At 36.9% G+C, this 66,059-nt stretch overlaps 1 protein-coding gene and 1 pseudogene across 1 annotated transcript; one reads left to right on the forward strand and one right to left on the reverse strand.

Annotated features, from left to right (window-relative positions):
• Positions 1-23,681: 23,681 nt before the first annotated feature.
• On the forward strand, positions 23,682-24,788 carry LOC120273257 (uncharacterized protein At2g29880-like). The gene is made up of 3 exons (XM_039279886.1): positions 23,682-24,027; positions 24,094-24,166; positions 24,241-24,788. The coding sequence occupies exons 1-3, from the start codon at positions 23,686-23,688 to the stop codon at positions 24,786-24,788; spliced, it is 963 nt and encodes a 320-aa protein (XP_039135820.1). The 5' UTR covers positions 23,682-23,685.
• Positions 24,789-28,146: 3,358 nt separating this feature from the next.
• On the reverse strand, positions 28,147-45,199 carry LOC120273818 (annotated as a pseudogene).
• Between the last annotated feature and the right edge of the window lie 20,860 nt (positions 45,200-66,059).

A 66,059-nucleotide genomic window follows, 5' to 3' on the forward strand; every position in this document is an offset into this window, starting at 1 on the left:
AAATAAAATAAGTGGAGTGCCACCCTTTAAGTTTGTAAAATTGCCAGCACCCCGTTAGTTTTGCGATCCCACCCTCTTTTTAAAGTCATGTTTTCGAACACAAACGCTGTAGGATGTGAGCAATTGAGTTTCAAATTTTTGGGCGAAAATGCCCTTGCATGAGGGAGTGGTAAGCTGCCTGACCATCTCGGCGATTTGAGAGGAAGTGGGGTTTTCAGTGAGGTAACCAAGAGGCCAATTTATTGGAGCCGTTTAATTGCTTTTCTCGACTCGCGTCTTTCGACTTTTCCATTTCGAGCTGTCTCGAAGTTGTCTCTACCGTGAGAAAGCCTACGTGTCCAGCATTTCCTCAGCTTTTCCCTTTCACGGTATCTCGGAAGGAGAAGTCCTCAGCATAACTAGTTGGCATTTTCATCGGGTTTGCAAATCTAGGTATTGAGTATGGTTTTATGTTAGCTGATACATTCTAAAAGATTTTTCGGTTTTTGTTTTGTGCTCTGTTTTTGTTGGAAGATATTGAAGTCTACTGCGAAGTTTCATTGAGGGTTTTGTTAGTCTGTGAGGAGATTTCTGTTTGGGTTTTTATTTTTGTTTTTACATTTTTCGTATGTATACACTATCGAAAATAGTTTTTTGATTGTTATGATTTAATGTAATATTTATAATGTACATTTCCGTTTTCGTTTGATATGGTTGCGATTTTTACAAATGAGGTTGGCGTTTAAGAAATGAGATATTCTGGTTTAACATTTGTTGTCTCGTTTAAGTATTCTAGATCTCTTTTAACAAAATGGGTCTACATTTAACATTTTATATCATCTGATTTTAATAAGCGAGAGTTTCTAGTTTAAAACCTTATATTTTCCGCTTAAACTTTTTGTCAATCTGCATGTGGAATGTGTTGTTATTGTCGCGAGGCTTGTGATTATGGCGGTCGACCTAGTTAATGGGCGTTGCTGTTGACCAGGTTGTGGGCCATGCATCGGGTGAAAGATAACATGACCCTCGACCTTTGGGAGATTATCGAAGGACGCAGTTTGCGGTCAGCTGAGTGGAAGCCATATACCAAGAGAGGGCCCTTCTTGATTCTCTTTTCGAAGTGCGATGGTCGCTATAATAAATTCGGGGATCGGAAAGCTGCGAGTTTTCGGACCTCAAGATGTGGCCCTCGTTCTTGAGTACTGACGTTACGATGACGAGCGATGGTCTTCAGAGAAAAGAAGAAAACGGTCGGTTCGAGAAGGGCGGTATCTATCAAAAGACCCTACGAGAGAGCAGAGACTCCATCAAAAGCACTACGTGCAGCTTGTTCGGCAGAGGAGAAGAAGATAATTTTTGTCAAACTCGATGGTGTACCTCGTGGGGACGAGTCCTCTTCCCAGATACATCATGCTCGGTTCGAGCTGGATGCGTTGATTACGTCGATGATCTACCACGCCGTGGAGGCGTCTGCGCGTAGGCGCGGGCGGCGCACAAGTGGCTTATGGAGGATATTCCTGGCGGACGCCCGGAGTGCAAGATAGATCTGTGGGAAGAAGACCAACCAGAGGGTACATTAAGGGTTGCTCGGTCGGCTTCAGCGATGCACGGTTTTCTGGTGGCCGGAGCGAGGGAAGAAAGTCCGTTTCGAGCCCGAGATCCCAGAGGATCGTTTGTGCTCACGGTGAAAGTACTACAGGAGCAATGCGACGGTAGAAAAGCAGACTTGTCGTCGCTCGATGGAAAAAGAGTGTAATAAAGTCATGGACAATGTTTAACATAAGTCTTTAATGTTTAAACTATTTTATTTAGCGTTTAACTTTAGTATTTACCGTTTAACTATTATTCAGTCTCGGTTTAAATATTTTGTTCTCCGTTTAATTATATTCTATAACGTTTAAATATATAAACACTCTGTTTAAATATAGTTTTTATAGTTTAAAATGAATGATCTCGTCTGAAATTGTTTGGTTTACATATGTTGGTTTCACAGAGCTGGTTCCGGTGAATCTTAAGGAAAGAAAATATTTGTTGGGGCGACCGGCGGATGGATGCCATTGCTCCGGAACCACTTGCTTTCAAGGCGAGGATGAGAAAGGCGACCTCATAAAATGCTTGTGACTGCCTTGTTCTCCTACTTCCCGCCCACCACGCGCACGCATTCCTCGAGCGTCGGGAGAGCCCTCCTACCCGGCGGATGCAGCAACACTACCACGACAACCCGGCACAGTCCCTCCGACCATGGCGAGCTCCAGCAGGTGACATTGGGCGAAGATGTCACCAAGTAACTCTTATCGCGGGCATGCAGAGATATTGATGACCGAGTTTCCTCGGCTTGTCGCTCGTGTGGAGCTGACGGAAGGACGTTCACAACAGTCATGCGCCATCCCTCGAAAGAGCCCGGAAACACCGGGGCCGAGCGAGGCGTCGGAATTTGACGACGACTCGATCATCGGAAAGGTCGTTTCCAAAAGGCGGCCACATTCGAAGAGACTTGCGAAAAGAGGAGAACAATCTCGCCTCTGTCTCCACCGCCCGGTGACGATGAAACAATAGCAACATACCATCGGTGATCTTGCATTCTGAGTGCGTCGCCGTTGATGAGCGATGGACATGACGGTGGAGGACGTCATTAGATGATGTAGCGTTGCTGCTGGTTGGGAAGGTCGATTGACTCTCTCTCGATGAAATCGAAATCGACCAGGTGGAACACGGGCTGCCGAGATAGCGGCATCAAAGATGGACACAATCACGAAGATCAAGAACAAGTTAAGGGTGTGTCCTCAATGATCTCGTTGTCATGGCCACGGTTGAGAAGATCGTCGAATCCGTTGCTGCAGTGGCCCGGTGAAACGATGTACTGCATGCACCAAGCCGGAACACAATCCCACAACAAGAACAACCATGTAAGGATGTGTGCTGCGAGCTTGATCTCTCGCCAGTCGTCCCAGCATCGAAGGAAGATCGTCGATGAAGACCCGACCGAGCAGCGAGAGAGATGATCGAGGCCCGATCAGAAATTGGACCGCAGACGGCTCGAAAGCTTTTATTCCGAAGAAGAAGAAATGGGTTGGCCTCGAGTCGTCTTAACAAAGTCTGAAAGCGAGGAGTTGATGAGGATCTTCCTCATCGCTCTATGGACTGAAGTCAAAGTGTAACGTTTTTATGTTATTGTTTTAAAGGGTTTCTTATAGTGTTTAACTATTTCCTAATAGTGTTTAATACCTTTATGTTATCATTTAAGTTTTCTACTTATCGTTTAATTATATATAATATCATGTGACAGTTGATAATATCATTTAAATATTTACAATATGGTGCTTATTATATACTGTTATCGTTTAACCTCAGCCATCTGTGTGGAAGAATGACACGGCAATCGACACTCAGCAGTGACAGTTATACCAGCTTGAGGGAAGGAGATGATCGCTTTGATGATGTGATGGAGCGCTTTTCGTGATCGTCGTACAAAGTCGTTGACAAAGCGAGCCATATCTCTGACAAGAGGGCGCCTCCATCACCGAGACCGCTTCTTGTTGTTTATGTCAAAGCGGACGCATTATGACACAATTATGGCTATGATCGGGTGATGTCTTGCCAGCACTCGCATGAAGTTCAAATTGTCAATCCTCCCGATAATCGCGAATGGCCCTACTTCCATGCGACAGTCACGGACAATGATAAACAAGAATACTGAGCGTTATTCTTCATGTCCGAGAGTGCGATAGGAGGCGCGTTGGACATGGTAAGTTCTTTAGTATGTCGATTAATATACGTTTGGTGATTTAAATCGGGTATTCTAATCTCGACTTGCATATCTCGGCGGTGAATCTATTTGACCTTTGTGTCGATATGGAGTTAGGCGGTCGGCGGACACAAAGTACCCGCTCGTGCACGACCACAGGAAACCCCCAGCAAAAACAAGGGAAGCGTCGATTGCGCCGTCGCATCATGCGGTTTATCGAGCAATCTTTAGCGGTGAGTGAAGATTACGGCTCACCGCATGACGAGCTCTGTACCTCGATTACTGGTATGTTACCCGCGATACTTAAGGAGGGAGGGCGGCACGTGCGTCCGTGACAAAGGGGTCATCTGGCAGGGGTTAAATTTTTGTTTTGAATAACATGTCTGTATATCGAGTGATCGATTTTGTTTTCAAATGTAAATGCAGACAAATTCAATTCATTGTTTTCGTGTTCGAAGAACATGACTTGTATATCTTAATGTAAATTTTTGTTTGTTTGTGAATTGTAAAAAGCGGTTAAATTCCATTCGGTTTTATTTCATTGTTTAATTTACGTTGTAATTGTGTGTACATTTTCACTTTCATTGTTTAAATATACTATATATCGTTTAAACATCGAGTTTTAAATATTTCAAAATACGGTGTACCGTTTAAAAATAACATGTCTCTGTTTAAATAAATGCACTCATTGTTTAAACATCAGTTGAAATATTTCAAATTACAGTGTATCCGTTTAAAATAACAATGTCTCTGTGTAAATACATTCAATTCGTTGTAAAGAGTAAGAGTTTAAATGTGGAAAGGTTCCCATCAATACACAATGTTTCCACAGTCAGTCGTCGGTTTATTATAATGCCTAGTCGGTGACGGTTTTCATTACAGATAAGAGTCGATTGTGACCGGATCCTTGGCGGTAGCTGCAATGTAACTCGCGGACATCAAAGCGCTTGCGACTCGATCCTCTTTACATCTAGGCCAGCCCAGACTGCCTTCTAGTCGCGGGCGATGTAAGCGAAAACTCCCGATTTCGATCACGAAGGCCTACATCGCTCGGTGTATGGGGAATATAGCTTCCTTGTGCGCTTCGGTTTCCTAATTATCGACGGTGAAGTACCCGCTAATAAATCGATGTACGTTGGTGTGCAGCTCTGCATTTAGCATGAAAGCATGTTTGCAAGGATGCCATAAACTTGCCACCCTTCACATGAACAAGTTCCCCGATGGCGAGATCCCGCAGGAGTTCATTTGCGTTGGTGGAATCACTTCGTAGCGATTATCGACACAACGACCAACCGCGAAGATTTTGTGTCTCCTCAGACAATGATCTCTAACGACGTATGTCCGGGCGTCAGTAGCTTCCCATTTTGATCGCTTGCTCGCGGTTTACTATAAATACGCATCGACTGAATCTGCGAAATAGGGTTAAATACGGTGATAGTTAAATAATTCGTCGACATGTTTAAACATTATTGTAATTATTTAAAGCGAAATGATTAATATTTAAAGTCGGACAAGTGTAATTAAACAAAGATTGAGAATGTTTAAAGGGTAATACTAAATGCTGATGTAAAAACCAACATTCGTAGACCTTACGGAGTCGACCATTTTCAGCGGCGTGAAATGAGCGAACTTCTTTGATCCAAGCATTGAACGACTCCGCTGACGCTCGAATACATCTCACCCCAACGATACCTCCGACGGATAATTCGGCCAATGTGCCATATCCGATTTATTAATCGACCAAAGGATGAGCTTCGGGGTGATACGCTGCCAGTTCGTTCACGGTATCATCGAAATCTTTAGCCGTGGATGCCTCACGCAATGCGAAGCATATAGACCAGACTCCTCCCTCAATGCCTTCCCAAGTCGAGCATTGGCTTTCATAAAATTGGCCTCCAAATGTCGAAGGCGATGACGCATGTGGCGGAGAGGAAAGACCATGCAATTGCGCTCTACAGAGGCCTCGACCTGTCCGACACGCAGATAATTATCTCATGATAATCTCCACTCGGACAAGGCATCGCCTAACTTAGATATGAACCAAGTCCAATTGGCATCGGTCTGTTGTCGACTATACCGACGGCGACGTGGAAAAACCATTGTTACCATCTTTCCTCGTGCACCCATGAGTGTACGCCGATATTTTCCAAGGAGGTGGGTACCATCGAAATGACTAGCACCGCAAAGCCCTCTTGAATCCCACAATACACGCGTTGAAAGAAAAGAATGCACGCTTTAAAGCGATCACCGTCTCTCTCCACGATCGCTTAAGCTGCCAGGGATTGTCTCAGCCACCTTTATCCACATACCAAAAGCAAACAGTCATAGTACGGAGATGTCACTCGCAAATCGAGCACCACCGGGCGTGCTCTTTTCCCAACCAAAGCTCGCTTGTATGGTATGTGGACACCATGTTCCCGTACATGTCCTCTACGAATGTCGATGTACAAGGGCGGTCCTTGAGCTTACGAATCACTCGATGCGCTAACCCATTTTTGGGCGCTTTCGGATGTGACCTTGAACCTATGCCACCACCGCAAGTGTGTGATCGGGTTGATTGTCTTGATTCGAAAGTATTTTTGTTATACTCTTTTGATGCGATGAAGCGCCTAACGACAACCATCGTCGATAGCATTCCACGACTCACCCGATGTTTTTCGCTCTTTATGAATTTGAAGTCAAAATTCCTTTTGATTGCATGATTTTGAAGTACATCCCGAAAATGTTCGACACACGTCAAAAACATTGTCCAATATCCAACGACAACACTTCGAGAATGATCCGGCGAGGAAGGAAGACATCCCACACCGCCGTGGTCACCATGGGGATGAATGGGAGCACTCTGCAGAATCAATTCACGCTCAACACTCGACCAAATGAAAAGATCAATATGTTAGCTGGAGAGTATAATGTTTAGCTGATAATGACAATAGTTAAACGTTAAATTAAATACTTAAGCAATTAACTAATAACGTAAAGGACTAGTATAATATGTTAACCAGTGACGGACATATTTAAATAATAATGACCCCGACATAACCGGAATAATTAAAAGAAAAGGAACTTTACAACGAGTAAAACCTCGCTTTTTCATTAGGATTTGGCAATGGCACATTTTTCCGTCTCGACGACAAGATCAACTACAAAGACATTTGAAGATGGAATGGACGTGACACATCCAGCTGAAGTCAACATCGTTTTCGATTGGGCAAACCGCTTTTATATCCATCGGTGTGATGAACTTAACCCTCGATAAGAGAAACTTGAGACCCCATCGCTCCACATATCTCAGCTAACACCAACTCCCAAGAAGTCTCGAGTCGTGAACATTAGCACTCTTCCTCCCTGTTGAATCTAGCAATACCACAAAAACTCTCCATAATATATCGGGTCGAAAACCAAATCGTACAAACCAAATGAAATGAAGAACAAAAAGAAGACGAAGAAGAAGAAGTAGAAGATGTAAAGAACAAACAGCGATCGGAAGGCAAACAAAAAGTGCACGTTGTTTGCATAGAGGTTAGACTAGACGTGATGTGATTGGGCGTATTTTTCCTCTCCATGCGCAAGGGCAAAAGGGAAATATATGTCACCGTCAGCGAGGAAGACATATTGTCATCGTTCGAATGAAAGTTCTCAACTCAACATGAGTCTCTGTTTAAACGTCAAGCTTTTTATGTTTAAACAGATACATATAGTGTTTAAAAAACGGTTAATTGTTTAACTAAAGTCTATATCATTTAAATAATATGTTATTGTTTAAATTGAATACTTTCACTGACATCGCGTTGAAGATGGGTACCTCCCTGGTCACTGCTTTAAAACATCTTTACGTATTTTCTTAAACACCGTTGTCATTGTTTAAAGAGTAACTTGAGTAGTGTTTAACTTTTTCTATTGTTTACACCGTTGTCATTGTTTAAAGAGTAACTTTTTCTTAAACACCGTTGTCATTTGTTTAAACATATTTACGTATTTTCTATTGTTTACAAATGACGCTTTCTTTTTGTTTCCCACATTGTTTGTTTTTACTAGGTCTATGTTTAAATTTCAGAAGTTCACAATCAAATAAGCTTGTTTCGTTTTATTTATAAAAGATTTACAACATTTACAACGTCCGCTTCGGACTTTGGACACTCACGACTGACCCGTGATAACTGAAACAAGTGTCCAGACATTCGAATGCTCACAGTGTCGATAACATGCGCATCATCTGAACCCGCGCACAACGCATCAACATTAAAAAGGTTAAACAACACACATTCATGAAAAAGCGACTATTAATCAATGTGTCATGGTCGGACTTAAACGAAGATCCTGATAGTTAAACACAGAACGTAATAGTTGTACAATCGACGTAATGTTCTTAAATGGTAACGTAAAGTCTCAGTGATAAATATCAACCCCGTCTTAAAGGATGTTTCCCCGATCTCCCTCCTCTAGAGAATCCTCCGCAATCACGAAAATACGTGAAAAAATTTCTTTTCACCCAAGTCGAAATGCTCAGCTTAATTGCTTGCCCGCCATCCACATCGTCAAGAATCCTCCGCATTCGAGCAATTATGAGAGCATTTCGACTCAAGTGAAAAAGATAGTTTAACTTGTTCCGTGATTGCGCTAAATGATTCTCAAGATAAGGAAGAAGGTTCACGAAAACATCCTTTTCGATGATAGAGTGGTTGTCCATGGGAAGAGGAGGAGGAGGAGAGGAGGAGGAGGATGATGAGGACGACGAGGAGTGGTTGTCCATGGGGAGGGTTCTTTCTCGTTAGTTTATGGTGTGAATTCCACAAGCGGTCGACTCTTCATATCCGAGAAAAAGTTAAACGACAAAGGTTGGCGACATCGATCGATGAGAACGAACGGGTGTTCGAAAATTATGTTACTGCATAAATTTTAATACCGCTCATTAATTCTTATGCACGGGATACCATAACCTTGCCACACCGCCACGCCACACCGCCAGCAATTCAGATCAACGAAAAGATCACCGCTTTTGCAGAGACTTTGAGAATACATGTTAATATGAATAGTTATACATGTAAAAGACAACGTTAAACGGAGATGGGGAAGTATTACACGGATATGATAATTATTAAACATATTAGTAAAATATTTAAACATTAAACCAAGCAGAAAGCCTTCAAAAGGTTGAACATGATGTGATTTGGCGCTTTCCTTTCCCACCATTTTCAGGGACAAAAATGGGATTTCACAACATGGACCCATTTGAAGTGAACGGTAGGGGGTAAAAGGGAAGTTAAACACTAACGGAAGGGTCAGTCTGGTGTGCAAAAGTAGGAGGGGTTTTTGGGAAGTTTTGAAAATTACGACGGGGTGAATGAATTTTCCCATAAAATATTGAGTTAAGCCCACCTTGGTGTTGCCCTCTAAGTTCATCCGTATGGTGAAACACGGTGTTTCGTAACCAAATGGATTTTTCACCCACTCCCAACTCAAATTCTCTCCGCACCTCCTGAGTCGGTATTACCAATCAGACAATCAACCACGCCACCTCTCGCTATGTTGGACCGTGGAGACCACTATTATTGAGCGATCGAGTCATAGACTCACGATCACCAATATTTCAAAATCAACATTTCAATTTACACCATAAAACATATGATACAACATCATAATTTGTCCACAACACCACAAAGAAAAAAAACTCAATTTATAAGCAAAAAATCATTGTGAACAGACGATAAAAACATTAAAAAAATATATCTTTATGAAAACATCCACTCATAGTGCTTAGACTAGTAGGTCTAAGAGCTCAGGTGTAATCACTCCTCCACAAGCTCTTTGCCCTTGGCCAAACTTTCACCGCCTATAAGGTTTTAAATGAAAACAATAAAAATTTAACTGTAATAGTATCTTATTCTTAGGACCACGTCTCTTAGCACACAAAATTAAGTAAACATTATTAACATAATCATGAGTAGATTATAATGGCGCATCCTAGAAGTACAATAAAAAAAAACACAAAAAATAAATGTTTACAACCCAAGCATATATAAATATATATACATATGTTTAGATATAACCATAGAATGTAAATTAACCAACAATATGATATACATATGTTTAGATATCACCCAACCATGGCTTTAAGAGGGACACATGGAATACTGGGTAGATCTTAGTACCTTCTAACAGGTGCAACTTATACGCCACATCACCAATTCACTGTAATACTTGGAAGGGGTCAAAATACTTCATGTTTTGTTTTTGGTTCTTGCGAAGCAACATTGAAGTTTGACGATACAGCTGAAGTTTAACAAAGACCCAAGCACCTTCTTAAAACGTAACCACAGTGCGTTTGGCATCTACATAACGTTTCATGGCACTTGAGCCGGCAAGAGATTACCTTTTAATTGAGACAAAATTTTATCTAGATTGAGAAACCATGGGAGGATCATCCATATTCTAATGATACGGTAGTAATGCCATAGTAATGACGGAATTTGCTGGCCATTGAGAGATGTCATAGTACTTGTTGGTCAGTTCGGATGACAAACTGATGACCCAACAAGTAACGACAGAATTTGCTAACTGACTCCGTGACTACAAATAATTCTCTGATATAGACTGATTGTCTTTGCATTCTAAGAGACATTTTTTTGGAAAAAAATATGCAATAGGGGTGGTTGCTTTTGACTCAAAGACAACCCCAATTGCAATCCGAAGCATTAGTCTAACGAACAAATGGCAGTAAAAAATTTGGTAAGGCTAACACTTGGGTCGTAGTCATGGCTTGTTTTAATGTATCAAAGGCACAGTTAAAGCGACTTCCACCCATTTGAAAGGATCCTTCTTCAATAGATTTATTAATGGTCCCGTTATTGTAGCATAATTTTTGATAAATTTCCGATAGTAGCCAGTTAATTCTAGGAAACCCCGAACATGCTTCACAAATTGCGAGATGACCATTCTAGGATTGCTCGATACTTTTAGAAGGGTCCATTTCAACACCTTTAGTGGATACAATGTGGCAAAAATAATCAATCTATCGTGTCCAAAAACTGCGCTTGGACCATTTTTGCATATAATTGATTTGTTTCCAAGGTGGAAGAACAATCTCCAAATGTTTTAAGTAAAGAAGCCGGATATGTTGTAAATAAGTATGTCGTCGAAAAAGACCAAAAACAATTTTTCCAGAGGGAAAAAATTGAAAACCTTGTGCATCAGGGGTTGGAATGTTGCCAGTGCATTTGAGAGGCCAAATAGCATAACCAACTATTGGTAGTGTCCTTGATGTGTGTGAAATGCCGTTTTGAATTTATCATCCGGATGTAAAAAGGATATGGTGATAACCGAACCCAAATCAATTTGGAAAAAAATAATTAGCTCCATAAAGCTCATCCAAAAGTTCATCCTCCGTAGGAATAGGATAGGCATCTTTTATTGTAATGGCATTGAGTGCTCGATAGTCGGTGCAAAAATCGCCGAGTTACATATACCACAAATAATTGGAGATGAGAATGGGCTTGTACAATGATCAATGAGGCCTTCACCTAACATGTCTTCCACCATTTGTTCAATTTCAGCCTTTTGGCTGTGTGGATACAGATATGGTCTTACTCTCACTGGTACAGAATCTGGAATGAGTGGAATTTTATGGTTGTAGGATCTAGATGGAGGTAATCCCATAGGTTCGGAGAAAATTTTCTGATATTTGAGTAGCACTGCAGATAATTCTGGTGGAGTAGATGCAGCTAGTGCTTTTGTAATTTCTGTAAAGGAAACACTCACTTGTTGTACCACTAGGTTGGATTGAGATTCATCATGAAGCACTTGAAGTGAATAACACTCCCTCCCCCACAGCTTGAGTAGAATACAGTTAAGCAAGCTGTTGCACAATAGTATACACAGGATTTTTCCAATTGATCGCCTTTCAGCGCCATAAACTAATTATTTTGATTGAATTTGATTATTTTTTCCTCATAATCAGTGACATGGGGGCCTAGTTTGGCTAACCAAGAAGCTCCTAAAATGAGATCAACTCCCGCAATGTCGACCACAAAAGCATGCACCAAGAGTGTGTAATCATGTACCTGCATAGATAAATCAGGGAATCTTTGCCCTCTACTTGCAATGTCGGCAATTTCCCACCAAAACTCGCAAGGATGTAGCAGGGAAGGATATCTAGTTGCAAGAATTTCACTATCTTTTGGTTGGATGAAAGTATCATCGCTGCCTCCATCAAAGGGGAATTTTTAATTTCTTGTCCACCTGAGATATCTCGTGAACATCAAAAGACAGTTTAATATTAGTCTCCTAACTCCCCACATGTGCTTCATCAGGTAGATGTGGATCAATGAAAAATTCACTGTCATATGTTTTGGTATCATTATCTTCCCATTGTAAGAGTAGAAGTCTTTTGTTAGGGCATTTGTGTCTGGGTGAATATTTTTTCTCCCAATTGAAACACGAACCCTTAGCCTTTCAAATTTGCATCTCTTAGATACTCATTCTTCTGAATGTTGTGGGTGGGGTATTAGAGGGACCCCCTTGTGGGTTACTAGCAGACAACAATCCTTGTCCCATAGCAACAAATGCAATACCTGGAAAGGCCTTTATCTTAGTATCAAGAATGTAAATATTCTTTGAATGGAAAGTCCTCTTCCCCAATTGCAGCTTTTCCTCAAATAATTTGGCCAATGTGACAGCCTTATCAAGATCATTAGGGTACCATGGAATTAGCTCGACCTGTATATCTTTTTTTTAACCACTGATAAGATAGTCCAAGAGAACATCCTCAGGTATTTCCTGGACCCTATTGCCAGTGCAGTAAAATGAGCATAAAACTCAGCAAATGTGTTCTCCTAAGTTAAATGAAAGAGAGAAAACCATGGGCAATCAAAAATGGATGGGCCATAAGTATATTCCAAAAATTTTGTTAGTTGCTACCATGACGTAAGTCTGCCTAATTTCTATATTCTTTAAAACTAAGGTACAACCTCCCCATCAAAATGCACTGAAGCAATTTGTAATCGATGGTTATTTGGCACACCATAATACTCAAAAATTGCTCCGATCGAAAGATCCATTGCAATGCCTCCTTGTTGGCAAAAGCTGGGAAATCAATCTTAATGTTTTTGATAGAATAGTTGTCCATGAGATTATGAACAATAGCTTGGGGACGAGTTGTCGATCAATAAAGGTGATGTGGAAGATTATCCCGCTCGTTTAATACATTGATTGGACTCAAGGAATTGTGAAATCCCGACTAAGGATTGTTGAATTAATGGCAGACTGGTAAAAGATTGCTCAATAGTTTTGAATCTATGTTCATTATTGTCCATCAAGTTAAAAGAATCTCCACTTTAGCCTACAGTTCCTTCATGCGAGTATTATCAGCCATAGAGGAAGTACAACGAAAGCACCAAATGTTATGTATCAACAGCTCAAGATTACAATGTCAACAAAAAATTCAAAAGACGGGACACTACTTCACTATTTGGATCAAAGAAATTGCTTCCTGTTCATTAACACCCAGTGAAATTGAACTTGGTATTCAATTAAACAATCTCTAGAAGACAGACTTTCCTTACGAGGTCATTCAATTCACAAGTACCTTAGACCCATAGATCTAGATAACACTCATTCATAGGGAAGGAAAACAAAAAGCACAAAAAACATAAGAATAGTCGAGTTTTTGAGATTAAAAACACTCTCACTAGAGTAACCCTCGAGTTACAAAAATTAAGAGAACTATAATGCTAGAAAACCAGATGAACAGAAAGATATAACAATCCCTGCTCTCAATTCCTTTGAAAGAAACCAGGGCCTTTGATAAGTGCTTGTGTATAAGTAGTCGCAGTATTCTTTTCTTACATTGAGCATCACTTTTATCGATTTTTATCGCTTATTCATGTGCATTTGTGTTCTTTTTGTGCATGTAGGGTTGTGGAGACAAAGTTAGATAAAAAGAAAGCAAAAAGAAAATCATGGACGTGATTGTGATGAAGTTCTTGAATCGAACAAAGGTGATGACACAAGTTGTGCTCAAAGACATATGGGTGTGTGCCAACCTCCATTGCGCTTAAGAGAATACACAAAGTGAAGGGGCACAAAGGCAGTCACACTCATTTGTTTCGACTCATGCAACATTAGCAAGAGCTCCGTCAATGTGGTTTCATTAAAGACACGACGCGATCTACCGCATGGATGTGTGCCCATTCATGTGGCATCAATGAAAAGAGTGGATTCGGGAGCATTTTGGCGAAGTATTGTAGCAGTACTGTAACAAATCATTGTAGTAGTTACTATTCATAGCTCGCAGAAAACTGATTCCTGGAAATCCACATGGCGGTGTGGATGCTCGATTCCAGCCACTATAAATACCGCATTTTGAGGAGTCTTGGAGGATATTTTTCCCATCTTTTGCCCATCTTTGGAGGCGCTGCATGACTAAGGTTTGGGGAGGCTTTACCTAAGTTTTTGGAGCGGTTCTACGGCCTTCAACATCGCATTCCTTTGAAAGAAAGCTAGTGGGGGAGCTTTCGTCGGCATCAATTCGGCGAGGTGTGCCCTAGGCTTGATAAGGGAACCTTTGGAGAAGACGAGGCGGCTCCACACTGACCATCGTCATACGGACTACAAGGGGTTTTATCTATGGATAGCATACTTTTTGCTTTCGATTATATTGTTGATTATGTATTGCTCCATGGAGAGCTAAACCCCTAGTGGGTGCTTTGACTTGTAAACCTTAGGATGATTTTGTTTCATTGACTCTTAGTTTGCCTCTTAATTGATGTTTTAATTGAGAATCAACCTTGAATGCTTTTTGTATTGATTTTCCCTTAGAGTGACACTAAGGTTGAGAATCTATCTTGGTAATCCTTTGGATGAGTGGCACACCATTAGGATTATACAAAGGTTGGAGAGGGTCGAGAGGATAAGTCGAGAGGTAACGGAATGTCCCATTTTTCTTCCGATGTGATTTATCCTACCTCCACATTCTAAGAGTTCTTTGCGGTCATGATAGAGTGAAGTGCTAGGAGACAAACTCTACTAGGGCTTAGTTGTGCAAGCAATAAAGTGAAGTGTTGAAGTAATCTTTAGTTCTGGGGCTTAATTGTGATTAGAGGTCTTTCGCCTAGACCAAAGGGTTAGATCTATCTTAGGGAATAGGGTTTATCACTTAGAGTCCCTAAAGCTTCATGCAATCCCGCATAGTGTGAGGCGTCGAGAGCATGCCTTTCCGCTGGGGCATAGTATAAGGGTTAGTCACGGTTGACCTTAGATTTGGGAACGTGTGTCTTTAGATTTCCACGACTCATTAAACTTTAATTAGGAAGCATAATTAGTAGCCTTGCACTTGAAACAATGGTCCTAGGGTGAGCAATGTCCAGGTACCCCATTTTCTTATCGATTGCCTCTCCTGATCCCTATTGCGCTTTCCTTTCTCTTCTTTACTTTTATTTGCATTGATATTGTTCACTCACTCACAAATTGATTCACTCTTTAGCTAAATAGCATCACTATTTGCTTCATAACAACTATTCCCTGTGGATAAGACTACCCACTCACCTGGATACTTTATTACTTCGACAACCCGTGCACTTGCGCGGTACACACACGCAAGGGGGTGTCAACCTTCTAATTCCCAGTATCAAGCTGCCCTCTCTTTCCCTATTTCTTCCTTTTTAGGGATCTTGTCTGTTGGTATGATGAACCCTCGAAGCCTGGATCTTATCATCCTCTCCCTACTGCTTCGCCAACACATGTCGCTAACTTTTCCCTCTCCTCTCAGAATCATGTGCTCTTTCTCCTTGTTGACCATATTGACTAGTAATGTAACAAGCACACTTCTCACTTGCCTGTGTAACTCATTGTGCCTTTGGAGTCTTGATTTTCAGCATTATTGGTTGTTAGAAAAAAAAATTCACAAAACTATGATCATTGTGTGCACCATAATATAAGCGATGAACATGCAACAGATTTTCCTAAGTCTATATCAATTTGGGCATGGTATTCCATTTTAACAAGTAACGCACATACAAAAGAACGACCGGACGAGGTAGAAATTGCACAACTTCCAAATTAGGATTATAATTAAAACAATAATCTTCCATTAGTTATCAAGTTTAGAAAACTGGCCTGGAGTATCAAGCTAGGAAAAGGACAAGATCAGAGATTAATGCACATTAGAAGCAAAGTATAATTATTACCTAATTAATTTTTAAAAAAAAAAAACCAAAAGACCAGAATATTTCCAACAAATAGAGCATACATTTGACTTCTTTAAAGCATTGCAACACCTAAGAACAAATTGTCCTACAACTAAAACCCAAAACTCAATCTCAACTAACACTATCTAAAATCAAAGCATATGGTACCAAAGAAGTTAATAAAAAAAAAAATGAAATTGAGCAACATTGAGAGTTTCTAGCGCCATATCAAAGTCAATATCATATCAAAATCACAATAAGAATTAAGATCAAAACCAAAAACAATTAGCATGCATACCTTGTGTGCTTCTACGGGGATATAGCTTATCCATAAAGGAACAACTAAAATTAGGGTTTTGAAGATGCTTCATAAGAGTTTATGAGACTAATACATAAATTCAAGGAAGAATAGAGAGACCAATGACAAGAACTGGGATCCGCCGACCAACGATCGCAATAGTGATAGAGGGAATCTTTTGGCTATTATAATTAAACCTATATTTCATGATTCTACAATGTTTTTGAATTACAAGGAAGTTACTCAAATAAAAAAATTTAAATAAAATACTAATTTAATTTAAAAATAGTTAATGCGCGTATATGAACCAAATCATGGCTATAAGTTGGTGGCGAATTTTGAAAAAAAAATCACATGCGATTGCTCTACTTTGAAATAATGCTTCCCATTTAAAATTATTTTAATTTAAAAATAATAATTTTATAGCCAATAAAATGCTTCCCATTTTACAATTTTTTAAATACATGCAAGTTACTCAAATATAAAAATTATAAATAAAATAAAAATTATTGAAAAATAATAATAAACTAATTTATTTTATAATTTATAAATAATAATATTTAATTTAATGAAAAAATAATTTATGTGCACATGAACCAAATCATAGTTATAAGTTGGTACCAAATTTTGATTAAGCACATGTGATAGCTCTCGTTTTGAAATAATGCTTCCCATTTTAATAATATTAATTATATATTTTTAAAAATAAATGGTTTTTAAAAGTTAATAAATTTTAGAAATTCAATAGTTATTATAAAAAAACCACAAATAAATCAATTTAATTTAATAACCATAAAAAGATAAAGGGGTCAAAAATGCAAGACCTTTTTATTTTAAAAATGTCTAATTAGTCACACAATCATCACATATCTTTAGATTAGGCTATAATCTGACTGAATTTAAAAATCATCAGACTAATAAAAAAACAAAATTTGAGGTTAGCTAGAAAAATAGTCTTATTATATATATATACCCTCGATGGTATAACCCAGCAATATTTTAGCTCAAATCATGGAAGAAAGGTTTAAAAATAGGCTTTTTTTTTTTAATAATACGTTTTTTTTATTTAATTATGAAAATATGTATATTTTAAATTATTTAAGAATATAGATAAAATGGTAAGATTAGTATCGGTGATAATATTGGGGATAGAAAAACAGTATGAAACATACCGTTTTTAGTGTATGGGTGTAGAAAACAGTATGGTCCGTTTTCACTGTTTTTTTTAAAAAAAAATAAATAGAAAACGGGATGATTCATCCCGTTTTCATGCTAATACACGGAAAAACGGATGGTTGATCCCGTTTTCAGTGCTTTTCACTGAAAAGCACTGAAAAACGGGATCAAGCATCCATTTTTCACTGTTTTTTATATATAAAATTCATCAATTTTAACTCTATTTGTTTGTAAATACATTTTTGTTTTAAATTTCTTAATTTTTTGAACTTTAACCCCACATTTCTTTTATAATTAATCCAATAATTTATAAAAATAGTCAGAAAAATTATTTAAAATTATTTTTATTAATATTTTGATTATTATTAGAGTGATAATCATTGAATTAGGAATTATTGAAAATTATTTTTTTATTATTATTTTATTATTGTTGTTATTATTACTATTATAATTTGGGAGAATTATTTTCAAGTACTTTTGTTGAAGAAGGAATTAGTTTTCAAATTATTTTGTTGATGATTTAATTATTATTGTTAGTGTGGAATTATTGAGGGGTAGGAATTATTTAAAATTATTATTAAAGTGGTAATTATTTTAAATTATTTTATTAATATTTTGATTATTATTAGAGTGACAATTATTGAAGTAGGAATTATTGAGAATTATTTTTATTATTATTAGAAAATTATTTTTTTTATTGTTGTTGTTGTTATTATTATTATTATTACTATTATTATTCGGAGAATTATTCTCAATTATTTTGTTGAAGAAGGAATTATTTCAAATTATTTTATTAATAATTTGATTATTATTGTTAGTGTGGGAATTATTTAGGTAGGAATTATTTAAAACTATTATTAAAGTCGTAATTATTTTAAATTATTTTATTAATATTTTGATTATTATTAGAGTGATAATTATTGAAGTAGGAATTATTGATAATTATTTTTATTATTAGTTGTAAATTATTTACTATTATAGGAGAATTATTTTGCAATTATTTTTTGTTGATGATTTCATTATAATTAAGGAAAAATTATTTCAAATTATTTTTGTTAATATTTTAATATTATTTAGGGAATTATTATAGTAGGAACTATTTTTAAATAATTGTTAGAGTAGAAATTATTTAAATTATTTTTATTATTATTATTATTATTATTTCTCCAACTATAAATATGACTCCTAATCCAATACCCTCATCAAGCCATTTTTCTTTTCATTGTCACCAAATCTCTCTCTCTATTTTTCTCTTTTTCTTCTTCGATTTGAGTTTATTTTTCTAAATGGCATTATTACGAAATCAAAAATGAACATATATCATCAATTTTATTGGAGAAAAGTAAGTTTAATGCTTAGATTTTTATGTGGTACGTATTTTTGTTGTTGTTTATTATTTATTATTTATTTTAAATTAATTATTTAAAAAGTTTTTGACAGTTTCGATCGAGTTCTAAGGTGTAGGCATATTTCTATGCTTTGAACCAATACTCCAAATCATGGATATTTTAAGAGAAGCCGGGTTTTTCACATGCTGTACTCAAGTTCAACATTTTCAAATTGATTACGGTCTTACTCGACTGCATTAGTGGAGAGATCTTTGGCGCAGAAACACACACATTCCACTTGACTTGTGGTGAAGCAACAATTACATTAGAGGATGTGGCATTGTTACTTGGGTTACCCTATTAATGGCAATGAAGTTATTGGACCAACATCCCAAGCATTGGGATTGATCTATGTGAGGAGTTGCTCGGTGTTATCCCGCCTCCTGAACAAAGAAAAGGCCAAACAATAACCCTAACTTGGCTTGAAGAAACATTTGGTATGTTATCAGCGTGATGCAAGTGCATGATTGAGTATTGTGCGACGCATGATATACTAAGGCTCATTGGATGTGTCTTGATGCCAGATATGTCCCAAAATAGGGTTCATTTGAAGTGGTTACCACTTTTACGGGATTTCACTGAAGTTGGAAGATATAGTTGGGGATCAGCATGCCTAGCTACCTTATATAGGTCCTTGTGCCGTGCATGTAACAAAGACATGAAGAACATTAGTGGATCAATGATATTACTCCCAATCACGCATGGTATAGAATTTCAAACATATCTCCACAAACTCAATCGAATGTGTTATTTCCCCTCATCCATGAGTAAGAATGATTTTTAATAATTATTCAATTTCAATGAACTACCTAGACTATCATCTAACTCATTATTCTTTTCAGGTGGACGAGCATTCAAGTGGATGATGACAGACGGAGTAACCACCATAATGTTAAGGTGTATAGACAGTTACTCGATCGAATGGAACCACAACAGGTAAATTACACACACACAGATATAAAGTTACAAATAATCATATATCACCAGATATTTACATTGAGAATAATTGCTTACTGTTTGAATATTCTTTTTCCTTTAAACAGTTCATATGGAGGCCATATGATATGGACGATATAATTGGAAAAGTTCCATTTGAAATTTATGTAGACAGGTTATTATGGACTGTATATACATCATTGATATGTTTTGAAGTTGTTGAGTGGCACCAAACCGATCAAGTAACAAGACAATTTGGATATGCTCAAGGCATTCCACAAGCACCAGTAGACATTAGACTGACTCATGAATATGATCTCCGTGGTAGGGTAGACACAGATTGGGAAATAACACGCATGCTAGGTGGATTGGATCTCGGAGGGATAGAGCATCACATTGTCTTCACATCTTAATGTTCCGGCCGGAGAGCATGATGTCAAGACCATATTATGATTGGTATATGGCCAATACTATTATCTTTTTATCATCAGATCAAGATCTTTTAGACCCTTGTAGACCATATTATGCTAGGATCATTATATTTTGTAACATGCCAAATCTGCTTCTTCTTGTTAAATGATACACGAACCCTCCAATGACATCCGTCACCATATAGGTTGCATCTTCCTACATAACGAGTTGGATTAGACTCAATCACAATGTAATCCACTGACTTCTGCAAGCAGTAATTCTTAATCGCAATGACATCATCATCTTTGGTGTTGAATTGCATGCCTACATACAATTCTCCGTCTGTTACTGCCCCTCCACATCTGTGGGTGTTAAAGAAAGGATGGCCTGGGAATTCTGGGGCTGACATTGCTTCCAAATCTAATGCCCTCATATGAGCTGGAGGCTCAAATGGTGGCATCGTAAAATTTATGCTTTGTCTGGGGATATCTTCCAAATTGCAATCTTCTAAATGAAGATTTTCAGGACTTGCCTCGCTATTCTCTGTGTAGTTGTCACTATCAAACGCATCCCCACTAGAGCTCCCATAGTCACCAACTTCATTTTCATGGGTATCATGAAAAGAAGTAGTTCCAATATCTTGATGTATGCCAATTGATTCCATTTGTGGTTGCATTGCTGATGGGGGGTATGTTGGTGCATTCGATGGTTGTAAGGAAGTGAACCCAACATTGCATGTTGGATCATCCCATGCCATCTAATCTGTGGATGTCCTTTCAACAATATTGATGTGCTGTTCAGAAGAACCACCAGTGAAAGTAGCAGCGCCAAGCTCTACATACAACTCAAGAACTTGAATTTCGGTGAATCTTTGGTGACAATCGAACATCATTTGAACATCACGATCGTTGCGCAATTTAAATGATCGATAGCAAATCTTCCCATTGCCACAAGAAATAGGGAACCTGTATTTGATATGCGTAATCATTTCACTGTTCGAGGCTTTTATGTTTTCTTGAATGATTCTATTTAAAAATCCTAAAGAGATATCATTTTCAACGTAAAAACAAGATTGATTGTCAGACAAATATATGACACTATCTTCAATTGTTGTAATGGAACCATTGTAGTAGACAAGAATGAGTGATCTTTCTGCCATTTTTGAATAAGAATAATATAATATAGATTGAAGAAAATGAGTTGGATAGACTCTCAAGTTGATGTGGGTATTGGATTAGATGAACATATCTATAGTTGGAGAAATAATAATAATAATTTAAATAATAAATAAAAATAATTTCAATAATTTCCACTTTAACAATTATTTTGAATAATTCATGCCTTAGGGCTCTGTTTGGATAGGCCAAAAATCCTACATAATCCGTACATTATGGCGAGGATATTTTCATGGATTTATGGCATAATAGTCGTTGGGTGCTTAATTTTACACCCCAAAAATATGGCATAATGTGGGATTACGCGAGAAAAATATTCAGGTGAACCGGAATATTTTTCTTATGAAAAGTCGTGACCCTCTCATCCGCCCTCTCTCCTTCGCTTTGAGCTCCTTTCTTCTCAAAAAGCGAAGATCAAAAGCCTCAATTTGCTGCGTTGCCGACTGCCACGCCAGAAGATTGAAGCCGTTCCCGGAGTAGAACACCTAAAGCACCATCCCACCTCCGGCCAGGCGTGTCACTGGTCGATGAGCGGCAACGCGCCTGAGCCTGAGCAAGGTTTGATCTAGGGCACCGACTCCGGCGACGTCCCTCTCCTCCATCCTCATCCCAAACCCTAACCCTCCATCAAAGATCTCATCATCAAACACCCAGATCTGGTCTCCATAACCACCACCCTCCGCCTCCAAACCACCAGTAACCACATCCACATCCTCTCCATCCTCCTCCGACGAAACCAGCGCAGGCGGCAACCCTAACTCATCATCCGGCGCCCCAAGAAGAAACCCAAGATCAGTGCGCTTCCTCCAGCTGCGGGCGCTAGCGCCGCAACCCGATTCCTCCTCTAAACTCTTCATCACAGAGGCCAAATCCATGCACCCTCGGATCCCTATCGCGGTGTCGACATCATCATCAAGCATATCAAGAAAGAGGTCATCACACGTACGTTTCACTTCAGGGCGACTCCTCGGAGTCCTCGCGCTGCCTCTTGGAACTTGGTATGTCCTCCATCTATCTCAAACGTTGAAGAGTGATAAGAGTTTGGGTAGATTGGGAACGAGTAATATATATAGTTTTAAAGGTCGGTTAAGTACTTTATCTTCAGAACCATACATTCAGAAATAGGCAGATTGTTCATATTTCATACTTCCTGTACAGTTTTTCCCTGCTTTATTCCTTATAGTATGTTTGTGGATCTTTTTCAAGAGTCAATTACCTAGTCAGTCTCAAACACATTTAATTAGTTCAACAGAACATTGAATTAAAAGTGGGAAGCTAGACCACTGTGTGGTTTGTAGGATAGTTTTAACTAGTCATTGGGTTCATTTAAAATCAAAACAAAAATTTCTATGATTTTTTTTGTTGCAATGAAGCTATGAATATAAGAGATGATTAGTTAGGATAATCAGGGTAGTCTCTGGACATGATTCTTAGTTATTTATTTTTGTGAAGGAGAACTTGCTTTCTACTTTTAAATTTAGAAAAATCTTATGGCTGTGAAGTTGGTAGTAATGTGGACCAGGGATTTAATTGTGTAAATGCATTTTGTTATTTTTGTATGGCCTAAATATTTTGCTTACATCTAGAACTTCTCAAATCATTTGTGTGTCAGGGCAATTTTACTCTATGCACGACTACCTAGTCTTCACATTTTTGTATTCTACTTTTGCTATCTCTTCACCTTCCATTTTTTTAAAAATCATTTATTGTGTAAAAATGAGAGTATGATCAATGCTACTAAGATGATAATAAACTTGAGGATTTTGCTTTCCATAACATTCATTATGTATTAGTGTGAGTGTGATCAATGTTATTAAGGTTAAAAACTTTAGAATAATACAGATTGTGAGAGATATACTTAAAGCTATACATAAGAGTGATGATCTCAGCAGTGAGGGATGAGGTAGAGGATTTGTAGAAATTTAAAGCTGATAGAAGTTATGATACAATCGTATCATTGGTGTACTAACGCTTTCTCTGCTTGCTTTGGTTCTTGAGCTTACCTTCATTAGAACTATTTTAATTAAGTTGCATGTGTGATATCTGATGATATATTGCCTTCATTAGAATGATTCAAAGTTATCGATGATATATTGCCTATCTAGTCGGATAATATGTGTGATATCCGGTAGTTAAAAGCCAATATACACACACACATATATATCCTTACATATATATGTTGCTTCCCTTAAATTTTTTTCTTTTTTTCTTTTTCGTTTTTAAATAGCGAGTTTTGTAATTTTTCAAAAATATATTTCATTTTACGCTAACTATACATGGACCACCCAAATTCTTCCCAAAAATGTAATACAAATTCAATTATATGTGTGACGGTTTCTACCAAAAAAATCGAGTATGAACCATTATATTTTTACGATTGCTTATGGCAAGTGAAGGTATGGCAAGTGAAGGTGTGGCAAGTGAAGGAAGACATGAAGCTAGGGCAAAGTGGAATGAAATGCACAAGGCTTACCTAGTAAAGTTATTGGGTGAGTATAATACTCCTGCGTACCGTTCACAAAATGGATGGACAAAAGAGGCATGGAACAAGATGGTACGTGACATGATAACCAAGTTTTCCAATCCAAGCATCACCACAAGCCAAGTCAAAGCATTAGAGCAAGACTTGAAAAAAACATACAAGCTTCTAAAAGGGTTTTCTGAATTAAGTGGGTTCGGATGGGATTATGAAAGACATATTGTGTCCGCTCCTGATGATGTCTGGGCACCACTACTAGAGGTATGTACATACATAATGACTTGTTTCATTAATTACAACCATCTGATTTGAAAAAAAATCAAACAGAGGAATAGAGATGCAAGGAAGTGGCATACTAGACCGTTTCCATATTTTATGGCATTGCAGGAGGTTTATGAGGGTAAGCATATATTTTTTAATATTTTACATTTATAAACTTGTACTTCACTAACAACTTATATGTGTAAAATGTAGGGAGGTATGCTGAAGGCAAACGATCTCGTGGTATAGAAGATTATGAAGATATCTCCCAATCACCAGTGCACACCCCAACTCCAAGTGTCTTTACTCCAAACGATTCAAGGCAACAATCACCTACACACGAGACTGAGGATGATGATATCATGCAAGTGGAACCGCCTAGTTCTCAACCACGGAATCCTCACACTCAAAGTTCAAGCAATGAAATTCTACGGGGACTAAGAGATCAAGATGGACACAGAAGAAAAAGGGAACGAAAAGGGAAAAAGCCGCAAGAAACATCATTCAATATGGATAAATACATTGCATTTCGAGAGCGCGAGAGCAAAGAATATCTTGAAGTTCTCAAGGGCACTCAAGTAGTGGAAAAACACACAATAGAAGATTGCATGAAGGTGTTTAATGAAATGAGTGGCATTTTCACTGAAGAAGAAATGTTCAAAGCTACCCAAATTTTCATTAAAGATAAGAGTTATCGTGAACTCTTCTTATGTCTTCAAGAAGATCATAAAGTGCCATGGCTCAAAAATGATGTTCTCTAAAAATTGAGTAGAAGATGATTATGAACTTGTTATCCTAGAACTTGAATGTTTTCATAAGCACAATCCCATGAACTTGTTTTGATTATGAACTTGTAATCTTGAACTTGTGAAAGTTGTTATGGAGATCTTTTCATTATGTGTAATATTGATTGTAGGTTTTGTTTGGGCGTGAATTTGTTAATAAGTATCCTTTTGTCTTGTAATATACTCTATAATGCTATTTCATTATAGGCAATGGTTTCGAACAAGACACAAGATTCATTCATCTAAAAGTGCTTTGCGATACAATAGATAATAAACAATTTTATGAAAACCACACCTATGATCAAGCTCGGCGGTAGCTACAATAATCATTCCACATTTGCATTGCTATTTCATCTCTTTTACGAGCACCTGCAGTTCGCTCAAAGTTCATGGTTTCAACATCCTCTCCGTATGACTCATCTCCATTAGGAACAATTGTTTCTTCGGCTTCATTATCGAAATCCTCAACAACATCTGTACCATTATGTATACGGATGAAGTTATGCAACATACAAGCAGCAACCACTATATCAGTTTGAGAGTCTATTGGGTGGAAAGTTGCTACTTTAAGGATTGGGAACCTCATCTTCAAAATGCCGATAATGCGTTCAACATGATTCCGTAATGACGCATGTCGCAAATTAAATAGTTCTTTATAATTGCTCGGTCTAGTTTGCGCTCGACCTTGCTCCTGCAAATGGTAACGGACACCTCTATATGGAGCAATAAAATTCGGGGTATTAGCATATCCTGCGTCTACTAGATAATATTTACCCCGTGGGACTTCAAAACCTTGTTCAATCGAGCGTTGGAGAATCCTAGCGTCGGAAGCAGAACCTTCCCAACCAGCTCGTACATATACAAAAGCGAAGATCAAAAATCACATGCAACCATAACATTCTCGTGATAACGTTTTGCTTCTGTTTCGTAAGGATCTTGCTTATCCAAAAGAAATCGTGATTGGAATATGTGTTCCATCAATAGCACCAACACAATCCTAAAAAATAAACAAACATATAAACATTTATAAAGACGGAAAAAAGTTCACAATAAACTTCATAATATATAGATTTGCCTACCTTGAAATATGGGAAAAATTTTTGGGTATTCTGAATAACCGGTGATGTCAGTGTTGATGGAGGTTCTATATATTCACGAGCAAGTCGAGTAACAGCTTTAAGTACTTTACTAAAATATCGACTAACCGTTTCTGCAGAATGTTGAAATCGCTCTTGCACATCACGGTTACTAGCATTATGAGCTAGAGTGTACATGAACATTGCTAGTTGCTCCTCGACTGTTGTCCGTTTTGAGTTGCAGAGGAGGGATTTTTCTCTTAGACGATCAACCAGTGCTTGAAATATATAAGGCTCCATACGAAATTCTCTTTTGCAACGTTCCTCATGACCTTGAAGAATTTCTTGTACATATGCATCACCTGTAAGAATGGATGTGTGATGTTCTACATTTCTGGAAGGTGCTGGACATTCTCTTGACCAATTGTTGAGCATGAGTAGATCATCTTCTTCATTTCTTTTCCTCCAAAGATGTAAGGAATCCATGGTGAAAACAATGGTTACAACAACGATCAGTTATGTGCATAATGCAAAGGAATCATGTTGTGTATAAATAGGGAAAAATGATAACGGCTATAATTATAACTGGCTATAATTATAACGACTATATTTTAACAATCGGCTATTTTTCAAAAGTTTAATTACCAACGGTTTATAATCCAATGGTTATATTTATTATGTAATAATTATTTATTATGCAAAACAAACACTCATTATATAAGATATGTAATAATTTTTGTAATATTTGTTTATTTTGTTACCCAAACACCCATTCTGTAGGAATAAAATATGTCATAATTTCTGTAATAATCACTTGCACTTCCTGCATAATAAAATTATGCCATATATATTTTGCATCCAGAATGTCTTTAATAATTCCCAAATAATAATCAAATTTTTAATAAAATAATTATGAATAATTCTCCCTATAATAATAATAATAATTTATCAATAATAATAAAAATAATTTCAATCAATTCAAATTATTAATAAAATAATTAAGAATAATTCCTTCTTTAATAATAATGAAATCATCAACAAAAATAATTTGAAAAGTAATTCCTTCTTATCAAAAATAATTGAAAATAATTCTCCCAATTATAATAGTAATAATAACAACAATAATAAAAAATAATAATAAAAATAATTTTCTAATAATAATAAAAATAATTCTCAATAATTCCTACTTCAATAATTGTCACTCTAATAATAATCAAAAATATTAATAAAATAATTTTAAATAATTCCTACCTCAATAATTCCCACACTAACAATAATAATGAAATTATCAACAAAATAATTTGAAATAATTCCTTCTTCAACAAAATGCTTGAAAATAATTCTCCAATTATAATAGTAATAATAACAACAATAATAAAAAATAATAATAATAATATTTTTAATAATTCCTACTTCAATGATTATCACTCCTAATAATAATCGAAATATTAATAAAATAATTTTAAATAATTTTTCTGATTGGTTTAAAAACATTTTATAAATTATTGAATTAATTATAGAAGAAATGTGGGGTTAAAAGTGCAAAAATTAAGAAATTTAAAACAAAAAATGTACTGTTACAAACAAATAGAGTTAAAATTAATAAATTTAAAAACAGTGAAAAACGGGATGCTTGATCCCGTTTTTCAGTGCTTTCAGTGCTAATGCGACTGAAAAACGGGATGAATCATCCCGTTTTTTTATTTATTTTTTTTTAAAAAAACAGTGAAAACGGTAAGATTCATACCATTTTCTACACCCATACATTAAAAACGGTATGTTTCATACCATTTTCTACCCCCAATATTAACACCGGTACCAATCTTACTGTTTTACCTATATTACAGTAATTAAATAGCGCATTATTTTTACCCATCTTACTTATGTTTTTAAAAATAGTAGTATACACCTGCAAAAACCCCTATATTATATTATGTATTTTTTTTAATATTAAAGCACACTTGTTTATTTTGTAAAATAAATATTTTGGAAAACACAAACAGTTATTTAGACACTGATGCAAAGATGAGATATGGGAAACAGGTATTGCTATCTTTTCTCTTCTCTTTGGTTTGTAAAAATTTAGATGTCTTCATTAATTTCTATTTGAATTCACAAAAATGATGTGCAATGTAGCCTCATCACATCCAAACTTATATCCTGTGAATAAAAACTGGACATTAAAAAATTGGCTTGCAAAAATTTTACTTAAAAACTCATAAGAATTTTATGGAATTTAATATAAATTCCTTACATAGTACATCCAAGGAGATGATATATAATGTAGCAATCATCCACCTCAGACATGCAAATAAAAGCCAGAAAATACATGTCTAAGATCCGAACTCAACAAGAGACTCATCGAATGCGAACTCGAAGCTGTCAATGAGAACAAGAACATCCACGCTCCACCGATGCTAGCTTGAAGCTCTGTTCCCACTGATCGGTAGGCTCTGGCGGCGCCATGTGGTGTATGACGAGGATGTTTCTCTCTCTTGTCGCCTTTACCTGCTCGAAGTGCATGTTTAAGTCGCGGAATCAAAGCTTCCATGCACTCTGCAACAGCATTCGGATTACCCGGCATATTGATGATCTGCGTACACAAGATCAAATTTTTCAATAGAGGTTAAACAATGTAAAATTTAAGACTTACAAAATCATTACCAAAGTTGATCCTCTGATCCCCGCTGCAGCTCGAGAAAGCATTGCAAATGGGGTAACCTGGTTTCTCAAAAATAATCAGCGACATTCATCATTACATGAGATTACATCAACTCAAAGAATCGCTACACAGTTTAGTTCGTGAAGGTTATAAAATGTGCAACCAAATTACCAGAGACAACATACCTTGAGACTCTCCTGAAGCATAACGTAAACAAGGCCAGGTGTTTCTTTCTCTAATATAGCTTTTGTAGCTTCAGGTGTAACATCCCTTGGTGTAAATCCAGTACCACCTTTGAATTTATAAAACCAATGGGTCATGATTACATTTTTAAGATAGTTCTCCGGAGGAATACAATTCGAAAAACAAAAAGAAGCATTTGCTTTTTCTATATCGAAAAACACTAGTTTTACCTAAAAGTTAGTACTAGGTCAATTTTATCATGATCACACCATGTTTGAAGGACCTCCTTGATCATATTTATGTCATCAGGGACTACCCTTGTTGCAACAATGCATGCTCCTCCCATCTTATCCGAAAAAGAATTCACGACAGACACTGCTCTAGGACCACTGTGTGCATATAGAAGAGTAAGGCTGGGTGAAGTTTGCTAACATGAACAAAACAGAATCAATCAGCAGTCTATCCACATTAAAGCAAAATGAGAATAAGGATTCAAACTATGTCCATCGCATCTTAAAAAATATTGAAGAACAAGACTGTTTGGGTTAAAACTTGTTTAATCCACACTGAAACAAAAAACTAGTTGGAGACTCACATCCAGATGGTAGTGTCTTTAAGAATATAGTGATCGAAAAATTCAATCATATAAATGTGCAGAGTTACAGGTAGCTCTATTGCCGCTTTTGCAAAGAGCAACAGCAACTCAACAATATTCAATTTAGCATCGGTTATGTGACCCCTAAGGAAAAACAATCCAAAGAGGTGTATCAGGATGCAGTTTTTTGTATTTCTTGTTCTTTACTTTTCAGTGGAATGTATCAATGCATATTTGAGACACAGAAACTTTTTTCCCATTGTACATGGATGCAACGAAGTGATGCACTGAAAGGACATTTTTCTATACGGGCCCAACAGGTAAGTGTATGTGGGTTAAGATGATAACGCACAATTGCTTCCTCTTTAGGAAATTGACTACCTACAATAATTCTTGGTCCAAAAAATTTGAAAACAAAAAGTAGTGATCTGAGAATGTAAAATCTACGTTATGAAAAAGGAGGGAAAAAGTATTCCAAAATGATGATGAGAAGACTTAAAAAATAAAAGCATAAAAATACATGATGCATTCCATCTCACAGATATTTTTCAGTGAATGCAGATGACAGACACAGCTACATAAACACTATAATAATTTAAAAAAAAAAAAGTGAGATCATCAATAAATAGAAGCAAGCTTCATGCCATGGCAACAATTGATTGTAGGAAAGTTTTACCATGCTGTGCATGGTGCATATGCTATACTTCTAATATATTTCTTGGTAAGGAAATTACATCTCAGAGATATTGAAGTGGTGCTTCTAACCTTTCATTCTTGCTAAATTTTCTAACATAAGTAATGGCTGTGTATCTCAATAAACATCTCAAGGCTTTTGAAAACCACAAGAGAAGTGCAGCAAAACAACATTGAATAACACGCACATGGTTGGCAACAACTTTTGGCATGATGCGATAGCATTGCACTATATATGGACACTTGCATATCTTTCCTGCCGAATCAAATTGTCAAGGGCAATGAAATTCATGATGTCCCTCAGGTTGATCAACATATCAGCATACGATAATCATAAATGAAGATATTGCAAAGAGGAAATAGTTATAATTGAGTATAATGCAAGTAAAACAGCACAAAATTACCTCCTATCAGGACCTGCTCCTGATGACACAGTATCACTCACTGTAAGGATTGCCACTTTAACCTTTGTTTCTGGTGATGCACTGCTTGTTTGCTTGGATTCAGCATTGCTTTGGATACAAAGATCAGTGAACCCTTTACTAAGATGAAAGTTGCTTATATCAGAAATAAGTATGGCCTGCAAAGAAGTTCCAGCAGGAAGTATCTCCCCGGTTGCGGGAACCTCTAACAAAGCATTTGCAGACTTGATACTTAAGAGACGACTGCTCATTTGCACCCCAGTGCTCTCAGCAATGAATCTAAAAGAAAAGTTGATTTATGTACAATTATGGGAAAGGAAAGTATAGCATTGATTTTTAATGAACATAACAGAAACAATCTGTATTGCTTACCCCTGGCGTACTCAGAACTATTATCCAACTCCCACCTTATTATGGCACGATGATATTCTGGACGAATAGAATCAGCACTAATAGGCTGGGCAATGCGAGTGTGTACTCTACAGAAATATGATGTTTTTGTTAACAGCAAGAGGGCATTTCCTCACAATATTTGAACAACATGAAACTACAAAATAATTCAGTTACTAATTCTATGTTCACCTTTATTAACAAAAAAATCCACTAGAAGATAAATGCAGGTATGAAAAACATGAGTTCTATATGTCTTTTATGTTCACCTGGTTTATGATGGAATTAAAGCTGAAGGCTTTAACATTAACCATAAACCAATAACAGAAAATAGATAATTAGGGGCTTTTGGATGATGTGAAATCATCAAACCCAAAAGTTTAATTAACAATAAAAAAATTCAAAGAGAATTTTCACAATATTGCCCTAATGTTACACAAATATGTTATTATAAACAAAGAAATATCCATTACTCTAAGTAAACTTTACCATCAAATGCATAGTGAAGAAGAAAAAAGAAAAGAGGATAAACGTAGTGACATCTCAACTGTTAAGCTCTGAGAGGTCAGAATTCATTTTTCAACTAAGCGCATTAGATCCAGAACTAACTCAAGGTCAGAGTTCATTTTTCACCGATAAGCAAAGGAAAAATGAAATGAAAAACTCCTTTTAGAATTTCTGATTAGCACGTAATGAGGCTTGTTAATGACTTAGTTGGGTGTCGGCCTGTGTCTAATTTTTAACTATCCAGAAACCTATGAAAGCATTTTTGTACTAGGCCACCATTTTATACAAGTAAATAGTCCAAAAATAAGATTAATGTTTAAAAATATGCTGAAAGCCGATATTCTAAGTATTGCATACATAAAAAAATGTATCAAAACTTCCAACACACAAACATTGGGAGCAACCTTTTGCAGATGAGGATTTGACCAACCAGCAAGTTGACGGATTGCAGGCAGGACAAAAAGCTGAAAAGCAAAACCAAACAACTCACAGGGTTTCCAGGCAAACCAAATGCAATAACTGTTTTGTCACATTTTTTTCCCCGCTTGATTTTCTGGTAATCTCTGCGAGAGTCAATGGCTTTCCAGGTCGCATAAGGACCTAATACAAAACATACACTTATAAGGCGAATACCACAATTGAGTAATAAAATAGAAGTGCGCCAAACATGAATCAGTAACTTTTAGGAAGGACATATATGTCACTGAGGAGTTACAAAAGAAAATACACAGAGACCAGCTAATCTGCAAAGGGCATATCAGCTCATCTGAAAGGAAATTATGGAAACATCTGAAAGCATATATTTTATTTCTGGTTTAAGGAATCTAACATGAAAGTATAACATCTTAAATTATGGTATACTCATCTATTGAAATACCGTCCTGGAAAATTATGATTAATTGCATGGCATGAAAGTAAATTCAAGTTGGCACCTCAAATTTTGAGAAACTAGTTTCAGTTAAAAAGTAACCAAAAAGTAGACAAACAATTTACTTCAAGAAGAGGCATAGACAGCTTTTACAGCTGTGAAGTTATTCTGGTGAAATATAAGAATGCATGCAAGATTTGCCTAAATAAAGCAGTCTAACTTCAGCACATTCTTGCAAATACAACTTTCCTAACTATCAATGACCAACATACTAATGGATACCAGTAGTTTGATTTGTGCAGAACCAAAAGACATTGGATGACAATAAAATAAGCAAATTTCTTTGTGAATCTAGTGTAAGTGTAGTCGCATTAAATGCACCTTTTCAAAGAGGATGGTCCCTCGTTTCTCTAGACTAGGCTTAACCAGATCACGGTCACCCATAGAGACACCACCAGAAATTAGTAGAATATCAATACTAGAATTGAGAGCTCTGTCCATGTGCTGTCGCCAAGGCTTCGCTCATCATCACGAGCAATACCAAGATCGACCAGTTTGCATTGCTGCTGCATTACAGCTGCTAACAACATAGAACGATTTGAATCTCTGATCTACAAAAGAAAATATAACTATTATACATATCAGTGGACGCTTCAATTCAATACTACTATTTTTTATTTCAATAATAAAGTAACATATCACAGCCTGCTGGGCTAAAAATGTTACACCTAAAAACCGATATTAACTTGTCCGTGGTTTAGGGCGTTGAGTAGATGGCTCTACTAATTCATCTCCAGTAGAAAGCACAGCTAGAGTTGGTCTAGGGTAAACCTGCAGAAAAAGCTAATTCTGGTTAGTCCGCTTTTCTTATGGAAATTGAATTCCTAAAAAGAAATGATTACCTTCACAGTCATGAATCCCATAGTAGCAAGCAGACCAATCTCAGGACTTCCAATTTGCTCACCTGACTTCAATACTAAGGCATCTTTTTCAATGTCACAACCCTGCCAAAAATAGTAGAAGGCTGGTTTAAAAACAGGTCCTTCCATCAACTGCAGTGCAATAACTATTTATGAACTACTTAAGTAGGAAAAACTTTGAATGCAACAAAAAGGGTAACATATTTAGGGGGAAAAAGGAAAAAGTACAGATATTGCTTTAGGTTAATCAAGATGATTTTAGGATATTGGTACTGATGGAGAATGGAACAGGAGGTCTCACCGGAGGGATTAGACAAAAGGAACAAGAGAGAAATAGAGGCAAAGTTTCACAGGAAAGAGAGAATAACAAGGTGGTGCTTGGACAAACCTTCTACTTGGTCCAGGACCATAGTTGCCTTGAACCCTTCACTGAAGAGATATTATATATAAGCATCTTCTTAACTTGGAAAACCCCTCTACACCCTCTACCACTACAGTAAAAACAAACACTCGTCCCTTGTTGCAAACAATGCTAAAGGGTAGGTTATCACAAGTAATCCACATCTAGAGATTGAGAGATGGTAAGTATAGATACTCGACGTTAGTAAATTAAAGTTATTAAACCATTACTGTCTACCCAAAAATATCATATTCTAGGCAAGATTAAGGAATAAAACATGTAGATGACAACATATGCAAGTTTTAAGCAAAGCCAATAACTTCAAATTAAAATAATATATAAAAAAACACTTAATATTAAGATTTAAAGGGCTGCATAAATATTAAAACAAGAAAATAATCACTTTCCTATGACTTTCTTGTCATATGAGAAATTCCAACATGTGCTTCACGTAACTCTTACATTACTACTAGGTTTTATCACAAGTCCTCTTGTAAATTGTTCATCTGTGTCCACGTGGATAAACACCTAAATTTACACATGATTCCATTATAATTTACATGAAAAAGATACACTACCCTAACATTCTCTCGTCACGAGATGTAGATAAACAAAGTAGAAAGCTTTCATTCCAAGTACCTAAATAATGACAAGACAAGTTTCAACATCATACCACTGGGCGGATGTCACATCCCTTAGATACTCCAATCAATATCCGTACCCACTTTTAATCCATCACTAGAACTCGTCACTTGTTCAGTATCCTCTATTTGCACAACAGCATCAGCACCATCAGGTACAGGTCCTGAAACATAATAGCATAGTAAGAACTCATGCAAGTTCAAATGGGAAATGTAGATGAGCTTCATATATCGCGTGACGTTATTTTTCAACAAATTGAACAACCATCAATACAGCATATCAAGGCATTATTTGCATCATTGATTTCTCTAACCTTAAAAGCAGATCCAAATGCAATTGTAGAAGGAGCAACCCACTATGGACACTAGTCAAATAAAGCTAGGATTTGTAGCACCTAATGTATAGAACATTAATTGGGGGGCTGTAGCCCTTTTTTAGTAGCATGGACCAAACAAAAAGAAGTAAATAGCCCCCTCTGGGAACAAGATCTCACATGGTACGGCTTAAGATTACTACTAACTTTGGGAATAAAACAACACAATACACAAATACTAAGGCTCATCAATAAGACCTCACATAGGGTGGATTACCCCTTGAATTCCTTTTAAAGAACTTTTGCCACTGACAATAAAATTAATAGACAATTAAAGATTCATGTGCAAACCAACCCTTCAAAATTGAAATAGCCATAGCCAAGTCCCACTTCTACCAAAGACAATAACAATATATTTAAGGTATGAAAGAAGCAATTCTCCAAGTCAAGCACTTGCAAAGATCTTTGTTTGTCTAACCAATAAAAAATGGGATAAATAGAGATCTTCTCCTTGAAGTGATATATATGGCTTATAAATATCGAAGCCTTAAAAGCATTGTCAACGCAAAATTTACACAATCCATTACCTATAACCCATACAAGAAATCAAATACTCTTTACACACAAAATCAAACATAAGTAGATATTCCCCGCCGTGGCCGTCTGTAGGATAATGTTAATATGCACATGACAGTACCTCCAATAATTATATGAAGCAAATGAAATAAAGCAAAGAAAGTATGTAAAAAGAAACGTATAATTTATCACCCTTACATTTCTGATTTCCAAAATGATGTAGGTGCAAACAAAGCGGCACTCAAGTATCAAATCTCAAACTATAAGTGATTGAGAAGTATCCAGTATAATACAATCCTAACCCATTAAAACTATGGTGGGGCTTAAAACAAAACTTCACAAACTATAAGTGAGGTAAGTGGAATCGAATCCATTTAAACTAAATTTATGGTAATAGTTTCATGTTTGCTTTAATTGAATTTATCTGACAGAATTTTTACTTGTCTGAAGCATGCTTTTTAGATATTCATTTATTCATTCAAATTGGTTAGACCAAAGACGACTGCAAAATCTTTATTGAACTATGGTCTAGATTAATATAATGGCAATCAATTTTTTTTGCAAGTACAACTGTAGGATGCAGAAAAGGGCAGTGACAGAAACTCAAATTCTAACTTAAAATTTTGATGGGCACCTGTAAGGCAGTTGCCAATGAGGTTTAATAAGATGAGAAAAAGAACGTAAAAAACAAGATAGCATCTTAACCTATAAATTCTATGGTCCAATAGATCATCATTTTGCACAACTTTTCAAAAAACTGAGCCATAAAAAGGCCTATGGATGTGAAACATTGGGAAAAAACTATGACTTATTGTTAGATGCAAGTCAAACCAAGCAAATCAAAGAAACTAAGGATCATAAATTAATTGATATATCCCCAAACTTAAAAGCAATCTTCTTCATTACAAATACAGGCCTCCATGCTCTTATAAAGAGTACAGAAGGCGTAAGGTTATTAGCACAGCTCCAAAGGACATTATTAACCTTTTCACTAAACTAAAATAAACACTTAATAATTGGTAAAACACAAAAAAATAAACATGAATATTAAATAATACTACATTAACAGCCATGACATGGCATGCATCGTAAAGAAGACAAAACAAGGGCGTACCTTATTGGACCCAATAAAATTGCAATTAGTTGATTTTTGGTAATTTTCAAAAAAACAGACCTAAAATAAGCTTTGAATAAATTCATTGGACCAAAAAGATTTTGGCCCATGACATCAACTTTTACACAATATACAAGCATTACCTTAGATATCATATCAGCTTCCTCACAGTGCTGACCTTGTGGAAAGGCCCATATTTGATTCAACCAAAGGCATCAATAACAAATTCCAATTTCAGAGACAATAGTTGCTCCAACACTAGCTTTATTTTTATCCACAAGTTTGTGATTTTTCACAACAACAAACTAGACTATTTTGGTTTTGTGGATGTAATTTTAGCCGGCATTAAGTTATCAATAAATTGATAGCCTTTTCTTGTCATTGTTTAGTCTTTTCATTTTTAGGGAGCTTGAAAATAACAATGTTCATGATGAATGGTTTGAACAATTATTATTGTTGCAACAAGAATTTGACAACTGATAACTACCTTAACTACATTAATAAATTGGCAATAATCAATCCACAATACCTAGCTCCTTACAAGCTACCCTGACAACTTTTGACAAATTAATGGAGTTGATAACTTTTTCCTGGTATCATTCAATTAACAAAATCTCCATTGACAAGGCTAACATGAAAATGCAAAATGATTTGCAATTCCTATTTATGGCTATTCAATGGCCCACTTTCTGACTGATGGAATAGGAGGAATTAATGCCTAGCTCCTTACAAGCTACCCTGACAACTTTTGACAAATTAATGGAGTTGATAACTTTTTCCTGGTATCATTCAATTAACAAAATCTCCATTGACAAGGCTAACATGAAAATGCAAAATGATTTGCAATTCCTATTTATGGCTATTCAATGGCCCACTTTCTGACTGATGGAATAGGAGGAATTAATGCAAAGAGCTTAACACAATTTTAAAGGCTCATGTACTTTAAATTATCATAGGAAACAAACACATAAATATCATCTAAATTTTTGAATTGGCAATAATTAAAAGCTAGGCATGCATAAAAACAAGAATCACCTCCAGTTGTCATATAAGCAACAGTCCCAGGAGTAACTGAAACACCAATTCCGTCACTACCAGCTCTTGATTCAGCAATCACCGGATACTCACCAGGCCCGTCTGAGGCCACCACTGCATAGCCATCCTGCAGTCAAGATCAGCTTATAAGTTGATATATACTCAATAAAGTTGAGGGCATTAGGTGTGATTCTCAAAAGAAAAGAAAAAAGTGCAAGAAGATTTGTAAAATCTATCAGTTTCATTAAGCTAAGGACAATAGAGATAGCAATTTTTTAACTACAACAACAATCAACATCATCTACATCCCTTCTTCAGATTTATTAACATTTAATGTTTAGATTAATTAGCATGTATTTGTAGAGCATATTTACCATAAAGGCCCAAACATGCACAAAAAAGAGTCTCTCTCAATATGGAGGAAAGGAAAATATAAACAGCCTCTGTGGATATCAGGGAAAACTAAAAATAATATTTGACCTTCCTTAAACCTTGAGTTGGTAGGAACTGTCTTAGTGTGCAATTTAGACAAGATTTTGCATGGTATTATATAAATAGCATAAAAAGAAAGAAGAAAAAGATTAACAAAATGATGGAAGAAAGGGCATATGATTGCCAACTCATCCTTTTTCATCTTTTTCAGTTTTTCTTGTTGCTTTAAATCTCCTAAAACAAGTATCTCTATCAGATCACAAACAAAACAGCATCACACATATCAGTGTTAGCCTTAAATCATCCTTTATCCAATAGACAATGTTCATCTTATAAACTCTTTTCAATACAGTTTTGAACCTTTATCTTCATGGCTCTCTTTTCATTTTATGTTCTCATGTCCCTCGTGTAGACACGAGGACAAAGGAAAGGAAATCCTAATACATTCTGACCTAGGATAAATAAGTCAATAAGCTTTATGACTCAGATTTAGCTAGTAGGTTTCATATAAATGTCATCACTCTTATTTCATGGAAAACAAATGATATTGTGTTGTATGTCACATTTTTCAACTGAAGTGGGATATAGTACTATACCCCAACAACATGTGAGTTATAGTGGTAAAAAACATACAGTGGTTTGGGGTTCAACCCTTCAATACTTATAATAGAACTGCTCTTCATATTATTGCAAAACCATATGCTCCATGAACACCAAATCCCACACACACACATTGAATAGGATTGCCATCTTATTCATGAGAAACTCAACCAGGCACATGAAATTTGTTCCAATTCTCACCAGAAACCTGCTATCTTTACTAAAGCTTTCCTGACAATCATCATTTCCAAATTTTCAAAATACAAGAAAAAAAAATGAACAAATAAATCCATGAAGATTTGGATTCATGCAACAATATCAATAAAAAAAAACAGAGATTAAAGAAAGAAACAGAAGACAGGTGGAGACCTTAATAGAAGAACGATAAGGAGGAAAAGGATCAGGGGCACGGATGTCCTCCGCCAAGATGAGCCCGAGGGCGCCATGAATCGGGACGGTGACCAGTGACAAAGGCCGAGCAACGCCCAGAACTCTATGGAGAGCTTCCTTAGCGGAGATCATAGTCATAGTGGCAGTAGACGTAGGCAAGCTCATCAGACCAAAGCTCTCAATTTTCTAGAAGAGATTGAACAGGATAATATTATGCAATCTTCTCAAATCAAATAATTAATTGAATCATACATGCTTGACTGAAATTCCAACAAGTAGAGTATAAATGTGGCATCTTTAATGCATTGCGATACCTAAAAGCAGATTGTTTGATAACTCAAACCTAAAACTTAGGGCTTGTTTGGATTAGCTTTTGGAAAACCTAGAAGTGCTTTTTTTATAAATGACAAAACAATATGCAAGTCTCTACTCTAGATCCCTTTCTTCTTGGCGCGCACGCCAAGCTTGCTCTCATGGCAAGGAGAAAGGGCCATAAATCGGTGCTCCATGTTGATTTCGTCGTCTCCGATGGTGGGAAACAAGGTTTTGTTGGAGGGATGCATGCTGATTCTGTAGATGATGAACGATTGGATGCAGAGGTTGTGAATTCTGGTGAGTTTTCATCGCATTTGGAGGAGGGTTTGAATCTTCATCCTTCTAGTGATTTGTGTCCTCCGAAAGTAATTGAGGAGAGTTTTGAGATTCTGCAATCCCCTCTCAATGTTGGTAAGACTTCTGTGAATGAGAAACCATGGATTTCTCTGTTTGCGGATAATCGACATAAGGGCTTGGGGAGTGAACTACGTTTTGTTCCTCCTGCCGTGTCTAATGGTCATAGAATTGTTCAATTTCATTCTAATGATGTCAAGCAGGAGGAATCGAAGTGGAAGAATGCTTTGGTAGGATGTGTTTATGGGATTCAACCAAGGCTCGAAAGATTGTCTGCATTTGCAATGAATAGGTGGAAGAAATATGGGTTTCTATCTGTTTCTAAGGTGAATTCTGATCTGTTTCTTTTCCAATTTAGTGACGAACTAGGATGTGATCAGTTGTTGAAGGATGGGCCGTTTACCTTTGATAATCGACCTTTTCTTTTGAAGAAATGGCAGCCTAGAATGAGCTTGGATAGTTCTTCGGTTTCTTCTTTACCAGTCTGGATTCAGCTCCCTGGACTGCCGTGGGAGTTTTGGTCTCCTGTGATGCTTAGCAAGATAGGAAGTGTTTGTGGGTTCCCTCTTCATTGTGATAAGTGCACTCTGTCTAAGATGAAGTTGGGTTTTGCTCGTATTCTAGTTGAGATGGATGCCTCTGGGGAGTTCCCTGACACCATTGAACTTCAAGATGAAAATGGTGTTGGTTTTCTTCAAAAGGTTGTGTATGAGTGGCGGCCTGTTGTTTGCTCTATTTGTAAGAAGTTCGGACACTTGAAGCAGGATTGTAGTCTAAGGAAAACTGAGAAGTCTATTTGGAAAGTAAAAGATAAGCAGTTGCAAAATATTGAGGGCCCTTTGAAGGTTGGTTCGTCTTTTGTAACTACTACTCATGTTGATGGGTTGATGTTTCCGATAGAAGTTGATAATTCTTTAACCACTCATAGTAAAGATGTTGTTGCCATTCCTGGGGTCCCTGTTTGTAGTAGGGCCATTGAATCTCTTGTTGATAAGGCTTGTAAAAGATTTAATTCATATGAGGAGCTAAGTGATCAAAGGAAGGAGTTGTCTGTTAATAATGTGGTAGGTGACTCTAATGATGATTATGGGAATGATGGGGGAGTGTTCTCTGGTAATTCAGATGATGCCAAGAAGGTAAAGGACAAGAAACTTATTTCCTTGCAACATGGGTTATCTGTTACTGACCCTAGTTGTAGTAACCGATATGCACTTTTAGATAATGGTAAGCAAGGTTGCACTTCTGAGCATGTTTTGGTGAATGGCAAACGAGGCAGGAAGTCTTCTTTGCCAAAGCTATTAAAGGATGATTATGTCTTGGAATATTAGGGGGTTAAATAACCCTCTTAAGCAAGCTGAAGTCAAATCAATGATATTGAAGCACAAGATTTGTATTATGGGTGTCTTGGAGACTAGAGTAAGTGAGGAGAATGCTAAGAATGTATGGTTAAAGTTGAAGGTCCCAAATTGGGAGTTTGTGCATAATTACTCCTATAGTGATTTGGGAAGGATTTGGGTTTTATTTGATTCTAATGAAGTAAGTTTGTGTGTTGTGAAGGCTGGTATGCAGTTTATCCATTGTAGGATTGTTTGGTGCAATAAGGTTTTGTTTTGGACATGTGTGTATGGATCCTATGATCTGTTTTCTCGGAAGCTCTTATGGCAAGATCTTGAAAGGCTTAGTGGGACTATTGATGCTCCATGGCTCATACAAGGGGACTTTAATGCTGTGCTGAGTAATGGTGACAGAATCGGTGGAATTCCTGTTAATATTGATGCTGCAAATGATTTTCAAGATTGTCTCTTAACTTTAGATTTGCAAGAGATGCGTACAGTTGGTCCAAGGTATACATGGACAAATTTCCAAGAGGGTGATAGGAGGATCTTCAGGAAGATTGATTGGTGCTTTGTTAATCATCTTTGGCTTAATAGGTGGGGTGACTCCTATTGCTCTGTACAGAATTTTGGCATATCTGATCACTGCAGTTTGCTAATCAAACTTGTTGAAGAATGGAGGAAGGTTAAGGCTCCTTTTAGATTTTTTAACATGTGGAGTGACCATCCGAATTTTCTTAAGATTGTTCAAGAGGCTTGGAGTACTCCAATTGGAGGAGGGAGTATGTTTCGGATTTATCAGAAATTAAAACTTCTAAGAGCTGCCTTGAGGAAGCTTAATAGAAATGCTTTTGGCATGATTTCAGATAAAGTTCTTCATTGTAGATGTTCCCTTGATAGTCTTCAAAGCCAATTGGTGAATGATCCTTTTAATTTGGATTTGCAAAGGAAAGAGAGGTCTCAGCTTCTTCAATTACAACAGTTACTAGCTTGGGAGGAGATTTTTTTAAAACAAAAGGCTAGATGCCAATGGATTAGGGAAGGGGATCAAAATTCTAAATTTTTTTCCCGTTTGGTGCAACAAAGGAAATCTAGAAACTTTATTTCTCAGTTAACCTTAGCAAATGGTGATGTTTGTTCTGATCAATTTTCTATATCTGAGGCAATTTTAAAGTATTATAAAGAGTTTCTTGGCACTGCTCACCCAAGGAAAGGTGTATTTGATGCTTCTGTTTTTCTTGAAAAGGTTGTTCCTTTTAATGAGTGGGAGAAGTTGGAGAAAGGGGTGTCTGCTCAGGAAGTGCAAGAGGCTCTGTGGAGTATCAAAAATGATAAGAGCCCTGGACCTGATGGATTTAATAGTTTTTTCTTCAAAACTTCTTGGAGCATTGTGGGTCCAGATATTATTGAAGCTGTCAAAGATTACTTTCGGAATGGGGTTATGTTAAGGCAAGCCAATTCAACTTCCATAACTCTCATTCCTAAGACTTCTAATCCACAAACTCTAAATGAGTACAGGCCAATTTCATGTTGTAATGTAATCTACAAGATCATATCTAAAATACTATCAAGCAGGCTTAGAGATGTGCTGAATTGCATTGTGCACCCCAACCAATCTGCATTTATTCCAGGGAGGAGAATTGCAGATAATATAATGTTAGCACATGAGTTGGTCAGAGGATACCATAGTGATAAAGGATGTTGTTGTGCTATAAAGGTGGATTTCCAAAAAGCTTATGATTCTATTTCGTGGGATTTCCTAGAGGAGGTATTGATTGCTTTTAGATTCCCGCGACTTTTTATCTTGCTGGTAATGAATGCTGTGAAGTCTAGCATGTTTTCAATCATGATTAATGGGCAATTGGAGGGGTATTTTCAAGGGAAGCAAGGACTCAGACAAGGTGATCCTATATCTCCTCTTCTATTTGTTTTGTGCATGGAATATTTCACCAGGGTTCTTAATAAGGCTGCAACTCAAGGTTTTATCTTTCATAAGCATTGTACTGAGATGAAGCTTAATCATCTATGTTTTGCTGATGATCTCTTTGTCTTTTCTAATGGGGATGTGGGATCAATTAAAATCATTCAGTCTGTTATTCAGCACTTCAAAGATGTATCTGGACTTTATCCCAATTTGCATAAGAGCTTGATATATTGTTCAGGTGTTTCCCCTGCTATTAAAGATCAAATTGTTTCTGTGCTTAAGTTTAAGTTGGGTTCACTGCCAGTGAAGTACCTTGGAGTTCCCTTGATTTCTACTAGGCTTAAAAAAGAGCACTGTCGGGATTTAGTAGACCGGATTTCTGCTAGAGTGTTGAATTGGTCTGCTAAAGCTCTGTCATATGCTGGTAGGCTTCAGCTGATCAATTCTGTGTTGACTAGTATGCTTGTGTATTGGAGTTCAGTTTTCTTGCTCCCTATGGCTGTGATCCATGAGGTAGAGAAAATATGCAGGTCATTTCTTTGGCATGGGTCTAATGATTGTAATAGGAGAGGTTTAGTAAGGTGGGCTGTTGTTTGCAAGAGTAAATCAAGTGGTGGGTTGGGTGTGAAGCCTATCCATTTGTGGAACTTGGCTGCCCTCACTAAACATGTTTGGGATCTTGTGCAGGAGAAGCAAACATTGTGGGCCATTTGGGTGATTCAAAATAAATTGAGAAGGTTGAGTTTTTGGGGCATTACCAAAACTGTGGATAGTAGCTGGTGTTGGAAACAATTACTCAATCTGAGGTGTATAGTGAAACAATTTTTTGTTTACAGGTTGGGGGATGGGAGAAGGTTCTCCTTTTGGTTTGATCCATGGTGTGATGGCAGCTCTATTATGGATTTGTTTCCATGGATTATTTTGAGAGGGAATACTTTGTCTAAAAGAGCTTATGTTTGTGATTTTTGGAGGGATGATGGCTGGCATCTCCCAGTGACTGGATATCCTGCATTAGCTCAGGTTTGGGATTTTCTGCAGAGGAACTTTTCTGTTAATATTAATGAGAGGGATTGTATTCTGTGGAAGCCGGACAAGTATGGTGAATTTAGTATTAGGAGTACTTGGAGGAGTTTGATGCCTGTTGAGCAGGAAATTTCTTGGGCTAAATTGGTGTGGTCTCATTGTAATATGCCTAGGCATTCTTTCATCTTTTGGCTTGCTCTGCATAATAAGCTTTTGACAAGGGACAAGTTATTTGCATGGAAAGCTATAGATTCAGAAACTTGTGTTTTCTGTAATAAAGCCAGGGAGGACGTGTCTCATCTTTTTTTCAGTTGTGTTTTTTCTCATGAAGTGTGGGTAAGGGTGTTAAAGGCTGTGAACATTCAAAGGAGACCTTTTCCTTGGCAAAGGGAAGTCAGTTGGTTCCAAAAGAAAGCCATGGGAAAGACTATGCTTGCTAAGATGAGGAGAAGTGTGTTTATTGCTGCTGTATATTTGATTTGGAGGGCAAGGAACTTGATGATTTTTCAGCAGAAATGTATTACTGTGGATCAGGTGTTTACTCAAATTAGGGAGGTGGTTTTATTCAAATTTTCTGTCAAAAATTCAAAGTCACTTGATAATCCTCTTTTGAGCAAGTGGTTGCAGTAATTCTGACAGAGGGTGTCTGATTTCAGTAGGATGCTTTGTTTTGAAGGTTTGGGCAGTTACTCTATTAATTGGTGTTGTTTTACTTGTGTGGGAGGTTAAGTTTGATTAGTGAAGTCCATTTTAGAGTGGATTGTATGGCTGCTGCTTGGTGGATGTCTTGTTGCTGGAGTGATGGGAATTGTGGAGGAATTGATGTTTCTGTTTGAGTGGTGGTGGTTTAGTGTTGCAATTATGTACTTCCTAATGCATTAATTTGTAGTTAGGTTTGTATCGAATTTGTTTTGAGCTTAATAATAATTCATTTTTGGTTTGACCATTGAATCTTATAACATACCACACACGATTTAAAAAAAAAAGGATACTTTTGCATTTGCTTATAAATATGGAATTCCAATAAAACATATATATGCAAACAAATGCTCTGAAAACACAATCACAAGAAACATAAATGAAATATATTACTGGATTAAGAGACACAGACAAAGACAGAGAGAATGTCCTTACGTATTATAGAAACACATCCTAGACAAATTTCTAAACAATAGACAAACCTGAACATTATAAATAAAACCAAAGAACAACTGATCCCAAGCACGAAAGAACCAGGCAAATAGAGCACGCAAAAATGATTAAAATTAGAAAATCCGAGGAAAAAAAAGAAAGAAAGAAAGAATGAACTAAAAAAAACAATTTTTCATACCTGGAATCGTGAAGGTCAGAAATCCAGTGGTTTAGGGTTTGGAATGAGAACAAGTGAGAAGAGATGATGGCATTGGCAGGATCCTGCAGAGAAGACAAAGAAACGATGAAATTAGACTCGAATTTCGCTCTTGATAAGCATGCCCGAAAGAAGAAAGCGGAGAGATTGAGACTATGAATACAAGGTTTGCGAAAATGGTGATGGAACACAAGGCACAACCGGAGGAGACGACGGTGAAAACAAAAGCAAAGGACTTCGTATAAAAAAGAGAAAGCAAACAGAAGATGCCAAAGAGGCTAATCCAAGTGCTCTTTCCACTGAAAATGAACGGTGAGATGCTGGCCCATCAGCAATTGTTGCCAGATTGAACGGACTAGATTCAACTAATTTGTATTATAATAAATTTTTGGGAAATTGGAATAAAAGACATGGAAAAGCTGTATACTTGAGCAAACATTTACTATTAAAATTATCCACATGTTATGAAACATTTAATTTTGAAATATTTAAATTAATTTATATCATTAAATATCCACATGTTATAAAATCATAATTAAATTAATTTATATCATTAAAATATTTAATTATCATAATTAATAAAAATATTTAAATATTTATTAATCATAATTAAATCATAATTAAAATAGATTTTGAAATTATTTTAAGAAAGTAGAATTTTGTCCATTTTAATTTTTATAAAATTGTTATTAAAATGTATTATTTAATTGAATATTTAACTATAAAAATATTATCCAATATAAAATTGTAATTAAAATGTATTATTTAATTAAATATTTAATTATAAAAATTTAATTGGATAATAGTTAAATAGATTAATTATTTTAATAATTATTATATAAATTTATAATAATTAAAGTGGATTTTATTTAAAATATTTAATTATAATAATTTAAATGAATACTTTTGTTTAAATTATTTTATAAATTAAAAAAATTGTTATTTTTAAATATAATTAACTATGGTATGTAATATCATTTATTTACATTAAAGGGTAGAAAAGTACTTTTCTCTTGTTTCTCTTTCTTACTTTTTTTCATTCCCACTTGTTATTCCCTCCAACCAAACACTAACTTCATTCCTATCCCCATACTTTCATTCCAATCCCTAATCCTCATCCACCACTCCCATTCTCATTCCCATGTCTATTTCTATGAACCAAATGGAGGGTAAAAGTGAATGCCTATTATGTTTCTCTTAACTCCTCTTAACTTTTGGCGTTTCATATGCCAAAAGTTTTTTTAGTTTCTAATTTAAACTCTATATACATGTGTCAAAAGAATGATATAAATAATAAGAACAAGAAAGGGAATTTCCACTACTTTCTTTTGCTCAATGTTTGTCTTGTTATATTATATAGTTTTATAACATGTTATCAGCACGAAGCTTTAACCAAGTTCTGACTAATCCAATTTCTCAACAAATTTTTTTCACGTAAGTACATAAACATGTCATGTCAAATCTTGCAAAACTTGATTTTGTCGCCTTGATATTTCGTGAAAAAAAATATTTGTCATGGGTGCTTGATGTTGAAATACATCTGAATGCTAATGGACTTGGAGAAACCATCGAGGATAGTAATTAAGAATCCTTACAAAACCGCGTAAAAAGCAATGATTTTCCTCCGACATCATTTTCATGAGGATTTAAAAAATTGAATATTTAATTGTGAAAGATCCACTTGAATTGTGGAAAAATTTGAGCAAAAAGTATAACCACCGAAGATGGTTATTTTTACCGAAAAGCTCGCTATGATTGGATGCATTTATGATTACAAGATTTCAAAAAAACACTAAGTGAATATAATTCACCCATATTTTCGAATCAGCCTCAATTGAAATTATACGGAGAGAGTATTCTTGATTCTGATATGCTAGAGAAAAAAATTCTCTAATTTTCATGTCTCGAATATGCTCCTGCAATAGCAATATCGAGAGAAAGGATTCACAAAATATTCTGATTTGATTTCGTGTTTGCTTGTGGTTGAACAAAACAATGAACTACTAATGAAAAATCATGAATCTCATCCTACTGGCTCTGCTCCATTCCCTGAAGTGAATGCGATGACATGAAAATCCAAATGAGGACGTGGTCAAACCCATAGGCATGGTCGCGGCTTAGCCATGGTCATGGACGAGGCCGTGGTTGGAATAAATATCAGAAAAATCATGGTGATCATAGAGATGCATATTACCACCAGAAGTGAACAAATTATGAAGAAAAACAGTTTATAAAGGCAAAAAAGGATCAAGTAACAAATCAAAAAATGTATGTTGTCAATGTGGTGTACAAGGGCACTAGTCACATACCTGTCGTACACCAAGGCACCTTGTTGATATCTATCAAGCATCAATAAAAGAGAAAAATGTCGAGGTAAATTTTATATGAAAAATGATGACTTCAACAATATCCCTCTTGTGGGTATGCCGTCACATTTAGATGTTGCTAATTTTCTTGAAGATTATAAGTTTAATAGTGGTAACTGAATTGTCACCATAATTTTTTTTCCCTATGCATTTTGTTTTAATTAATCTATGCATGTTGGATCTTGTTCTTATCCATTATAATACTTATGTACTTTTATTTATTTTGTGAACAATATATGGATACTACCAAATCTATGGTTGGATTAGACATCAAAGATGAGGATGTATGCCTTGTTGATAATGCAATAACGCACTCAGTATTTAAAAGTAAAAAATATTTTTCCCATTTAATAATGGTAAAACCAATGTCAATACAATATCGAGTAGTATAAATTTGATTGAAGGCTTCGGAAGAGTAAATATATTGTTTCCTAGAGAAACAAAATATATTATAACTGATGCATTATATTCCCCAAAATCCCACCGAAACTTATTAAGTTATAAAGATATACGTCTCAATGGATTTCACATAGAGACGTCAAATATGGAGAATACTGAATATTTATACATTACTGTTGTTACTTCAGGTAATAAGCATGTATTGGAGAAACTGCCCGTATTCTCATATGGCCTTTATTATACATATATTCGAACAATTGAGGCAAATAGTATCGTAAACCAGAAGTTTACTAACTCAAATGAATTTATTCTATGGCATGATTGGTTAGGCCATCCTGGATCAATAATGATGCGAAAAGTACTTGAAAACTCATATGGACATCCATTAAAGAACTTGAAGATTCTTCAATCAAATGAATTTTCATGTCCAGCATGCTCTCAAGGCAAATTTATTATCAAGCCATCCACAAATAAAATTGGGACTGAATCTCCTATGTTCTTAGAGAGAATTCATGGTGATATATGTAGACCAATCCATCCTCAAAGTGGGTCATTTAAATATTTTATGGTTTTAATTGACTCATCAATGAGATGGTCACATGTTTGCCTATTATCAACTCGAAACCTGGTGCTTTCGAGATTGTTGGCTCAAATTATTCGATTACGAGCACATTTCCCTGATCATGCAATTAAAACAATACGGCTTGATAAATGCTGGTGAATTTACATCTCAAGCATTTATGACTATTGCATGTCCATTGGAATAAAAGTTGAACATCATGTTGCTCATGTTCATATACAAAATGCATTGGCAGAATCATTTATTAAGCGGCTCCAGTTGATTACTAGACCGTTATTAATGAAAACAAAGCTTCCAATCTATGCTTGGGGACATGCAATTTTACATGCTGCATCACCTGTACGCATAAGGTCAACAAGTTATCAAAAGTTCTCCCACCCTCAATTGGTTTCTAGGCAAGAACCAAATATATCTCATTTGAGAGGTTTTGGGTGTGGAGTATACATCCCAATTGCTCCACCACAAAGAACTAAGAAAAAATTGGACCTAAGAGGAGATTAGAATATATATTGATATGAATCTCCTTCTATTATTAAATATCTTCAGTCGTTGACTAGGAATGTTTCACAGCTAGATTTGTTGACTATCATTTTGATGAGACAGTTTTTCTAACATTAGGGAGAGAAAATGGAAAGATGAAAAATGTTGAAAAGAAATTACATGGAATGCTCGTAGTTTAAATCATTTTGACCATCGTGACAAAAACAATGCGAACTCGAAGTTCAATGAATAATTCATTTACAACGAGTTGCAAATCAACTACCTGATGCATTCTCTGATCCAAAAATAATAACAAAATCACATGTGCCTATGGAAAATGCCCCTATTAGAATTAATGCCCCAGAAGGACCTCCTATAACAAATGAATCTAAAGTACGTCTGAAGCGTCGAAAACTAGCTAGTTCAAAAGATAAAAATCCTCGAAAGAAAAAAAGGAGATCATAAAAGAAATTGTGGATAAAAATAAACATTAAAATAAATAATAGCAAACTTCCGCAGGAGTTCAAGATCTTGAAATTGAAGAGAAAAAATCGAAAAATTTCCATAAATTATGTCTCAAATGGACGTGACAGAAATGAAACAACTGTAGCAATATCTTGCATATAATGTGGCAATTGATCTTTTGAAAGAAGATAAGGATTATAAGCCCTAAATCTATTGAGGAATGCCGAGAATGACTAACTAGAATGGAAATATGCAATACATGCAAAATTAAACTGAATCACAAAATGAGCAGTTTTTGAATCCATAACTAAAACATCTATAGATGTTAAACCAGTTGTTTACAAATGGGTATATATGCGAAAACAAAATGAGAAAAATAAAAATTGTTAGATATAAAAGTAAGGCTCATGTACAAGGGTTTTTCACTAAAGACCGGTGATTTGATCTATGAAGAAACGTGACTCCCTGTAATAGATACAATCACGTCTTCATTATCTACTTAGTCTTGCAAGAGACATGAAAAATTACAAATGCAATTACTGGATGTTGTTATTGCATACTTATATGCATAACTAGATAATAATAATAATAATATATATATATATATATATATATATATATATATATGAAAGTCCAAGAAGGACTTAAGATGCTCTAAAGCATACAATTCAATTCCCCGAGATATGTATTCAATTAAGTTATAAAGATTTTTGTGTATGGTTCGAAAACAACCTCGGCATGTGGGTATCATCGCCTTTAGTGAATATTTGTTAAAAAGAAGGGTATAAGAATGACCCTATTTACCCATGTGTGTTCATCAAGAAATCCACAAAAGGGATACGTGATAATTGGGGTATATGTTGATGATTTAAATATAATTGGAACTTCTGAAAAGCTTCCAAATGCCATTAATTATTTAAAGAAAGAATTTGAAATGAAAGATCTTGGGAGAACAAAATTTTGTTTAGGACTGCAGTTCGAGCACTTAGAGAGTGGTGTTTTTATCCACCCATCGACATATACAGATAGGGTTTTGCAACGATTTAATATGGATAAAGCATATCCATTAACAAGCCTTATGGTTGTTCAATCCCTTGATATTCATAAAGACCCTTTTCAATCTTAAGATGACAACAACTAATTACTTGGTCCTCAAGTACCATATCTTAGTGAAATTGGTGCTTTATGTATCTTGTTAACTCGTGACTTACTTTTAGATATAGCTTTTTGTTATAAATTTATTATCAAGATACGCTCGCGCACCAACACAAAGTACATTGAATGGTATTAAAACAAATACTACGTTATCTTCGAGGAAATGCTTGTAGGGGATTATTTTATACACATGAATCAAAAGACAATTAGTTGGATATGCAGATGCGGTATTTATCCTGACCCGCATAAAGCCCAATCACAAACCGGTCATGTAAGCTTACGCATGGGGAACGACCATATCACGGTGTTCTATGAAACAAACTATAGCTTCTACTTCTTTCAAATCATGCGTAGAATACTTGCAATTCATGGAAGCAAGTCGTGAATGTGTTCGGCTAAGATCAATGACACACACATATTCAAGAAAAATTATGGTTTGTCCCAAAAGGGCATACTAACAATATTATATAGTTACACGCCGATCAGATACTCAACTGTGAAAGGAGGATACATCAAAGGCACAAAACAAAACATATATTACCAAAGCTTATTTTTCACATATGATTTTTGAGAAAATAGTGATGTCCATATTCATATAATCCAGTTGAAAAATCCCGCAGATTTATTCATTAAGGCATTACCCACATCAACTTTTTAAAAAGTTTGTTCTCAAGATCGGATGCCGCCTCGTGGATCTTCTAATAATGTTCTCTCATGGGGAATCATATACACGCTGTACTTCTTTTCCTTCGTCATGGTTTTTATCCCACCTGGGTTTTCCTCGAGCATGGCTTTTAATGATGCAGCTAGATGAAGCGTAGATAAGGAAAAGTCGTACTCATTTTCTTTAGTAGGATCACCGGGTCTAGTAAGATTTTAACGAGGCAATTCCTATATAATGGACATTCAAGAGGAAAGTGTCATGAAACATTTAAAGTGAATGCCCATTATGTTTCTCTTAACTCCTCTTGACTCTTGGTAGTTTCCATTTCGCCAAAAGTTTCAGTTTCTAATTTAAACCATATATATATACGCCAAAAAGAATAATATAAATAATAAGAACAGAATTTCCACTCGGCTTTTTGCCCTATGTTTGTCTTCTGCTATATTATATAGTTTTATAACACCACGCTTGAATTTATGGGTTCTCATCTATGATTTTTAGATATTGTTGCTAATATGAGAGAAGATTAACTACCTCCAAATGTCTAATTGATGCATGATTTTCTCCGTGTAGATTTTTATTTAAAAATTAATATTTCTGATGAAAACTAGTAAAAGTATTTGATAAAAAAAAATGAAAAGATGTTATTCATTTATAGTTTTATTTTAGGATTTTTTTACTCTGCATACCTCGTAAAAATCTTATGAATTTGATTAAATACCCCATAAAAATGATATTTGTTTGTATAACCCTACAAATTAATTATATTTGCTTCTATGTCTCATGGTTAAGCTTGACTCTCACTAGTGTTAAATCAATGATGGAATATGATAAATTACCAAAATGGGTTTGCTTATATACCCTTGAAATATTTTTCTTCTTATTTTGTAGACTATTACTCATTTCATTCAACAAAACGACTATTATGAGCTTTTAGTTAATATACCCATCAAATTTTATTATATTTTATAGACTTAAATTATTTAAATTATAGATAACTAATATAATATATATACGCTTTTAATTATTTTTAAAAATTATTAAAAATCATGAATTTTTAGTAAATTCATATTTTTAAGGTTTTTACAAACATCTCTAAAAACATTTTTAGATTATTGCATGCTCCTTTTACAAAACATAACATAAAAAATAGGTAAAAATTACAACGCGTAACAAGATATAACAAATAATTCTATACTATGGTTAAGGGTAATTGAGTAATTTTTGATAATGCTATGGTAGTTATAATGATGTTAAGCGGTAATTGGGTAATTCTATACTAAAAATAACAAATAATTTCATACTAAAAATTACGACCTTGATGATGTTAAGGGTAATTATGGAATTTTTGTTGGTTGGGTTATGGGAAGCATGGTTAATTCCATAAACCCTAACTCTGACTAACTCAGAATTAAATCGAAGCGGATATATGTAGTAAAAAGTTAGTTTTTATGAGTATATAGCAAGTAAATAATATTTTTCATGAGTATTTAAAATTTTATGCGTTTTATAGTGTGATGCAAGCAATTTTTCTTTATTTTATTATGACCAAGCTCACACCACATACATATGCTTACACCAATCAAGGACGATCATAACAAAAATGGGCCACTAGTAAAATTATATATAAGGGAAAATTACTGCTCACCCCTCGAATTTTCAAAACTTCACAAAAACCCCTCCTACTTTTATGACACCTGACAAAATTTCCCATAGCGTTTAACTTCCCCTTTTACCCCCCACCGCTCACTTCAAATGGGTCCATGCTAGGAAATCCCATTTTGGCCCCGAAAACGGTGGAAAGGAAAGCCAAATCACATCATGTTCAACCTTCAAGGGCTCGCTTGGTTTAACGCTTAAAATATTTTACTAATATGTTTAATAATTATCATATCCGTGTAATACTTCCCATCTCCGCTTAACGCTATCTTTACATGTATAACTATTCATATTAACGCTAAAATTCTCAAAGTCTCCGCAGAAACGCTGATCTTTTTCGCTTCGATCCAATTGCCGCGCAGTGGCACGTGGCAGGTGTAGCAGTTAGATGGTATCCCGCGATAAGAATTAATGACTCAGATTAAAATTTACGCACGTGAATATAATTTTCCGAACACCCGCTCGCTCTCACTCACCAATGCTCGGCCAATCGTATGCTTAACTTTTTTTCTGGATCATGAAGAGTCACCGCTCAGGAATTCACACCATAAATAACTGTAAAGAACCCTCCCCACGGACAACCACTCCTCGCCGTCCTCATCATCCTCCTCCTCCTCCTCGCCCTCCTTCTTCCCACTGGACAACCACTTATCTCGGAAAAGGATGTTTCTGAACCTTCTTCCTTATCTTGAGAATGATTTAGCCGCAATCACGCAACAAGTTAAACTATTTTTCGTTTCAGTCGAAATGCCTCATAATCGCCTCGAACGCAGAGGATTCTTCAACCATGGACGACGGCAAGCAATTAAGCTGAGCATTTTCGACTTGGGTAAGAAAAGAAATTTTTTCAATGATTTCGTGATCATGGAGGATTCTCTAGAGGAGGGAGATCGTGAAACATCCTTTAAGACGGGGTTGATATTTATCACTCGAGACTTTCTCGCTACCATTTAAGAACATTACGCCGTAGTACAACTATTACGCTCTGCGGTTTAACTATCGTGATCTTCGCTTAAGTCTCGACTCACGACACATTGATTAATAGTCGCTTTTCATGAATGTGTGTTGTTTAACCTTTTTAATGTTGTACGCTGCAGGTGTTCAAGTTGATGCGCATGTTATGCAAACCGTCGTGAGCATTCGAATGTACAGTACACTTGTTTCGCTATACGAGGGTCGAGTCGCTGAGTGTCCAAAGTCCGAGTGACGCTCAGTAAATGTTGTAAATCTTTTATAAATAAAACGAAACAAGCTTATTTGACTCGTGAACTTCCGAAATTTAAACATAGACCTAGTAAAAACAAAACAATGGGAAACAAAAAGAACGCTATCAGAAACAATAAAAAATACGTAAATATGTTTAAACAAATGACAACGGTGTTTAAGAAAATAGTTACTCTTTAAAACAACGACAACGTGTTTAAGAAAAATACGAAAGATGTTTAAACAAAGGACCTGTGAGGTACCGCATCTTCAACGCGATGTCGTGGAAAGTATTCAATTTAAACAATAATATATTATTTACATGATATAGACTTTTAGTTAAACAGCTAATCCATTATTTTAAACACTATATGTATCCTGCTTAAACATAAAAAAGCTTCGACGCTTACTACAGAGACTCATGTCGAGTCGAGAACATTCATCTCGAACGACGACAATATGTCTTCCTCACGATAAAGGATATATATTTCCCTTTTGCCCTCGATGGAGGGAAAAATACCGCCCAATCACATCACGCCTAGTCTAACCTCTCATGCATACAACTCGCACTTTTTGTTTCGCCTTTTCTCGACCGCTGCTTGTTCTTTACATCTTCTACTTCTTCTTCTTCATCTTCTTTTCTGTTCTTCACTCATCTGGTTTGTACGATTTGGTTTTTGGACCGATATATTATGGAGAGTTTTTGTGATATTGCTAGATTCAACGGGAGGGAAGCGGTGCTAAATGCTCACCGCTTCGTACTTCGAGTTGGTGTTAATGAGATATGTGAGCGATGGGGTCCTCAAGTTTCTCTCTCGTGGTTAAGTTCATCACACCGATGGATATAAAAACGGTTTCGCCCAATAGAAAACGATGTTGACTTCCAGTCGATGCGTCACGCTCCACTCCATCTTCAAATGTGTCAGAGTTGATCTTGTCGCCGAGACGTAAAATGTGCCATTGCCGATCCTAATGAAAAACGAGGTTTACTCTGCCATGTAAGTTCCTTTTTCTTTTTAATTATTCCAGCTTGTCTGGGGTCATTATTGTGTAAATATGTCCGCCATTGTTTAACATATCGCACTAGTCGCTTACGCTATTAGTTAAATGCTTAAGTATTTAATTTAACGCTTAAATATTGTCATTATCACTTAAACATTATATTCTCCGCTTAACATATTGATCTTTTATTCGACCGCGTGTTGGCAGGAATTCGTGATTCATCGCGAGTGCTCCCATTCATCCCCTATGGTGACTCGACGCGGTGGGATGTCTTCCTTCCTCGCCGATCATTTTCGAAGCGTCGCGCTGGATATCGACAACGCTTTTGACGGTGTCTAACATTTCAGTGGATGTACTTTCGAAATCATGCAATCAAAAGGAATTTTGACTTCAATTTCATAAAGAAATCTAAAAACATCGGCGATCGCGGAATGCTGCCGCCATGGTTGCCGCCGCGCCTTCACGCATCTAAAAAGAGTATAACAAAAAAATACTTTTCGTAATCAAGACAATCAACCCGCCACACACTTGCGGTGGTGGCATAGGTTCAAGCGCACATCCGAAAAGCGCCCAAAAATGGGTTAGCGCACGAGTGATTCTAGAAGCTCAAGGACCGCCCCTCGTATAAGGCCATCGACATTCGTAGCGACATGTTATGGGAACATGGTGTCCACATACCATACAAGCAGGCTTGGTTGGGAAAAAGAGTATGCCCGGGTGGTCCTCGACGGCAAAAGTGACATCTCCAGACTACGACTCGCTTGCTTTGGTATGTGGATAAGGTGGTCGAGACAACCCTCAGCATGCTATGATCGTGGAAAGAGACTGTGATCGCTTTTAAACGCGGCATTCTTTTCTTTTCAAATACAGTGTAGTGGGATTCAAGAGGGCTTGCGTAGGCCTCGTTTTTCTCGATGGTACCCACCTCCTTGGAAAAATATCGGGTACACCATCGGGTGCCACAGGAAAGATCGAAAACAATGGTTTTTTTCCACGCCGCCTTCCTCAGATAGTCGACAACGAGACCGACGCCAATCGGGACTTGGTTCATATCTAAGTTAAGCGATGCCTTATACGAGGATGGAGATTATCATGAGATAATTACCTTCGTGGTCGGATGTGTCCAAGGGCCTTGTGAGCGCAATTGCGCAGAGTCTTCCTTCTTCGCCACAAGCATACCGCCTTCGACATTTGGAGGCCAATTTTATGAAAGCCAATGTCGACTTTGGGAAGGCATCGAGGGAGGAGTGCCGGTCTATATGCTCCGCATTGCGCAGGCATCCACGGCTAAAGATTTCGATGATACCGTGAATGAACTCGCAGCCACATCACCCAAGCTCATCACCGGGTTGATTAATAAATCTGATATGGCATCATTGGTCGAATTATCTCGCTCGGAGGTGATCGCTGAGGGTGAGAAGTATTCAAACGTCATGAGTCGCTCAATGCTTGGATCAAGGAAGTCTCGCCATTTTACCCAGTGACTTTAAAATGGTCGACTCCATAAGGTCTCCATGAATGTTGGTTTTACACTTAACATTTAGTGTTACCCTTTTAAACATTCTCAATCTTTGTTTAATTACACTTGTCTGACTTTAAATATTAATCCTTTCGTTTAAATATTTACAATAATGTTTAAACATATTTACGAATTATTTAACCATCACCTGCCTTTGTTTAACCTTATTTGCCGTAGTTCAAGTTGATGCGCATGTTATGTAAATCCCAGTGGAGCAAGCTGACAAACGGGAGACCTACTTACGCCCTAGACATACATTCCAAGGTAGCGATCATTGTCGAGGACATACCAAAATCTTCGTGTTGGTCGTCTGTGTCGATGATCGCTACGAAGTGATCGACTCAAAAGGCAAAGAATCTCGATGGATCTCGCCATCGAACTTGTTCATGTCGAAGGTGGCAAGTTTATGGTATCCCTTGCAAACACGCTTAGCGCAAAGCAATAACGCATGCACACCAACGACATCGATTTATTAGCGGTACTTCACCGTCGACAATTACAAAACTTATGCATAAGGAAGCTATATTCCCCATACCCAACGATAACAGCCTTCGCATCGGAAAAATCGTGAGCTTCGCTTTAGGGGACCACCGCGACTTTGCAGAAGGGCACTCGAGCGGCCTAGACGAAAAGAGGATCGAGTCGCAAGCGCTTGATGTCCGCGAGTTACATCGCAGCTCGCCGCCATGGATCCGGTCACAATCGACTTTATCTTGCAATGAAACCGCGCCGACTAGGTATTGTTCATAAGCCGACGATTATGCAGGAAACATTGTGTATTGATGGAGTTGTTTCCATATTTAAACTCTTACTCTTTTACAAATCGAATTGAATGTATTTAAACGTAGACATTGTTATTTTAAACGGATACATCAGAATTTGAAATATTTCAACCGATGTTTAAACGATATATGGTATATTTAAACAATGAAACGGAAATGTACACAACTACAACGTAAATTAAACAATGAAATGAAATCGAATGAAATTTAACCTCGCTCTTACAATTGAAAAAACAAACAAACTTTTACATTGAGATATACAAGTTATTGATGGGCAACTTGCCATATTTATTTAAACAATGAATGCATTTAGTTAAACAGAGATAGTTGTTATTTTAAACGGGTACACCGTATTTTGAAATATTTAAAACTGATGTTTAAACGATATATAGTATATTTAAACAATGAAAGTGAAATGTACACAATTAGAACGTAAATTAAACAATGAAATGAAACTGAATGGAATTTAACCTGCTTTACAATTGAAAACAAACAAACTTTACATTGAGATATACAAGTCATGTCTTTCAACACGAAAACAATGAATTGAATTTGTCCGTATTTACATTCGAAAAATAAAATCGACATTCGTGATATACAGACATGTTCTTGAAAAAACAAAAATTTAACCCGCTATGTGACGACTCCCCTTTGTCATGCGGACGACGGCCGCCTCCCTCCTTAAGTACGCTGGGTAACATACCGTAATCCGAGGTAAGGAACGCTCCCGTCTGCTGTAGTCGTAATTTCTCACCCCGCAGTAATTGCTCGATAAAAATGCATGACGAGACGGCGCAATCGACGCCTTTTGTTTTTGGCGCTGGGGTTTTCGCTGTCGGGCACGAGTGGGTACTTTTTGTCGCCGACTCGACTGAACTCCATATCGACACAATTGTCGAATAGATTCCACTGTCGAGATATGCAAGTCGAGATTAGAATAGCGATTTAAATACCAAACAGTATATTAATATGACATAATTAAAGAACTTACTATGTCCAACGCTGTCCTTATCGTATTCTGACATGAAGAATAATGCATGTATTCTTGTTTATCATTGTCCGTGACGTACGACATGGAAGTGGCCATTCATCGATTATCGGAGGACGACACTTTGAACTTCATGCGCTTATGACATAGCATCCCCGATCATAGCCATAATTGTGTCATGTGCGCCATCCCGCTTGACATAAACAACAAGTAAGCGGTCTCGGGTGATGGAGGCGCTGCTTGTAAGGATATGGCTCTTTCGCTCAGCGACTTTTTGTATTATGCATACGAAAAGCGCCCATCACATCATCAGCGACCATCTCCTTCCCCTCAAGCAGTAGTATAATTTGTCACAGGGTAGTGCGACAATATCATTCTTCCACACGATACAGGTCGAGGTTAAACAATAATGTATATAATAAGACCATATTATAAATATTTAAATGATATTATATATAATTAAATGTTAAGTAGACAAATTAAATGATAACATAAAGGTATTAAACACTATTAGGTAATTGTTAAACACTATAATAAAACCTTTAAACAATATCATAAAAACTTTACACTTACTCGTCCCATAGAGCAGCTGAGGAAGATCCTCATCAACTCCCTCGTCAGATTTGTTAAGACAACTCGTGCCAACCCATTTCTTCTTCTTCGAATAAAAGCTTTCCGAGCCGCCCCGGTCCAATGTTTGATTGGCCTTGATCATCTCTCTCGCTGCTCGGTCGGGTCTTCAAGCAAAGATCTTCCTTCGACGCGGGATCGATGGCGACAAGATCAACCGCAGTACACATCCTTACATGGTTGTTCTTGTTGGGGATTGTGTCCGGCTCGATGCGGGACGACGGCGACGAAAGATCAACCGCGCATACATCCTTACACGGTTCTTGTTGTGGTGGAATTGTGTTCGCTTGGTCGCTGAGCATCGCCGGGCCACGCCCACGGCCACTACGAACGGATTCGACGATCTTCCTCAACCGTGGCCATGACAACAAAGATCATCGGGGACACATCCTTAACTTGTTCTTGATCTTCATTGATTGTGTCCATCTTTGATGCCGCAATCTCGACAGCCGGTTCCACCGGGTCGAGGATTTCATCGAGAAGAGAGACAACGGCCTTCTCAACAAATGCAAGAACGGCCACATCATCTACGATGTCCTTCCTCAACAACAAAGATCACCACCGATGGTGTTGCTATTGTTTCATCACAGCCCCCAGGTGGAGACAGAGGCGATTGTTCTCCCCTTTTTCGCAAGTCTCTTCGAATGTGGCCGCCTTTGAATGACCTTCCCGATGATGTCCCTCGTCGCCAAATCCCGACGCCTGCTCGTCCCGGGTGCTTCAGTTCTTTTCGAGGGATGGCGCACTGGGTCAGAACGCCCTTCCAAAGACTCGACACGAGCGACAAGCCTAGGGAAACTCGATCATCAATATCCGCATGCCTCAGATAAGAGTCTGCGTGACATCTTCGCCTAATGTCACCGGTGGGCCGCCACTGGCCTGAGGGGCCGCCATGGTCTGGGGGCTGCCACACCTGGGACCTGCCGCTGTCGTGGTAGGGGGTTGTTGCAATCACGGGGTAGGGGGAGGGCTCTCCAGGCCGAGGAATGCGTGCCGTGCAGGGCTCGGAAGTAGGAGAACGACGCCCGCCGCGCACGATGTAGAGGCCGCCCCTCTCATCCCTCGCCTCGAGCAAGTGGTTCCCTGAGCAATGGCATCCATCCGCTTGTCTGGCCCCCAACAAATATTTCTTTCTTCAAAGATTCACGTAACCACTCGTAGAAACTAACATATGTAAACCAAACAATTTCAAAGAAAATCATTCATTTTAAACTATAAAAAAACTATATCTAAACAGAGTGTTTATATATTTAAACGTTATAGAATATAATTAAACGGAGAACAAAAATATTTAAACCAAGATTTGAATAAGAGTTAAACGGTAAATACTAAAGTTAAACGCTAAATAAAATGTTTAAACGTTAAAGACTTATGTTAAACATTGTCCATGATTTATTACCCTTTTCCATCGAGCGACTGACAAGCTCAGCTTTCACCGCCGCTGCTTCCTGCAGTACTTTCACCGTAGCACAACATCCTTGGGATCTCGCCGAAACGGACTTTCTTCCCTCGCTCCGGCCACCAGAAACCGCACGTTAAGCGCGACCGAGCAACCCTTAATGTACCTCGTGTCTGGTCTTCTTCCCGCAAGATCTATCTTGCACTCGGGCGGCCGCCAGGAATATCCTCCATAAGCCACTCAGCGCCGCTCGCGCCTACGCGACGCCTCCCATGGTCGGTAGATCATCGACGTAATCAACGCATCCGGGCTCGAACCGAGCATGATGTATTTGGGAAGAGGATCGTCCCCTACGAGGTACACCATCGAGTTTGACGTAAATTATCTTCTTCTCCCTCCTGTCGAACAAGTTGCAACAGAGTGCTCTTGATGGAGTCTCGTGTCTCTCGTAGGTCTTTGATAGATACCACCCTTCGAACGCCGACCGGGTTTTCTTCTTCCGAAGACCATCACTGCCGCCATCGCAACGCGTACTCAAGCACGAGGGCCACATCTCGAGGTCCGAAAACTCAAAGCAGCTTTCCCCGATCCCGAATTTATCGGTGCGACCATCGCATCTTTGCAAAAGAGAATCAAGAAGGGCTCTCTTGGTATATAGCTTCTAGCTCAAATAACGCCATAATCAAAAGCTCATGACAATAACAACACATTCAATATGCAGATTGACAAAAGTTTAAGCTGAAATATAAGGTTTTAAATGGTAAACTCTCGCTTATTAAACGTAGATATAAAATGTTAAACAGAGACCCATTTTGTTAAACAGTAGACGAGAATACTTTAAAACAGTGGACAACAAATGTTAAACTCAGAATATCTCATTTCTTAAACGCCAACCTCATTTGTAAAACTCGCAACCATATCAAACTAAACGGAAAATGTACATTATAAATATTACACAAATCATAATAATCGAAAAACTAATTTGATAGTGTATACATACCTAAAAATGCAAAACAAAACAAAACCCCTGCATGAGAAATCTCCCTCGCAGACTAACAAAATCCCACACGAGAAATCTCCCCGCAGACTTCAATATCTTCCAACAAAAACAGAGCACAAAACAAAACCGAAAAAAATCTTTCTTTGTAATGTAACGCTTAACATAAAACCATACTCAATACCTTAGATTTCAAACCGATGAAATGCCAACTAGTCACGCTGGAGGACTTCTCCTTCGAGATACCGTGGAAAGGGAAAAAGTCGATGAAATGTCGACACAGAGGCTTCACGGTAGAGACAACTTCGAGACAAATCTTCGAAATGGAAAAGTCAAGACGTGAGTCGAGAAAAAGCAATTAAACTACCAAATAAATTGCCTCTGGGTTACCCTACTGAAAACCGCCCACTTCCTCCTCAAATCGCCGAGATGGTCGCAGCCCACGACTCCCCCATGCAAGGGCATTTTCATCCAAAAATTTGAAAACTCACCCGCTCACATCCGCTACAGTGGTTTGGGGGTTTGAAAAACATAGAGTTTAAAAGGAGGGGGATTTTGGGGATTGCAAAACTAATGGGGTGTTTTTGGCAATTTTACAAACTTAAAGGGTTTTTTTTGGCAATTTCCACTTTTTTTAATAAATTACATAACAAGAAACTATGGGCCACAATTTTGATGATTAGTTAGAATTAATATTATTTAATATTATTATTAAATCAACTAAAATATATATATATTTTTTAAAAAATAAATAAGTTTTTTACCAATATGATTATGTGGATAAAATAATAATAATCAATATAAATTTTAAATATAAATTTAAAAAAACTCATAAAATGTAGCGGCCCCAAAAAATTATGGTGCCTCATCTTGATGATAAAATAAAATTTATGTAATTTAATATTATTATAAATCAATTAAAAAATTAGGGACCCTCATCCTGATGTCCGTATGATGTATCCCAATGTCTTGCCTTTGTTCTTTTAAACCTAATCCACTTAAAAAAAAAATTATATCAACAATTATGTAATAACATCATAATTCTTATTTTTAAATTTATTTTGGAAAGTTTCAATTATCAGTGTAAATCCAAAGGAGATTATATAAAGATTAGTGCAAGTGACAAAGCTTTTAAAAAACAATCGCTAAAATAAATTCTTATTTACCGATAATAAATAGTGACAATGTTGGTAGATCAAAGTATTAATAGTGACTTGTCCTATTATCAAAATAATAATATATATATATATATATATATATATATATAATTTTATATATTATAATGATATTAAAATATTTTATAATATATATAATATGAATTAAATTGCTTTTATTTTGCACCTTTTAAAACTATAAATAATTATCTTATCTTTTTTAAAATATAGAAATACATTTATTTAGCTCATGCTAAATTAATATTTATCATGTTATTAATCTTATATTATTTATTAATGGCAAGTTCAATCAATTATTTACATTAATATTTTAAAAATAACTTTTCAAAATATAAATATAGATAAATTAAAATTTTTATTTATCAAATTGAAAAATTAATAATAATAAATATCTATCTTATCTCAATTTTAATATTATGGGAAGTTCAAGTTTTAATTAATACGCCTAGGCTACGCACAAGAAAAATGAACATGCAAAAGATGACATTAATAATAATTGTTAGAGTAATATAACTTTATGTATAGTGTATATGTATATATACTTTGTATCTTCCTCTTCATACATACTATCACATACTGCAGTATTTATTTATTGGGTCGCTGTCTCTTAATCAAATATAGCTTCTCTCACTTTTCCTTAAATGGTATCGTAGAAGGCTTTTTCGGCGATGATAAACTCCGACCATCTATTCACCTTACCGGATTTATCTTTACTTCACCGGATATCTCCCTATTTTGCCGGAATTGTATTTTCTTTGCCAAATCATCTTCACTTTGTTAGATCTTTTTCAAACCTTTTGTCGCCTTTTTTTGTTTGATTTTGTCGATCTGCTCCTCTTTGGCGGAGTTGTTCCTTTATCGCCGAATCGCCCTTCCTTCACCTGAGCATTGTCATTTCTTTTACCAGATCTCGAAACTTCGCCTTTTGCCCCATTGCCTTTATTCACTACACGTATTCCAACGCTACCGACTTTTCAACCAAAAACAAATGGCGTATATCCCATAGTGGCGCACGTATTCCTATAACTTATTATATATATACACACGACATCTACACTACTACCCATAGTGAAAAGTGCATCACTGTTTACAATGACACTCGCTCTCCATCATCTACAATGTCGCACAGTGTTTTCACATTACCTACACACTAAATGCTCCAGTGATTGATTTAAAAAATCAATCATGGCCTCCTCTTCATCTTCTCCAAGATCTCCGGTCAAGTACCATTACTGCCAGCATTTTGAACATATGAAGTGTTAGTGTCCCTAAGCTTCAAAGAACGACGTGAGCATGAGTCTCATTGTTTGCCTTCTTTTTCTGTTATCTCTCCATCCTCCCATGCTGCTTTAGTTTTATCTCCTAATTTTCCTACTGATCTACTCTCTCAGGTTGCTCAGCTTACCGAGCAGATCCATGCCATACAATGTGCTATGCAATCCATGTCTTCCTCCTGTATGTTTTTTTCTACTCCCCGGATTTTTAGACCCCTGTGCCACTCATCGATGACCCGAGATGTCTCTAGCCTAGTTTCTATCTCTACTCCCTCCACTTTCCAAAGGTTTGCACTTCTAATGGGAGCATTCACCCTATTACACACAAGTGTGGTTATATTCACTTACTTCATTTTATATTCTCACGATCCATAATATTCTTGGTTTAGCTTTTAATCTTATCTCTGTTAGCTAACCTCATTGATCATGGTCCCACAATCACCTCTTCTTCTTTTTGCTTGTTTTCATGCGTGATCATCTTTACATGCTGTGAGGATTAGGACTCGGGTGTAGAATTGGTGGACTTTTATCACTTAGACCATTTTCATCTTCCCACCCTCAACCTTGTAATTGTCGATCCCGTGTGTTCTCTCATCCTTAGCATAGTCATCTCACCACATGTCTAGTGCTCGCTTGAAACTCTTAACCACTTTAGGTAGTCTTGGTCTCTATTTCTACTACTTTTTACATTCATGTATGGGTTGCCGCCTAGCTACATGCAACTTTTCCCTTCTCATCACGTGAATCTCTTTTAGAATCTCCTTTTGATTTTGTTCACTCTGATGTTTGGGGCCTAGCCCCACTCTCATTTCTTGGTGGTTTCTCCTACTATATCAGCTTTAATTATGATTTTTCCCATTATACCTAGCTTTACTTGTTATGCTCTTTATCCTAAGTCTTTTGTCATTTATTCTCAATTTGCACAAATGGTATATACCTCGCTTTGGCAAACACATTAAGGTCATTCGCCTCCGATGGGGCACGTGAGTATCCCTTTACATCCTTTCGAGAGTTACTTCACCACCATGGCACTGCTCACAATCATGTCCTCACAAACCTGCTCAAAATAGTGTTACCGAGCACAAGTATCGCCATATCTTGGAAAACTCTTGTGTCCTTCCTGCTTTCCTCTACTCGCCCCTCAAACATTTTTGGGTTGAGGCTATTCTTACCTCCGCTCTATCTCATCAATAGAACTCCTTCTACCACTCTTTCTCGTGTCGCCCTTATGAGTGTCTTTACTCAATCTCCTTATGGTTACCTTCGCACTTTGGTTATACTTGTTTTGTCCTTTTGCTTGTTAAGTTGAGTGAACCAAACGCCTCCTCATTCCACCATGTGTATTTTTTTCTAGGCTATAGCTCTCGAACACAAGAGCTATCACAACTATGATCCTCTATCTCACGGTCTTCAGTATTTCCCATCATGTAATCTTTCTTAAAGACACCTTACTTTTTCTTCATCTTCTCAAAAATCTTTCTTTTCTTCAATCTTCCCTCTAATGCGCACTCTTCTCTCCCTCTCAAGCACTATTCCGTGTTCCACCATCACCGCCAATTTTGTGCCCCCTCCCATCGTGTCTAGTAACACTTCTTCTATTCCTCCATCCCTCTCGGCATTGATGGTTCCGGGTTATTCGCCTCCTCTCGCCCGGCCTACCGTCCCTTGAAGATGCTCTTGATGCCTCCCCGCTCGCTCCTGCACTCAGTATTTGCCATCCTCCCACCTAGTATGCACTTTCTTTTCCCATACCTACACCCAAGAGTTCTAGGCCTTCATTGCTATTGTTCACTCCTATTTTGAGCCGCAGTCTTATCGTAAGGCTTGAGTCATCCCCATTGGCAGCAGGTTATGACAGAGGAACTCGATGCCCTTTAATGCATGCATACATGGAAGCTTCTTCCACTTCCTTCTGGTGTTACTCCTATTAGCTTTTGGTGGGTCTATTCGGTTAAGAGCCAAGCTGATGGTAGCATTGAGTGTCACAAGCGCTGCCTTGTTGCTCGTGGTTTCACTCGTGAGTATAGCATTGATCACGATGAAGACATTTGCTCCTATGACCAAGTTGACTACTATTCATCTTCTTTTTCGCTATTATAGTCGTCACCAGCCACTTCCATCGGCTAGATGTGGCTAATACCTTCTTACATGGGGATCTTTCTAAGGATGTTTATATGACTCCTTCTCTGGTTTCTCTCATCCTCTTCAAGATGTCTCCGCCATCTTTATCAGTTATTTATGACTCAAACAGTTCCTCACGCTGGTTTGAGTGTTTTCACAAGATGGTTCTTACTCTTGGTTCTCACCGAGGCTCCTCATGATTATGTCCCTTTACTAAGTGCACTCTCGAGGCCCTCACTATTCTTCTTCTTATGTTGATGATATGGTCATTTC

The sequence above is a fragment of the Dioscorea cayenensis genome, chromosome 12 (assembly GCF_009730915.1).
Source record: "Dioscorea cayenensis subsp. rotundata cultivar TDr96_F1 chromosome 12, TDr96_F1_v2_PseudoChromosome.rev07_lg8_w22 25.fasta, whole genome shotgun sequence".
Lineage (NCBI taxonomy): Eukaryota > Viridiplantae > Streptophyta > Magnoliopsida > Dioscoreales > Dioscoreaceae > Dioscorea > Dioscorea cayenensis.

What these genes read in the sequence shown, in the direction of transcription:
- LOC120273257 (XM_039279886.1), top strand. Translation starts at nt 23,686, where the DNA reads ATGGCAAGTGAAGGTGTGGCAAGTGAAGGAAGACATGAAGCTAGGGCA. An exon ending in TCTGGGCACCACTACTAGAG is followed by an intron (nt 24,028 to 24,093) that starts GTATGTACATAC and finishes AAAATCAAACAG; the next exon opens with AGGAATAGAGATGCAAGGAA. An exon ending in ATTGCAGGAGGTTTATGAGG is followed by an intron (nt 24,167 to 24,240) that starts GTAAGCATATAT and finishes TGTAAAATGTAG; the next exon opens with GGAGGTATGCTGAAGGCAAA.